General features: G+C 38.6%; 5 protein-coding genes and 1 non-coding gene across 15 annotated transcripts in view; 3 read left to right on the top strand and 3 right to left on the bottom strand.

The window, feature by feature from the left end:
* The window catches only part of LOC116205220, an 8026-nt gene extending 827 nt beyond the window's left edge, over positions 1 to 7199 (top strand). For 3 of the 8 annotated variants that reach the window (XM_031537739.1, XM_031537738.1, XM_031537737.1), the window contains exons 2-8: positions 1 to 190; positions 3473 to 3522; positions 3601 to 3717; positions 4501 to 5081; positions 5172 to 5256; positions 6030 to 6246; positions 6384 to 7199. The exon at positions 1 to 190 is cut by the window's left edge. In XM_031537739.1, coding sequence (XP_031393599.1) covers positions 1 to 190; positions 3473 to 3522; positions 3601 to 3717; positions 4501 to 5081; positions 5172 to 5256; positions 6030 to 6246; positions 6384 to 6754 — 1611 coding nt within the window. In that variant the 3' untranslated portion in view covers positions 6755 to 7199. The other 5 variants (XM_031537743.1, XM_031537740.1, XM_031537742.1 and 2 more) reach the window with 5 other exon arrangements.
* Positions 7200 to 7797: 598 nt separating this feature from the next.
* On the bottom strand, positions 7798 to 15217 carry LOC116205143 (transcriptional adapter ADA2b). Its single transcript, XM_031537640.1, has 13 exons — positions 14752 to 15217; positions 14019 to 14074; positions 13363 to 13541; positions 12838 to 12903; positions 12562 to 12687; positions 12381 to 12456; positions 12184 to 12247; positions 11739 to 11797; positions 11540 to 11641; positions 10664 to 10886; positions 10002 to 10212; positions 8665 to 8901; positions 7798 to 8331 (listed from the first exon to the last, which is right to left on the bottom strand). Exons 1-13 carry the CDS (start codon positions 14802 to 14804, stop codon positions 8140 to 8142), a joined length of 1644 nt encoding a protein of 547 aa, XP_031393500.1. The 5' UTR covers positions 14805 to 15217; the 3' UTR covers positions 7798 to 8139.
* A 27725-nt stretch (positions 15218 to 42942) lies between these two features.
* On the bottom strand, positions 42943 to 45358 carry LOC116205051 (scarecrow-like protein 13). Its single transcript, XM_031537492.1, has 2 exons — positions 45202 to 45358; positions 42943 to 44694 (listed from the first exon to the last, which is right to left on the bottom strand). Exon 2 carries the CDS (start codon positions 44597 to 44599, stop codon positions 43121 to 43123), a length of 1479 nt encoding a protein of 492 aa, XP_031393352.1. The 5' UTR covers positions 44600 to 44694; positions 45202 to 45358; the 3' UTR covers positions 42943 to 43120.
* Positions 45359 to 53199: 7841 nt separating this feature from the next.
* Positions 53200 to 56691, top strand: LOC116206032. Of its 3 annotated transcripts, XR_004156623.1 has the most exons (8): positions 53200 to 53608; positions 53727 to 53877; positions 54351 to 54827; positions 54945 to 55109; positions 55233 to 55340; positions 55452 to 55582; positions 55681 to 55743; positions 56349 to 56691. XR_004156623.1 is itself a non-coding variant. In XM_031538761.1 (7 exons), the coding sequence occupies exons 2-5, from the start codon at positions 54473 to 54475 to the stop codon at positions 55568 to 55570; spliced, it is 747 nt and encodes a 248-aa protein (XP_031394621.1). In that variant the 5' UTR covers positions 53205 to 53608; positions 54351 to 54472; the 3' UTR covers positions 55571 to 55582; positions 55681 to 55743; positions 56349 to 56691. The 3 variants fall into 3 exon arrangements, 2 of the variants coding, with proteins under 2 accessions (XP_031394621.1, XP_031394620.1); XM_031538761.1 differs by lacking the exon at positions 53727 to 53877 and having other exon boundaries at positions 53205 to 53608; XM_031538760.1 differs by having other exon boundaries at positions 53206 to 53877.
* A 7081-nt stretch (positions 56692 to 63772) lies between these two features.
* LOC116204250 (homeobox-leucine zipper protein HAT22-like) lies at positions 63773 to 65604 on the bottom strand. Its single transcript, XM_031536330.1, has 3 exons — positions 65203 to 65604; positions 64142 to 64221; positions 63773 to 63983 (listed from the first exon to the last, which is right to left on the bottom strand). Exons 1-3 carry the CDS (start codon positions 65602 to 65604, stop codon positions 63773 to 63775), a joined length of 693 nt encoding a protein of 230 aa, XP_031392190.1.
* A 4413-nt stretch (positions 65605 to 70017) lies between these two features.
* On the top strand, positions 70018 to 70124 carry LOC116206478. The gene has a single exon (XR_004156708.1). It is a non-coding gene; the product is annotated as a small nucleolar RNA R71 (small nucleolar RNA).
* The last annotated feature ends 1163 nt before the right edge of the window (positions 70125 to 71287 follow it).

The following is a 71287-nucleotide window of genomic DNA, read 5'->3' as shown; positions in this document are numbered from 1 at the left end:
TATTATATGAGGAAAGCAAGTGGGGATTCAGTGCTCAGTGTTGTCGGGACAGAGAGGAGTATTAGGCACATGGTATACGTGGGCACGGATGAGCTTCTGCGAATGTTTGGGACCCACAGGTTGATCAAGGCCTCAAGGAAGTGGCGAGCTAGATGGGAAGTCGTGGACCTGCTCAATTCCTTGGTTTCAGGTATGCATAAGCTAATCACTCGTGAAACGCTCGAATTCTTTGCCGGGATTTTTTTCTTAAGTGGAGATTTCCCTCTTAAAACGCCCAAATTTAAATGAGTAGTAAAAGCTGTATTCAGAAGTTATAGAAATAATTTCATACGAAGGAGATGGGCTAAGAAGCAAAAGGGCTCTGTCTCTGTCCATCAGCGTAGAATCTGTACGAATTATCAACTGTACTATATATGGTCATCCACATTCTCAGCTCAACCTTTGAACAACCTTTTACATTCCAGAAGAAAACAAATGAAGTTGTTCCTAACCGAACAAAGTTCCACAAAAGTATTGTGATTCTTGCTCTTCTTCCACAATAATTACTCGACATCTTTAAGTTTTTGTTGTAGGATTCATAGTTAACTTATGAGAAGGCAATCTTTCAAATGTTCCATTGGTTTGTCTCCTTTAAGTGGAAAATAACTATGACCATGTTCTTACATGATATTACAGAAAAAAGAACTCAATTTAGAGATGCAGATACCACTTTTTATTTGCAAATGAGACTATTAGATTTGAGTCTTCCATCCTTTCTCTCTTTTCCTTTTCCACACTTTTGTTCAGTCCTTGAGGCATAATGTGCAAACATGAATTTATGTTAATTAATTGGCTTCTTAGTAGTGACAATGCAGTATGTCGCAGCCAATCTAATGGATTTCCTGGATGTCCAAATTGATTAGGAACCTCTTCAATATTGCTCACTCATTATGCCAGGGAATTATGTATTCGTTGATGAAAACAATCTCCTCACTTGACTGAATAGACAAGAAAAATATTGTAGATAAATGAAATGCTAAAAACTGAATGATTTGCCCCATTGACCTTACTCATACTCTGGAATTTGACTAGTAATTCATTTTAATGTATGGTACTTTGTACTGATTACACGTTTGTGTAATCAATCTAATGGATTTCCTGGGTGGCGAAGTGATTAGGAACCTTTTCAATATTGCTCACTCAGTATACGATGGAGTTGTGTGTCTGTTGATGAAAAGAATCTCCTCACTTGACTGACTAGATTAGAAAAATATTGTAGATAAATGAAAAATCTGTGCTAAGAACTGAATGATTTGCCTAATTGACCTGCTCCTGCTCTGGAATTTGATAAATAATTCATTATAATGTTATGTTCTTTGTACTAGTTACACACATTTGTATCCTTGCATATTTTGGTATCCCTTTTTTTTCCCCCAATTCCTTTTCTATCCTGGCAAAATTTTTCTTTCTTTCTGCCTTATTTTCAGTACCACTTAGGTGGCAATTCTTTTAGTTTTCTTTCTCTTGTAGCAGGTATCATCAGATTTTCAGTTCAACTTTGTGAATTCATTGAAAGTATGGCACTTGAAATCCGGCAGTCATGTTGTGTTAGATCCTCCCACCAACGGACCTTTTTAATAAAATAAAACTCTGGCTGTATGAAATACAACTGAAAAACTTGGCAAGAATTTATTTGTCAAGCTGGCGAATGACGTGTTTTCTCAGCGTAGCTACCTTTACATGGGGTACACGCGTTACATTACATTTATTTACGTGTTACCATATCTTGAGGTTAACTTCTCTGAAGAGAACGTTTTGGTTTAATTAAATTTTGAAACCAATTTTCTAAAACCGAGGGCATCTTTGGAATACTGACGCATGGTTGTGCTTAATAAGCTTTTCCACACTATCTGTCCACTATCTATACTCTGATCTGTCTTCTATTGCTTCTTCAGACCTGCTGTACCTTCTTCAGTAATCTCTCGAGAGAGAAAACCTTCTTCAGCAGAGTATGTATATTTCTTGTATGGATTTGCTCCAATCGCTCTTTGGAATCTTCATTTTAACGATGCCATATCTTTATTTTCTGATTGAGTAGTTTCTTTCGCGATTCCTCATATTTATTGCAAGTTGAATTTCTCTGAATTCCGATGATGATTTCATCACATTCTTTGGTTTTCCTTTCATGACTATACTTTTATGGTTTCTATGAGCTGGGTGGTTTGTACTCTTCGATCGAAGATAAAGAAGAATATGTCTTCAATGGAGCATAGACGGTACCTGTCCGTACGTATGCTGAGTCATTTGATGTGTAAAGAAGCTGATCCTTTTGTTACTCTTCGCCCGATAACTTTAAAAGGAATGTGTGAATTTTGGTGCATGTGCCTGATCCTTAGCAGGGAGAAAGGCTCTGATTTATTATTATGTTCTTCCAATCAGTGATGTGATACATTATTTATCGGAGACACTAACTTTTGAGCTGAGCGTACAATTTTAGCCTTCTTTAGTTGCATTTCCTGTGATTGATATGGTATTGCATTCATTGAACGATTTAGCTAATTTATGAGTAGGATTGTAATGGTGATTGAATGAATCATCCAACAAATCACCCAAGTATTGGTTTATATCTCTACCAAATGTAAATTGCTTGACATGCTTCGAATGAGTGTTACTGATATAAAGATGCGACTGCCTTGATTGTCTTGCTTCTCTCTCTCCAAATATATAGGCCATTGCCTCAATTTCTAGCATTATAACTTAGATCAATGGTACCAAATCCACTGATGAAGCCTTTCTTGCTGAGATTTAGGGTGCAGATGGCTAAAACCTGCAGACTGGCTCTTACATTTGATTCCTTAGTCACTTTTGTTTATGTCATCATCACGCAGTTTGAGAACTTGCATATTTCACTACAGTTCTTTCCATAATGTATGGCTTTACACCATATTGGTGTCTCGTTGCGCTTCAAGTTGATATTTCTTATTAACCTTGTCAATGACTATGCTGTGAAATCTAATGTTGCAAACTATTGATAATCATATCGTTCTTTTGTTATATGCTCGCTTTTAGTAGTATTGTATAGGACAGGAGATATTGTATGCCTTCTTACTGCTTTCTGCCTATGTGAAGAATTACTTGCTTCTCAAGTCCTCCAATGTCTTTTGAATATTGATTGTTGATTGTAGAATGTTGCTAACATATTCACATACAGTGTATATATGCAATACAGTACTTCCTCTCTTGTGTGTATATGTCTTTCCATTCTTAGAGCAATTATTGGAGAATAAACACTCAAGCATATTAGAAATCCCCATTACTTCAGTATCAATATGCTCCATTTTGAATTTTTGGCTTCATGGTGGTTTCTGAACAATGTGAGATATATAACCGCTTTGGTAATGGGCTAAATCAATGTCCTTGAATTTATCTTATGCTGCTGATTGAATTTGGGATATGTGTCCTCACTAAGGAAGCCTAGGATTTTGTTTTACAGATTCTAGGATGGAAGACTTAGCAGATCGTCTCCCATCAAGTGAACAATTGGTGAGTCCATAGATCAATGTTCAATCACCAACATTCATTCTTCTAATTCCTCAGCATTTTACGGATCTACCGTTTTAGGCTTCACGAAAGCTGAGAGCTGGGACCGAGGAGACTAAGTGGTCAGGTGATAATTGGTTCTGTGCTAACCAGCTCAAGCACTATACAGCCTTTTGCAGGAGTAATGTGACAATAACTGTGAGTAAAACGTGTTCTTTTTTGGCTTTTGCTCATGTAGATATGTTGACCCACATGGGCTAGCTCAGGGTCCATACTTATATGGATACCAGGGTTTGTGGGGGTATTCATAGGCCCGAGGCTGTCCATTTCGATCACAAAAAGTTACACAAAATGAAAAGGAGTCTCTTTTTCATGGAAATGTCTTATTCATCTCTGTGTTAATTGTCAATAGATCTTTCCGGTATTAATATCTTACAACCCTCAACTATGGGGTTGGTTGCACATCACGCTACAATCTTCATCTTTTAACAAGTGGACTAATATATGAAGCCTGAGATCACATCACCTTGTTATATGATATGTGATAAGTAGCAAGATACTCCTATCCAACTCTTATTTTCCACTGCCACGGGATAAAAGAGCAGACCCTTATGAAATGTTCCGTCAGAAAGTAAGGAAAGGTGGACTATAAGGTGTCTTTTGACGATAATATCTTCTCCACCAATCAAATAGTGTTTTATATGATATGATTTGCAACCAACTCTATAAAAGAAGTATCTATCTTTTCAGAAATTGAAGATTATGGTTGGTTGAATTGGATAGAATGTGGTCTTAAAGAATCTTTGCTACTGCATTTCGTTACTGTCTCAATCACAAATGTTGGTAACACGTCCTACAATGATTGCACTTGGGACTTGTACCAATCAAGGCTTGTGACTTTCACTGTTGAATGTGGTAAACCAATTTCTTCTTTTTTCTTGTTCTTTTCTCCTTTTGTCACCACTACTTCCAAATTTTCAGGTCCATTCTTTTGTATATATTATGGCTGAAGTAGATGAAGAAAAGGGGCATTATCTTGGTTATCTCGAAGACATGTATGAGGACAAGAAGGGACTGAAAAAGGTCAGAGTGAGATGGTTCCACCTCACTCAGGAAATAGTACATATGTTCCCGCAGTTTCACCCGTGTCCTCGAGAAGTTTTCATTACGCCTCATGTTCAGGTGATAAGTGCAGAATATGTGGAGGGCCCTGCAACTGTCCTAACACCAGCGCACTATAAAAATTTCTTAGCTACTCCCTTGCAGAGGGCTCCTCCAGAAATCCTCACATGTTGTCGGCGGTTAGAGAACAATAAAATCAGACCTTTCTCTCTCTCCTGGTTGCATGGCTACTGCGACCAAGAAGTTGTCTCTCTTCTTGATCCAACTTTGGGCTCAAGGTCCAAATTCAGGGGAGGTAATGGGAACAGTGATGATGGCGATGAGCTCTCTCACATCGACGGCGTTCTATCAAATGGGCCAAGGGTCCAGGTATTGAGACCTGTCTGTTCAGAGTCGAGATTGAAAATACGAAAAGGAGTGGCAGGCATGAAAATTAGCAGGTCAGAGCCTAGAGATTCGTCCTTGCTTAAGATTAATGAGAGGATTGAGCTTCTCTGTCAAGACAGTGGGATTTGAGGGTGCTGGTTCAGGTGTCAGGTCTGGAAAAAGTCGCTGAATAAGATCAAAGTCAGATACGAGGATGTGATGGGAGTTGATGATTTTGTCGTGCTAGAGGTATGGAAGTTAGTGGCAACTTGGTCTCTGGTACTGTAAGTCTATCATTTTACATCTTCTTTTATTGTTTAACATGACGAGCAAGATGACGAGCATATGGTAAAACTGTATTAGAACATATCATACAAAGACAAGTTGGTAAAACTTGTGTCACCTGCAATGCATTTCTCTTTCTAGACAGGGTCTTTACATTTCCGTAAAAGCAAGTGCTTTTTCAGGCTTGGCATGAAGTTTCTGCCATAAAAGTTTTTTGTAATATCTTCATATCCATATGAGAAACATGAAAAACCAAAAGTTGTTTTGCGGTTAAAATTTGCTGCCATTTGTTTCAATTTGTTTCTCTCCATCAAAGGTAAGGAAATGAAAGAAAATTTATGATAGAGTAAAGCCGATGTGAGATTATATGATCCAAATCTTGTAAAGTGATAGATACTCTGTTTCCTTATTTTCATGGTTTATCAATGAAAGGAAAAACAGAAAACAATTCTGCTTCTAGGAACAAACTTTACTATCTTTTCTTTTCTTTTTTCTATTTTTTTTCCGCTTCTTTATCTCTTTTCACAGATAGAAAGTTCGAAGTGATGCACTGAATTCTGAGTATACTTAGTTCATAAATTTGTCTTGGATGGCAAATTTCGTTTGGTTAATGGATGCTTCATGCTCACGCCTGCCACAGATATTACCAAACTAGTTTTTTGGCTTGTAGTATGGGTTTAATTTCTTTTTTTGTTTTTGTTTTTGTTTTTTTTTTTATGGTTTCCGTTGACAAGCAGGAGTGGGTCCCTGCGTCGAGGGTAGCAAATCCTGATAAGCTGGGAATGAGGTGCTCTGGCCGCAAAACTATTAGGCCTTCTCCTCCCAAGGGAGTCACTGGCGACTGTACTTTTGAGATTGGATCGCCAGTGGATGCATGGTGGTGCAATGGGAGGTGGGAAGGTGTTGTGATTGGACGCATCTCTGTACCCGATAAAGTGCAGGTTTACCTTCCTGGTATGCTCCATTCACCATTCTGGAAAATGTGTCTATTTCATGTGGTGGCCATCTGGAATTATTTCCAAGAAAAATTCTTAAAACCTATGTTGAAAATCAATATCCTGATGCTGATTTCCACCCTTTACCTGTATCAGTTGGTTCTCGATATTGGTTTCTTTCCCTGCACGAGGTTTGTGAATTTTGTCTACTGATTCATCTTCTAGGGGAAGACAGGATCCTGAGTCTGGAGAAGAGATACTTTAGGAATTCCAGAAACTGGGTCGATAACAGATGGGTCGAGATTAAGCCGAAACTGGACATAGTCTCTTTCCTATATTCAAATGGATCTCACAGGCTTCCCCTGTGCTCTAATAGCATGGAAGAACGGGAAGAGCTGCCCCCATTGAAGGATGTCAGTGGTCCCTCAACTCCCAATGCCAGAGTCATCACAGAAGATAAACAAGAATCCCCAGGGGAAACTCACACCATTGCACAGATGAGCGAAGAAGCAGTTTTGTCTCAGTGATGGGGATGACACATAACAATAACATGATGTATAAAAAGAGAAGGAAGAAAACAGGAGGAGGTGATGGTAAAGTGTAATGATGATGTTGGTGGTCAGGGAAGATGCATTTGATCTTATGATAGAACGGTTAAATATAGTTAATGTGGTTCGAGTCTTTGGCTGGGAAAGTTGATTGTCAAAGATCGGGTTCGACAAGTACTTGTAGATAATAGATATGTCATAGGAGTGGGAGCAACCCCTTTCTTTCTTTTGTTAAGGGGAATTAGCTGCTAACCACAGCAGTAACAGAGCATATAGCTGAAGAGGCAGATAATAGATGAGCTGAGGGGCATTTTGACTTTTTGTTGGGTACTTTCGTCTCAGCCACTGGGCATTTACTCATATTAACAGAACCTGTAAATCTCAGTAGTATTAATCATGCAATGGAATTCACAGTTCCATGCTTCCCCCCCCCCCCCCCCCCCCCCCCCCCCCCCCCCCCCCCCCCTCTCCTCTTTTTGTTTCCATGATTGTGGGATGAAGCTCAATAAGTGGTCCTGTTCTTTTGGTTACCATGTCTGGACATGTCCTGTCATTGTCCCATTGTAGATTGATGTTGTGTTGTAAGTAACTAAGACTAGTCCAAAAGCCTCGAAGAATTGGACAGAGGGAGGCACAGCGGTGATGGAAACCCCATGGTGGTGGCTCAACTCAGGCCACTACCTACCCTGGCATTGTCACCAGCATCAGGAGTCTGCAGACCGCCTCTCTTTTTTTCTCTATTTGCTATGTGGAAACCTAAAAATGTTAGATTCTCTTTAATTTTTTTTAAAAATATATCTCATGATAGATATGGTAGTTTTGATCATCCTTTTTAAGTAAATTCCATGTGAAATCAAAGGTGTTGAATGACAAGCATCAAAATGATACTTTTAGACAATAAACAAAGTGATACAAATTAATGTTAGGGACATCAAAAATTAGCTATATTGATACAAACTCAAGTGTTAGCGCCCATTTTGCTAGAGGGCCACACGAATTTGGGGAAGCAGAAGAGCAGCACAGCACATGAATGCCATTCCATTTCATCTCATTTTTCTAAAATAAATTCCTTAACTGGATCCATGGGTTTGTGGGTGTTCATGGGTCCGAAAAAAATGAACTCCTCGTTATCAAAACCAAATATATATATATATATATATATATGAATAATTATCCTGTGGTGTCTCTAAATTTGTTAAAAAGAAAAAAGAAAAACTGTGGGGTCAAAGGACTTGACAAAATGCTACGATAGAATAGACGCTCGGAATCAATTATCACGGAGCAGTAATCCCCTTCCTCACGAGCATATCATACACCCGATCGATCTTGCTAGGAATAGAAAAACAGAAGCTCGGAATCAATTATCACGGCGCAGCGATCCCCTTCCTCACGAGCATATCATACACCCGATCGATCTTGCTAGGGTCCATCTGAAACAAGTGGTAGGCGTCCATCTTCTTGGTGACCTTACCTTTGAAGATCTCCACTGACATCACTTGCTGCATGCTGAGATAAACTTGTGGCGGTACCCTAATTTCTGTGCAAAGCCTCTTCTCCTGCTTATTCAGAAGAACGGATCAGAACCAACCAATCGATATGTACAGAACTCGACCCACAAGGGAAAAAGGAGATATCGAAACCAGGGAAAAGTAAGTTTGACAATTCTGAGAAGAAAAAGTACATAGGATAGGTTTCTTGGGTTTCAATCGGTCTGATTACTAAGAAAAACAACATGGTAATTAGTGTCGTGTATCTTTTGCAGTCGGACAGGTCAGTTCAACTCTTAGAATTTTTATTGGAACCATGGGTCCAACAGCAAAATTTGTTTGTGGAAATTTGTGTCAAAGTCAGAGCGGGAAAGAATATGCACAGGGGACTGCAGAACTTACATTTTCAGACAGCAAATCCGCGCCGCTATAGCCCATTGTTTCCACAATGTTAGCAGAGCTTGAGGAACCCTGTCCCGCAGCTCTTGGGTCCGAAGATCCCATGAAGGCTCCATGGCTGCTGGGGCCCAGTTGAGAGCCATCTTTGGCCCTATGAGCACTCTCTTCAGCCTCCCTTCTCCTGTGCTCAAAGTACGCATCTGCCTCTGCTGGTGTGCGGCAACCTGCTGTACGGGCATCCTGCACAATTATTTCAAAGAATTTCCTTACACTCTCAAAAGAGTTGGTAACCACAGTGCAAAAAAAATTACTATGCAATTTTCATTAAAGTTGTCTAGAATATCACACGTTTCATACCTTTGTCGTTCAAAAACTACCCATAATTTACAATGTCCTGCACACTCACTCATTTCCTAAGAATAGAACACTCAGCACGCAGTTTCTGAGCTGGAAACAGATTTTGCAAAGCAACTCTCTAAAAGTGCTTCCAGAATGTGGCCGAGTTTCTGTAAACACTTAAATGGTACAAGTGCAAACTTCACGGAATAGCAGTCAAGCATATATATTTTATAGTGCAAAGTACAGATGCTCGATACTAATAGTATCAGGCTGTAGTTGCATTGAAAAAAATTGAATCCAAAGTTATATTTTTCAATAAGTTTCAGAGAAAAATTCTTGATTTTCAAAATATTTCCACCATCTTACTTATGTTTTATAACCGCCATTCCAATTCATTGACTGGATGCAGGGACACCGGCATTGCTTCTCCAAAACTATGTAGATATAATATTCAAGCATGTTGAGCAGAATAATTCCAAAACTTACAATGTCCCCAACAATCACTCATTTCTTAAGAACTGAAATCTGAGTGATTGGTTTCTGAGCTGGAAAGAGGTTTGCCAAGCAATTCTCAAAAAGTTACTTCCAAAATTGCCAACTTTCTGTGAACACTTAACAGTACAAGTGCAAACATCACGGAGTAGCAGTTGAGCATATATATTTTAAAGTGCAAAGAGAAGATGATCGATCCTACTAGTATCAGGCTGTAGTTGCATTAGCCATTTGAAATAAATTGAGTCCGAAAATATATTTTTTCAAAGAGTTTCAGAGCAATGATTCTTGATATTCAAAATATTTCCATCAACCACCTTGTATATGTTGTATAACTTCCATTCCAATTCATTGACTGGATGCAGGGATACCAGCATTGATTTCCCAAAACTACCTAGATATAATATTCAAGCATGTTGAGGTGAAAGAATTTCAAAACTAATATTTAGCTGCAATCCCCTCTTTCCTTCTCAAGAAGAGAAATTGAACTAGTAGAGCACAGCACATACCTGGAGTAGTTGGATTCTCTTCAAAATTCGATGCTCAGAGATAACTGTCTCAAGTAGATCGTTGTGCTCTTCTTTGGTGTGAAATCGCATGAAGACATCGTAATGACGGCATATCGCTCTCTCCTCTGGCGTTAGGTCCTTCTCAAAGGGGTTGGGGTACAGCAGGTTCCTTTCCAAAATAAAATCCTTCCTCCGCTTTCTCTCATCAAGCCTGCAATTAATTTTGTACAAGCCATTAGCAGATATAGACCTTCATGTCCAAGGAGTGTTGATACCAAGAACCTAATCTCAAACTGTGAAATTAACTGGTCAAAGAGAGGCAACAATAATAATGAAATATGTCTTCAGCAATAATCTCAAAGGACCGGAATGAACTGCTAGTTCGATTCTCAGGATAATTTCGATCTGCAAATGAACCCAATGATCACTTAGCTTGACCAAGATACAGCCAAATAGGACACTTTAAGCCCAGCTCTTTTCTCCTTAAATTTGTTTAAACTATATCTTTAATTAATTGTGTTATCCGGTCAAATCCACCGAAACCCTCAGTAAACCTAATCTGTCCAGGATGACATCCAGCATAGTTCTACAACCTATGATTCTCCAACAGTAGCTACTAATTACCTTAGTGATTAAGCAAGAGATACTGTTGTCCACCATACCTCTTTGCATAGATACGAAGAATCCGCAACTTAAGCTCACGCTCGTCTTCAGTGTCGGTGTCCTTGAATTCCATCTCGGCCAGCAACTGCTCAGCGTCATTGTCGTACTCAATGTCAAATTCTTGCCTCTTTGGGTTGTAACTGCTCATCTCCAAGAGGGAAGGGCCATTGTTCCCTGCAGTGCTCGGGCTCTTCCCCTTGAAACTCCTCTCACCCTGAGCATCTGTCGGCACCATTGAAGAAGAAAACAAGCTATCAACATTATATGTTTTTCCCACTCAGAGCATGGGCTGAAAGGGGAAAGAACTATGCAGAAGACTGACTCCGTGATTTCTAGAAAGTGCATCATTTACTCTCCATTATTAACCGGCCTTTATTGCTTGGGATACAAGCAAGCAAATGCATGAAAATATTTCTTCATCAGCCCCAAACCCATCTCAGAATTATTTAAGGTAAAGAAGGAAAAAAAATCAGAGTATGTGGTATGAATTCATCACGTATTTGAGAGTTTCTTTCAAATTGAAAAGTTTTTAGTTGGAAAATAAATTATTTTGGTACAAGAAATTACACCACAGATTTTCAAGATCATGCAAAACTCGACTATTTCAGAATAGATATGCGATCCATCAACGAGGCTCAAAAGGCCACAAAAGAGTAATTGTAGCTAAACATCATGAATTAGCAGCAATGCCATTTACAAAATACCAGAACTTTTCTACAGGCAAATTGTTCACAAAGAATGCGTAACTCGCGAGAGAGAGGGCCAATCTAATCTAAACAGGAAAAAGGTGAAAGCAAATTAAAAAAAAAAACATAAATGGAAACGAGGCCCATGCATTCTGGCCATATACATATGAAAGAAGCAGAGCATCATACCTTCCATTTTCACCATACCATCTTTGACTTGACCCATGTTAGAGGCCTTCTTCATAGGAGCTGCTGAATTTGTGCTGCTGGAACAGGGCCTACTATCCATATCTAAAAAGGAATCAAATATCAATCCAAAAGTTGACAAGAGATGGTTAAAGGGAAATTAAATGCTAAAATTATACTTAAAAAATGTCAACCGTCTCACCTGCACCTATGCCAGATACAAAACGGCCAGAGGGACCACCTTTATGTGGATCTTCAACTCTGTTAGTAGAAATGGGAATAAGGATGAAGAGTCAATTGAGATAATGTCATAATATAACTGAATAAGCTAAGATCTCCATAGTACTGGACTGGACCCGACAAGCCAGTCACACTAGCCATAACACAAATTAGATCCCCACACAATGTAGTCCTTGCAAAAACTTAATCTGTAAAAGAAGTCACCCGAGGCCTCAAATCAGTTCCTGCCTTAAGTTTGTCAACTTCACCATCAAAATTATTCAATCTTATGCCACCAATCCAGTTGGACCCATCAAACATATGACTGAATCTATCAGCCTGTAACACAGCCAATTTGGCGTCCAGTCCAATTCCTTAAAAATGAACACAAGAAGGTGTGTAAGTGTATAAGAGATTGAGAGCCATACTTGACCCTTGAAGGTGAAAAAGGAGATTCTTCCTTCAAGGTGAGATCCCCGAGAGAGGAAACTCCTGTAACAGTTGCCATGAGAACATCTTAAGCATTTTCATATGATGCATATTATACTGCAAAATTCCAAAGCATGTTACGTCTATAACATGTTTAGGGGAAAAAAAAAAGCCTTAAAGTAACGTTATCTCTAACCTTTCTTGTCCTCTCCTTGACCTTTAGCCATGGCAAGAAGCTCTGATCGATTCTTCCCAACCACATGAGTCATATCCTTTGAACCAAAAAGAAAACTTATAGTTTTAAGTTTTTTTTTGGGTCCACTATGATAAATACTATAGAAGAAGTTAACTGGGTTAACTGACAGAGACGGTCATACCGGCAGAGGAAAGAATGGGGAGTTCATATACACTTCTGTGTAGTGATCAATACACTGTTCTTTGTTCTTTGTGCCAACATGCTCAGCTACTTCCATCCAATTCCCCAATCCATACATCTCGATTCCCTGAAATTAGAAAACTCAAGGAATTAGGTTATTACCTTGATCAAGGTCATAAGTCCCCAAATATCAAATTCCACCCTTGAAAAAGAAGCCAAAAAGAAGTAACGCTGAATGACTAATTTGATAAGCAAGTGAAAGTAGAGAAATGACTACCTCGAGAAGCAGTATTTCATCATCCGCATTCCAGTCAGGGCAAATAAGAGGAAATGACAAATTATCCTGAATAGACATCAACGTATCAGTGTGTGTGATAACCTATAATATTTAGGAGTAATCATTCATAAATGCAACAATGAAGGATAAAGAGAAAGTTGAAATTGTTGAACATAGTTCAGGCAACTGAAAGCATTGTAGAGTATTAAAAAAACAGTAATTTTCTTCAGGTTTAAAGGAAAACAAATATTTTGCATTACGACCGACCCTGCTCCTGCCACAACGTTTGCACATTTAAACACTAAGACCATACTATCAAGAGGATTGGCTGCAGAAGGGATCTATCGAGCATTCAACCAAACCTAGATGTAGAATATCTCAAATGTTATAGAATTGTATTATTTCAATAGAAAGAATTGATAAAAGACACGGAGATGTATTCATGTTCCAATATAATCTGAATTTCTATTACAAGATATTCACGTTGAGGGCAGATGAGTTCTCCAATCCAATAGCAATACTAACCATAACTCGGTATGCGTGGTTGCTCCTATGGGGTGTCACTTCCGCACCAACAGAAAAACATTCAACGCACAGGTCAAAATCGGGGCAAACAGCGCACTTAATACGGATTCTCCCAGTGATATCTTTGTTGCAGTAATTGCAGTGATATAAAGCCCTTTTCCCTTCACTGCTTCCTTGGCCTAACAAAATAAGGCAATAAAACGACAGTTGCAGATAATAAAAAAATTTAGGTAACTGAGATACTGAAGAACTAATGTCAGTAAATCATAAATCGATTATGATACTTTTAACCAGTTCAATAATTTCCCTGCCATCTTCAATTGAAATAAAAATCTTAAGAACCATTTATAGGGACAGGTTTGATCTTTTGTCTTCCTGACGTCAATTAAAGATGGCGAACAATGCAAAACAAGACAACAGACTGTGATACTCATTATTTATATTTGGTAGAAACTCTTGTTTGCTCTAAAAATTCTTGTGAACCAGTAAATAAATTAAGTATGCTGGAAACAGAACGTCAGGACTTTCTAGCAAGTGCATTTTCTAAATTGGTAAAGTTAACTGTGCCGCACAAACTATTTATCAAAATTAACAATCAAAGTGGTCTACACTCTACCAAACGCAAAGATCAGTTTCAGGTTCACATAAAAACATACCAATAGATGCAGATTCTGAATTTTCTCCACTGGAGGGATTTTTCTTTCTCCTTGATCTGTAAAGCCAAAATTGGGTATTCATCAGATACTATGAGCCATTGATTTCGTCACAGGTGAATTTACTAAAAAGGTGCCATTTATGACTCAATTCACCGATTTCATTTCTTCACGGAATTCATACAAGAGAACCAAGAAAGTGAGCTTTGTCTTGGATAAAGGATATGAGAACAAACTGGGAAATTGTATAAAAAATAAATAAATAATCTCAGCCTCCTCCACCACTGATCAACTGGGCAGTCGAGTACAGTATCAAATAAAACTGAGAAGCAGTCCCTAACTAGCAGAGGCAGGCAAATGCACATTCCATTCAAATCGACTTACTGCCAAGAGAACTCATGAACCTATTGAAACCGTGCTGCTGATTAAAATTAAAAATTAAATTGAAATAGATTAATTAGTCAAGACTATCTCTAAACCACAGGAAACATTCAGATTTTTCACAATCAAAACACAATTTTGAACTCCCCATTAAGATTATTCTTAAAAAACGGCAATCACTACGAACATGCTGCACCCAAGTTAAGATTTTTTTTTTCTATGTTTTCGGACGAAGACACCCAAGTTAAGATTACTAACACACTAATCTAATGCACGGGCACAATAACTGGACCAACAACAAGTAGTTTACAGAAAAAGAAGCTCGAAATTGCATAAAGGGTCGGCCCGAACAAACCTCTGGGTGGGATCCTCATCAGCAGAGTGGAAGTTCCCGCGGGAGCGACCCATGCCCTCGTGAAGCTGACCGAGCTCACAAGCACCTGTTTACGCGACAGCGATCAAACGGGTCGAGCACGAATTTCCGCAATGCCGAGGACACAGAGCAAGAACCGAGATTTATATAGAGGAAACACCGGAACCCTAGAAATGCAGGGCAGTGGGAAGAACTGGCAAGGGAAATTCAATCTCAAGAACAAGCTTCCAAATTGGGCATGGGGGTCAGTCGGAGAATTGGGGGACTGGTTATGCTCTTGAATTTTGAATCTGTCCCGGCAACGTGAGGAATTCTATTGGGATGCCATAGAGATAGAAGGCTATCCATGGGGTTTGAATTCTTGAGACAGAGCAGAGCTGAAGCTGAGTGTGTAAGACACTGAAACAAGGACATGGATTCAATCAGAGCACTGTTCATGTCTGTCTGACTGTGAGAGTCGTCATCTCATGACCGTTCCGTTCTGTTCCGTTCGCAGGACATCGAAATTTTCCCCTTTAATTTTCAATTTTTTTTTTCTTTTTCCCCAAATTGGGCATACTATTTTTTTAATTATTATTATTATTATTATTACCACTGGCACCATGAATTACATCCGGTGTAAATCACTTGGGTTGGGCTGTCTTATTAAAGTTGCAATTAGCTATTCTATCCTATTTATTTATTATTTTGGTTAGTTAATTTCAAAAAGAAAATGGATTTTTCTACTTTTTGTGTTTTGGATTGCTGCACATAATTGAAAATTATAATCTTCTATCTTGTATCTTTTATCTTCTATTTAGTTTAAGCTTAGCTAAAGTAGAGTTACAACAAACTCTATAAGGAGAATAGTAAAGAAAAGCCTACTCTCAAGAGAATGAGAGTTCCAACAAACTCTATAAAGGGGAATAGAAAAGCAAAGCCTACTATTAAGAGAATGAAGATCCAACATGTTGATCCAACCAATTTTTTATTATTATTTTTAAAAAAAATATAGGTGCTAATAGATATTATTTAGCTTTTTATTTATCTATTTATATTTGTATCTGTACTTATAAGTTAAAGGAGAGTTCTAAAAGTGAACTCCCCTTTGCTTCACATGTCCATCAATTATTGGTTTATTCACAATTTCCTTTTGTTTTTTTCTTCAAAAGCTTCCCCATTTTATTTTTCATCTTCATACGTACAAATTCTTCTAACTTCTCAAGAAATAATTTTCCTTTCAAAAGGCTCCACAAAAGTCTATTAATATGGAAAACGAACTTATTTATTATCTTACTTAATATGTTATTATAGTTTTAAGGGAAAAATATAAAAATCCCCTTATAATTTGAGTTTGAGACAAATTGAACCCTATAATTTTTCTATGGACAAATAACACCATGTAGTTCACTTCGTGAAATATAATGAACCTCGCCGTTAATTTTTTTCATCACTTTTGGTTCTCAAACTTTTCTTTTTGCCATTATTATCCTCAAACTTTTAATTTTTTTTCAATTGGGTCCTAAAATTTGAAAAAAAAAAAGGGGGGAAAAGGGCCATGGCCGTCGATCGGCGACCCCGATCCCACCATAGAGGATGTCGACGACCATGGAAGTGGGGTCGAGACCGCAGATTGGCTGCCCCCGAATCAATCGGGATCTCGAACTCGAGATTCCGGTCTATTCAGGGGCTAGAGCTTCCAATTAGCGACCCCGACCCCACCCTTGAGGTTTTCGGCATCCTTTGTGGGTGTTGACAACCTCGGTGATGGGGTCAGGGTCCCCGACCGGCGGCCAAAGCCCTTTCGCCCTTTTTTTCTTAATTTTAGGATCAAATTGTAAAAAAAGTTGAAAGTTTGAGGGTAATAATGAAAAACAAAAAGTTTCAGGACCAAAAGTGATGAAAAAATTAGCGGTGGGGTCTATTATGTCTCATGAAGTGAACCACATGTTGCAATTTGAATCAAACTCAAACCACAAAAGGGGCTGTTGTACTTTTTCCTAACTTTAAACAAGCATAATCTACATTAATTTGAAGATAAATTCTACCACCATGGTGGGACAAATACTTTTTACATTTTTTAAGTATTAAAACTTACATTTTGACCCGTAGCTTTTTTTAATCTCATTAAAATATTATCGGGTCACATTCCAAAACAATCAAATATTAGATTGATGATATGTCGCATTTAGATGTCGATACATGTCACAATTACTACTCGATCTTTTAACCACTCCTACTTCTACCACCAGAAACCCGACCCGATATTTTTGAACTAAACGGTTTTCATGATAATCGGTTTAATTGAAGGCGGTTCATAATTAAATCTACTCGAATTTATTGGTTTGATTCGTAGATTCGGTTTAAATATCTAGTTATTAATCTGAAACACCATCGTCGGCCATGGCTTCCATCATCACTGGAGAATAGAGAGATGAACTTAGGTTTTCATTGGAGAATTACAACCGAATGAAACAATACATGATCCAATGAATCAGATGAATGAATTTTGTCATCTTATGATTTAGCTTCATGAATGGTTTATGTCAGGCCATGCTCCTACATGCCAACGACAACCATTGGCGGTTGCCTTGTCATGCAATTGGACGAAGATCGGAATTCAATGAACACAACATGGCGGGATGCAAATCCATTAAACGGCAACAAGATTTTGGAAAGGAAAGAGATTTTGCAATAACTATCGACATCCTTTAAAGATGATGAATGTCGTCATTGATGGGGTCTCCGGTGAACGAACGGCTACCTTTTTTTCAATTATCCGCCAAAAAAAAAGAAAAAAATAACTTTCCTAATTTAACTTAAAATATGGAATGTTTAATTTTTATGGGATCAGTATTACTAAACTATGGAATCAAAAAAGTAAAATAAATTTAGGAAAAAGGGTAAAAAAATTTGAAAAACACGATTCCTGTAATATAGGGTCGCTTATTGAGTACTTATTGAGGAAACTTTCCTCGATAAAGCGGCTGATTATCGAGGAAAAAGTCCTCGATAAATTCGTCAATAGTACCCACGATTTTTTGAGGAAAAACTCCTCGATATTATGGAAGACCTTTCAAGGAAAGTTTCTTCGGTATTTTTACCGAGGAAAACTTCCTTGATAATGCATCGAAAAGAATTATTGAAGGCGGATTTACCAAGGGACAAATTTCCTCGATATTCCATCGAAATTTCGTCGGTAAGCATACGGAGGATTTCCGGCGACTTGGTAAGGGCTGTGTTTTTAGTAGTGAAAGACGGAAGACCAGACCAGAGTGAAAAAGTTCACGGCTAAAACAGACACAGGTTTTTGAAATCTTAATTTTCTTTTTTGATAAGTAAATCTTAAAATTTTAATATAGATGAAATGTTGTTAATAAGAAAACTTTATGGTTGATCTTATTTCCTGCTGTTTCTCTCCTCTGCTTGCAGCCTTTCTTTCTGCCAGTTTCCTTTCACGTCATCCTGGCGGCGTTAAGAGAATGGAAAAGATATAAACAAGAAAAGGCCGAGTATCTAACGTGGACGGCCAAATTATTAGATGCAGCGGCATCTTAAATCGGTTTTCTCATGCTGACCGAGAGAGAGGTTTCTATGCGTCATCATTAGACGGGGACTGTTTTATCATTACACGGGAATTGAACCATGACAAGAGAAAATCTAAAGCTTCACTATCCAGATTTTGTCATCTCTCAGCAGCCATCGGCCCTAGCAGTGCAAGTTCTATGAATTTATGGGTTGAGGAAGAAGATTCTGCGGAGGAACCTCAGTGGTACTTCCCGTTAGTTTATCTATCACATGTGGATCACAGACAAATCAGAAATTTGAGACAGTTGATCATCAGCAAGCTGTTTTTGTTTTTTTTTTTTTAAGGCATGTCTGCAACTTAGCTGATTTGATTGTTAGGTTGTTGCTTCCTGTATATCTACACTTCTCGATCTATAAGGGAGAATGATGTAGCTTCTCTCTCTCTCTCTCTCTTCCTTCCCCAATGGTATAAGAACATAGTTGCTAGAAGAATGGACGGTTGATACCAGGCACTGTGTGATGCAAATCCGAGCTCCGGCTGCTCTTGCTGAAATCATTACTCTTCATTCTCCAACTATAGCAACCAAGACACGATCAGTCAATACCATTTTATAAATTTTACTATTATTATTATTTTTTTAATTTTGAGAGTTATGGATTTTTAATTAAAATTTTCAGGAATTTAGTTTATGATTTGGTACTCAATTTACCGTATATTTAGATTTAGTTTCTTGATTTTTCGTTTTGTCATTTGGCCTATAATATAGGCAGCTAGTTTATGTAATTTTTGAACCAGTCGTAGTAATAAAATCGCTCCCCGGTTTCAACCCCTTGTCCACCTCATTTTTTTTTCTCTATTCTTTTCCTGTTCTAGTATTTTAAAATTTCTTGACGAATATAACGATAATAATCCACGAAGTTTTTAAATATACACCAATCTGTGAATACATGACTGAAATAGGACTCACCGTAATATTTTGCTTTAGTATGATATACCCCTTTTTCCGTTTTGTTTTTGTTCCTTTTTCCTACTTTCACTTCCTACATAGAATTCCTTGTTACGACCCAACTTGTAACTATACAAATCCCAGATATCACTAGCAAATACCGGTACCTCTTCTCCCTCTTACTATATTTCTCGAGTTGTTGGGTGTGCATTTCCTTCATCTTCTTCTTCACTGCCCACAATCCACGCTCGCACATCACCCCATCAGGCCAATCAGAAGATCCACAATGCTTTTTTATCTGCGTCAATGAAGATATATTGTTTAGTTACATGAAATCTGTAACTCAAAAAATGGTAAAACAGAATCCTGCCTGGAATACTGGAATAAATGGAGTACTCATCCATTGACTCAGTCCAGTTCATTCAAAAAGCATAGCACTAAAGCCGATGTTGAACTAAGAAGCATATTGTCTTTGTTTCATTGAATATACGGGCAAGAGGCCAAAGAGAAATCTCTCTCTGATACAGAGATGACTTACATCAACTGGTGAGACAACATGCTCTTGGATTTCCTCAAGAATGATCCGGTGAGCCTTCCACAAACTCTCCTAGATGACATTACCATGATCTACAACTACTTCTACGAGAAGCTTCCCACATGCAAATGTCAACTTTTGTGTAAGAAATTTAGGTTGTGTTTGGCAACAAAGTTTTGAAAACTCAACTCAACTCATTTACACTAGAAGACAAAATTTTGAGTTTTATGCAACTCATGGTGGGCCCCATGTTGGGTTTTCCTTCGATATCAATTTACCTTGAAGAAACCATTTAATACAAATTTGACCGCATTCAATGTCAAAACATTACAATAATTATCACTAAATTCAAATACAAATTAAACAGTGTCTATCATCGCCCTCTTCTTTCTGCGCGCCATAAGCGATTAGCGATACGGTCGCGCACAACATTCATTTTCTCACTACTCATATCCACTTGAGTCCTAATTCCTTGTTCTGGCGGTGGACTTCGAAATTCATCATATTCCGCCCACGCATCGCCGTACTCCGCAAATAATTTGTCGTGATAATTATTGTGTCGTATAAAATTATGCAAAACAAAACACGCAAGGGCAAGTTGCCCTTGTCTTAATGGTATGAAGTTTGGCATTAATCTTAGTATGGCAAATCTCCTCTTCAAAATACCAAAGCAACATTCGATGATGTTACGCACTGATGCGTGACGCTGATTAAAAAGCTCCTTCTCTGTTGTCGATGGATTGCGCCAACCGAAATCACTTCGGTGATATCGTTCCGCCTTGTATGGAGCCAAATATCCAGGAATGTTTGAAAACCCTGCATCGACAACATAATATTGGTCTGGAAAGAAGAAAAGGACAATTTTTCAGTTAAATATGTTAGGGTTAAAATTTTATCGAAAAGAGAAAAGTAATCAGCAAACACTAACCACCACGTGGCGCTGGAAATTGCTCCAATGTTGCAGCTTCGGAAAATATTCTTGAATCATGTGCCGAACCTTCCCAACCGTCGTTCCTCAGATGAAGTTGTCGGTGGATTGGTCGAGGAGATGTGAAGAACACTGGTAGCACACGAAGAACTGAAAAGCTCATTTAGTAGTGTGCGCACCCGAATTTCGTCTCGTCGGGGCACGCATGCGCGCGCCTAAATGCAACGCGGCTTGGGAGTGTCCACCTTCCCGGGGACGCGCGACGGAGGCACGTGAGAAGGAGTCGCCACTTGCCATTTTACGACCCGAAGGTCGAGGGCCGGCAAGTTACCCGGGTCTAGGGGTATGGGATACACCTAGTACGTTAAGGCAATGGTCTGTACCCGAGGTTCCGAATTCGGGGGTTCTGTTACATGCGAGCCTATATCTCGCATGCCCTATCGGTACTCTAGCTTGTCTAGGCTTGCCATTTTTATTTAATTACCGCTTAATTAAGTTTCGCTCATCTCGCGCGTTTTGACACCGTAAATTCGAAAGAACACTCCGACCGTCCACTCTCCGACCGGGATTCTTACATAAATAAATGTACAACATAAACCCTTACATTGTTCTCTCAAATAAATAAAAATATAAAATACCACAATTGAATCCCGGTCGGTTCGCATTCGGCCATGATTTCACTCATGCTCACCGTATAGTTTTGGAAAAGACCAAAATTAAATTAAATGCGCACTCGGTGTATGGGGGCATTGGACCCCGTAATCGACGGTTATGGGCTTTGGACCCAGTGTGAATCGAGTCCTAAAGGATCGGGTTCGATCCGCATAACAATCAAGTGCAAAAGATGTAACAAAGTAAGCTCAAATAAACAATCAATGGGGTTTTGTTATCACCGAATTTACGTGGATTAATTGATTATTAACCGAAGTATCTTGGCATACAAATCCTACCCTAAAACAAGCAAAAGGCAAGAGGGGAATGGCATGTAGCATTCAGCATCATACCTGACAGACTGTGTGTGTCCGTGATCAAGTCTCGAATGTGTGGGTTGATTTTAAATTGTTGTGTATCGTGGCACTTCGATTATGATAGGTTATTATAGAATGTGGATTTTGACACGAGAATCCTATAACCTAGTGCCTAACCCGCTATCCCCATTCTGTTTTCTATTAGGCCGAGTATGCGATTAAGTCGAATGTTGGTATCTTAAACCGTTATTCCCGATCTAACTACCCAAGATCATGCAGAGATAACAATAAATTGTAAATACGCCTTTTTGCCTTTGTATTGAAAATTTATTTTTGAAAAGAGAGAGACTACGCAATGCGGGCCACCTCGGCCTGTGACCGGCGCTGACTGATTCCCTGATTCTTCTAGGGTTATGCGAGAACCCCAAAAAAGTCAGAGAAACGGTCAATCTATCCGGAAGTGATCTAAAAAAGAACTTCCACACCCCGACTTGAGTTTCCTAAAATTAGGAGGCCTCGAGTCAAAACATGCAAGTTCTTCCCAGACGTCCATGCCACATCGGATCACGAGCCTCAGATTTTAGTATGAAATTTGCGAATTTTGAAAAGAAGGCGTCAACACATATTTACAATTTATCGACGTGTATTTCCGATTAATTACCAATTCGTGCAAAATTATTAAAGTCGAATGAATTAATTAGTCAAATGAACGTCTCGTTTACTCGATTGGTGAAATCATTAAGTTTAATGAAAATCTGCTGAATGCTTTATTTTATTTTTTGGGTTTCGAGCCGTCGAAACGATCAATAATAGATCGCCCGATAAACTCTAATTTCCAACATGATCACATAATACATATAATTACAAAAATAAAATATTTAAAGGCGGCACATACATTGTTGGTGGGTGATCCAAGTAGAAAAGGGTAAGATATTTTTAGAAAATGTCCAGGGGGCTAAATTGAACGATGTTAAAAGATCAAGGACTGATTTGAAAATTCTAAAAAATTGGGGACTGATTTGAAACTTCTAAAAATAGGGACTGTGTAAAAATTACTGAAAATGTCATAGGACTCATTTGAAATGAATTTGAAAATCGAGACTAATCTATAAAAAAAAAAAAAGGAATGGCCCCAGAACTAAACTGAAACAACTCGAAAAGTTCTTAGGGATGCTTGAAAAATTCTGGGAATTCCAAGGCTGATTGGAAAATAGTAAAATGACTGGGACTTTATTGAAAATAATTTTTGAAATTCGGGGCAGATCTAAAAGGGCGAAAAATGACCCCGGGACTAAACTGAAACAACTTGAAAAGTTCTTTGGGATGCTTAGAAAATTCTGAAAAAATCCAAGGACTGATTGAAAAATAATAAAATGACCGAGACTTGATTGAAAATAATTTTTAGATTCGGGGCAGATCTTAAAAAAATAAAATACATCCCCTGGGCTGAAATGTAACAAAATAGAAAGTTCGAAAAATCGAGTTCAGGACAAATCCGATCACCCACGCGACCCAAGAACGCTCATTTCACATTAATTTCATCCAAGCAAACATAAATATTCAGAAATGGAGCCCTAAACATGCCACTAAGTAGAGGATTTACCTTGTTTGAGAAGATTAGGGGCAGATCTGTAAATAAAAAAAAAATAATTCGCCGGATCTAATGGGTTGTTGGGAGAATGGGCCGAACTGGGCCGAAGGGCTGGACTGGGCCGACAGGGGCGACATTGGCGGGCTGCCGCTGGAATTCGGGCTGGGCCGAATCAGGCCATTGCTGGGCCGGGCTGACTGCTGGACTGGGTTTGCTACAACTGGGCCGTGCTGGGCTGGTGAGCCGCTGGGCTGGACCGCCGAGGGCAACGATTTGCGGGGTGGTCCGAGCTCGGGCCTGCAAGGAAAATTAGGAGAGGGTAGGAGGTCAGTGGCGTGACTTGGCGAACGGAGGAAACCCGGGAGTTCGAGGGAAGTGTGTGCGAGAGGGAGTTGAGGAGGAGATGGCCGGGATTTCGTAGTTCCGAGTTATGGGAGCTGAGGGCGAATGAGAGTCGAAGCTGAGGAGCGTCCGAACGAGCTGAGGGAGTCTGCCGAAATCGAGCTGTGGGTTTTTCTTCCGTGTGTGTTCCAGTCTTTTTTTGGTGAACCCCTGCCTGAGCCAAAGATCCTCAGCTGCGGGATTTTTTTTGGTTTCGAAAAAAAGTCGAGAGAACCCCCCCCCCGACAGAGAGAGAGCCCCGGTTTTTTTCGGATGGATCCAAGAATCTTGCGGCTAGGGTTTCCGTGATTTTTGGTTTCCGTTTTTCTTCGATTCCTTTCCGTTTTTGATTCCCCTGGTTCCCCCGCTCCTTGCTGCCCTGGAAGAAGAAGAACAGTGGCGCCGGGCAGCAATTCGGGCAGCGGTCAGCAGCCCTGACCGGATTTTTTTTTTTCCGAATTCGACGCGCGTACAAATTAAAAATTTCGTCTTCTTGATTGGACGTTGGAAAAATAATTCGAGACCGTCATCGTGGTTAGAAAAATTTTTCGATCGATATTACGTGATAAAATTATTTTCAATCTCGAATTTTGTCCCGAATTTTGAAAAATGACGTCGATGTACACGAAATTCAAAAACGTCCCAAACGGCATTATTTTTGAAAAAAAAATCATAAAATTGGTGTTAAATTAGGAAAATTTGCTATTTTCAAAAACTTCATGAATGCTCAAGTAATCAATCAGAAATACTTCCCTCACGGGTGGCAAAATGACGATTTTGCCTCTCTGGAGCCGGTGGACCAAAATTAGGTGCTGACAAGTAGGATGTAGTGCTTGCAGCCTTTGGTCCGGAATGCCTTGAATGCCATGTTCTTCTGCATGTTAAGATAAGGAAAATGTTACGAGAACAATTCAATAGATAGGAAGGAACTATAGAAAGCGAACGTATGAACAAAGGACAAGCAAATATCTAGTAAATTGAAGTTATAGTCGGCATTTTACATAGAAGTAATTGTTAGCAATTCATAACTCATATTATTAGGAAATCAGCTTCACGCGCAGAAGACAATAACATATATAAAGCGTGTATCTTGATGAACATATCCCAGACATCGGGGCTGGCCTTGATGGTGTTCGTGTCTGCATCCCATCCCACTTCAGTGTGGTTCCTTAGCTCAGTGAACTGCCTGTACGTCCCTTTCAACCTAGCACACTTGCCCCTTAGCTTAGTCCAGCAAAGTTGCGCTTCAGGAAATTGCTTTTCTATTTCCTTCATCATCTCTTCCCAATGAGGTCTCTTCCAGGAAGTCGTCTGGGTCACTTTGAACTTCTCAACCATTATATTAATGAAGGCTAGTTCCATCTCATCACTCCATTCCAGTACATGCTCGCCCTTTCGAGCCATGGTCTGTGCACTTTTTTGGACCACAACTTCCACACATAATAGTCAGACAATAAGATTACCTCAGCAGAAACAACTTGCAGTACATCTTAATTCAATTACTCATAAAACAGGGTAATTCGTACTTAGGTTCCCCCTTGGCTGCTTAGATTAACCCAGACAATGCAACAGAACGCAGATTGAGAGAATGACAGCATGGGAAAAGATACCGAACTAGAGCAGCAAAATACTCTAACATGTGCGAAATATCAGGGAAAGCTCATTCATCGACCACACAGTGGCACACTAGCAGTAACCAACACCAGGAGAGAAGCATATTACTCAACAAAATTGAAAGCAGAACAACAGCTTACACCGTAGAAATAGCACAATCCCTTTCAAATTCGCATTTCACGGAACAACCAAACCAGCATCACACTGACATTCACCGAAACAAGAACAGAACATATACTCTCAGTGACCAACCAGTGAAAGACAATTCGGAAAATTATGCAACAGACATAAAATTGTTGTCAAGAGGAAAGAAGAAATTACCTGAAATGCAGATGGCGTTCCCGAGCTGTGCCGATGGGGTTCTTAAAGCCTCCCGTGCAGGTGAACAGGGTAGGGGAAGGACCCGCGAAATATTCCAAAGGAGGGAATCTCTGAAGGGCAAGTTGCGAAAGTCGCAATTTCGGGGAATCTCTACTAACAAAAGGGGGGCCTTTGCCCTATTATTGCAGGTCCTATCTCTCGGTTCTTCTGCCCTAATCATGCAAGGTGAAATTGCAAGCAAATAAGGACTACATATCCGTGAAATTGCAAGCAAAATTGCGCCATTCCGACAATGATTTCCTTCAACATGCGTTCGCTATCATTCCAGGTGGGCCGATTACATGGAATTTCAAACCAATTTCGGCAGCTTCAGCGAACCCAATAGTTGCAGCTTCAGCGAACAGAGAGTTTACCTAATTGCAAATTGCAGACGTTGAAGGACTGTTGAAGTTGCCGATGTCGCTGTCTTCTAGCCCTCGCACAAAGGACAATGGGGTCGCAATTGCGCAGTAGCAAAGGAGCTTCATCGTCGTCTGCCGCTACTCTTCTCTTCGACACGCATGGATGAGGACCCCTACCATTGTTCTTGCCGACAGTTTTCCCTTTGCAGAAATTAGAGCAAGACAAGTCAAGTTCTTTGCTTTCCCGTTGGTGGGTCCCAGGATTTTACCGTTCAACCTCATATTTTGTCGTTTTGGGAGTTAAGTTGAAAATTTCTCTGTTGCCAAACAGAGCCTATAAATAATTTCTATGACGTCAATGCGGAGTATCGCTACTGCTTAGATGAAGTTATTTGTTCTGTCCAGACATATTTGCAGCTTATTTCACATTTGTTTTTCACCCCTTTTTGAAGGAACTGCGACCCCCAACTCCAAAATCTCATTCAATTGATCTCCTGCATCGCTCTCTTTTTATAGTTGGATTCTCAAGACTGACTATAAGCAAAGTCCCCTTAACTATCAGATTCAAGCCATTCAACATGAACAATGATCCCATAATTGTAAACCTAAGACTACAGGAAACAATTTGGACATCAAACAACTAGTCAAAGTAAAAGCATTGGAATTAGTGGAAGAGCTAAGTAAGCTGTTACCTGTGGGAATGGCAACCATCAATTCTGATCCCGACAAAATTCATTGGCGGGAGCTCAATTTCAAATAAAAAGGAGCTGATGTGCTCTTGATCTATTTCGTCAATATCTACTTTAGAGCTACCTATGTGTTTAACAAGCACTGACTGCTCATTCCAAAACTTTCTAGCCGCAATGTTTTTCCGTATGAACTATGTTTGGCTTTCTCCGGAACCTTTTGATGGGAGTTCCATTCTCATCATACTTGACAAGAACTTCAACCTGCATAAGTATAAATAATTATATTAAGTCCTTGTAATCCATGTCATTCTGCTAGCAAGAGTGGTATCCAGGAAAAAAGCCATCCCTAGAAATTTAAACCTGAAACATGCTACAGATGAGGACTACCTCGGTCTTGAAAATACAGGAACCTTGGCGGAACATTTCTGGAAGCTTTTTGTAATTGATGCCAAACTTTTGAAACAGAAGCTCATGTCCTTCATGCTTCAGATCATCCTACACATTGCATAGATTCAAAGTTTCCAACACGAGTAAGAAGCAATAAGTTGGGAAGCAAAAGGCCTAACTAGAGAATCAAACCATTTTTAAAGAAGTGAATATTAATATATTTCAATGAAAGCCATGAGACACATTGATTGGCCCGTGATGGTCAATGCAATTTTTCCTTCTTTTTTTTTTAAATATCCTTTTCTACGAAGAGTCTGAGACTTTTCAAAAAAGAAATTAGATCAAACACATATAGCACAATGGACAATCCAGCATGAATAGGAACCTTTTCTTTGCTTCCTCAATCGTCTTTCCACTTTTTATGAGCATCCAGAAACAGGTTCGGTAGAGATTGTCCACATGACCTTCAATAGAAAATCACAAAATAATCGAGACTTGCTGGGCACTTTAACTGGAAAGGAAGCTCTGCTGCCCAAGAAGAGAATCCTACTTGGTACTTACGAGCATGCTGTCTATATGCAAGATATTTTTGAGGAACCTTCAACCTTGGACAGGTAATCATTCTTGCATGGAATGAAGGAGGACATTTCCAGCTCTTTTTGAGGGAAGAATTCTTTCCGTTTTGTGGCATAAACAGAAGTCTGAAAAGCTTTAGAAAATGCTGTAGGGGCAGAGGACGAGGCTCCTGGAGGCTGTGGTCCTGAAGGGAGGCCGAGTGAGCTCGTGGTGGCTGCGAGGTCATACTCGGGGGGTTCCGGCTGCGGCAGAGCTCTCGGAGTTCGTCGCGATGCGAAGGCTTGATGCCGGAGGAGCCAGGTGGAGACGATCGTCTTGAGTGTCGCAGAGGACTCCTGGACGGAGCAGAGGACCAGCCGTCGCCTGCGGGGTCAGGGACGGCGAAGGGGTGTGGCGGCAAAGTGCGGGAGGTAGAAGAAACAAGGGAAAAATAACCTTAAGGCCCCCGTACTAATTTGTTTTAACATCTGCCCCCTTAACTGTGAGGTAAGGAAAGGGAAAATCTTTTTCTGCCGAAAAAAGAATTCTCCTCCGATCTGCCGAAATATGAGGAGAAATATAATTGCCCCTGCTTCTTCTAATTTTTTACAAATCCTGCCATCCCCTCTATTCGGCAGTGCCAATTTCGGCAGAAATGGCTCACCTCGGTAAGGAAAAATCTACCCCTCCCGTTAATATTGCAGTTAAAATTGACGGAAATGGGACGTGCCATGCATGTGACTGTGAGCATGCAACGTCAGGGAAAAAAATGAGAAAGGGAAACTGAATAATAAATTGAATTAAGAACCAAGGATTTAGGAGAAAAAGAAACTAGGTGCAAAGGAATTAGGGAAAGCAAAGGAAGAACAAAAGGAAACTTAACTTGAAATTTGCTAATTCTCCAAAATTAAAATTATACTACTTACAGGCTCACATACTGCAGGGTGTATAGAGATTAATTACATAATAAAATTTTACATTTTTCGAGAAATTACCCAAATTGAAAAACTTTAAATATTTATTCACAAATCGATAAGATTTTTATTTTTTGAAAACTCACTTTATTTGCAATTTTTAGAATACTAATTAATTATCTTAATTTCATTAAGATTAAATTATTAAAAAAAGAGAGAACTCAGGGAGTTCGAGATTATCAATATGGAATCCAGCATTTCGCACTTTTTATTTATTAAAATTATAATTGATTAATTGATTAATTATTTCTTGAGAATATTTTGTATTTTTTAGATAAAAACACTTCGAATGCATATTCTAGAATTGAGAAAACTTTCTATTTTTATGAAAAAATTCTAAAGTTCATTCGGGATAAATTGTACCGTATTAATGTTGTTATATAAAGAAACAGACGACTTTTAGATTGTCTTTGTAATATGTTCTTAAAATCAAATTATTATTTTTTGGTGCACGCTGGTATCCAGAAATTCAGCGAGTTTCAATCAATCCAGTTTAGCTTAGTTAGTCTACTAAGGGGTAAAACTCTTTCAGCATAAATTTTCTACATTTACAATACTCGAACCCCAGACCTTGCTTAAGGGGAATAGACGTCGAATCGCTTAAACCAATCCACGTTGGTAAGAAAAAACAAACAAATTACTTGATTTATGGGTTATTTCTCTAGAATATTTTGTGTTTTCAAGAAAATCTTTAAATGTATATTCCCAAATAGAGAAAGATTTTTTGTTTCTTTAGAAATTTTTTAAAGTTTATTCGAATAAAATATATCTAATATAAAAAAAATGATGACTTTTGAATTGTCTTTATAATATGCGTTTGAAATTAAATGACACAAATAAATTGCATTGAGTAATAGGCTATGTGAAATGTCTTTCAAGAAGAGGCTTAGGGGTTTGCTTAAAAAGCTATTGTGGTGCTTTCTGATTGCGCTGCTCGCCTTTTATATATTTATATTGTGAAGAAATCGGTATAAAACCGATGAAGAAGTCAAAAGAAAACGGAATTGCAGAGAATCTGCAATATATTGCCGTACCTTATTCTACTGTAGAACAAGGATTATATAGACATATACATCAAAGTAAATTCCTAGTAATATGAAGCCTAAACGGGAAACAAATAATACCTAGTCTAAAACAAAAGCTACTTTACAAAGTTACACGATATAGGAGATACTCGAGATATTGTAATACTCCCCCCTCAAGTTGGAGCGTGAGGATTCCGAACACCCAACTTGCTAAGGAGAGATTGAAATCGATCTCGGCCCAATGCCTTAGTAAAAAGATCCGCCAATTGATGTTTCGTGGATACATGTGCGGTAGCCACAACATTATTCTTAATGTGGTCTCGAATAAAATGGCAGTCAATCTCAATGTGTTTTGTGCGCTCGTGGAAAACTGGATTAGCAGTAATATGAAGTGCTGCCTGATTATCACAAAATAATTGAGTAGGCCGAGACAAGGAGACGCCAAGAGAGGATAACAAGTTGCGCAACCAAATGATCTCACTGACTGTAGCAGCCATGGCCCTGTATTCGGCTTCAGCTGAAGAACGTGAAACTGTAGTTTGTTTCTTTGTCTTCCAGGAAATAGGACTGCCTCCAATGGTAATGAAATAACCGGTGATAGAGCGCCTCGTCATCGGACAGCTAGCCCAATCAGAGTCACAGAATGCAGTGAGTTCCAATGATTGCGGATGAATAAAAATTCCTTGTCCCGGCGACTTCTTGATATAACGAAGCACACGAATAGCTGCATCCCAATGATCTTGACGGGGTGCTTGCATGAACTGTGACAAAATCTGGACAGAGTAAGTGAGTTCCGGTCTTGTAATGGTGAGATAAAGGAGACGCCCAACGAGTCGACGATATTGTCCTGGGTCAGCAAGCAGAGTACCGGAGTCTGAAGAAAGGCGATGATTCTGTTCCATGGGAAACTCCGCAGGACGAGAGTCCAACATCCCATATTCAGATAAAATATCAATAGTATATTTCCGCTGGCAGAGAAATAATCCCGAATTCATGCGAGATACTTCTATACCAAGAAAATATCGCAAGGCACCCAAGTCTTTAATACGAAAACATGAACTGAGATACCTTTTGAATGAAGCACAATGACTGGATGAATTGCCGGCGACCAACAAGTCATCCACATAGACAAGCACAGCAATGAAGATGGTGCGTCTGGAGTAAGTGAAAAGGGAGTGATCCGCTCCACATTGCTTGAAGCCATACGCATATAATGCATCGGCTAGTTTGGAGAACCAATTCCTGGAAGCCTGTCGTAATCCATAAATGGATTTGTGCAGGCGACAGACTTGTTCTGGATGAGTGGCAGAAAGACCGGGCGGAAGCGACATATAAACCTCCTCGTGCAAATCACCATGTAGGAAAGCGTTATGCACATCCATCTGATGAATCTCCCATTTCTTAACAATGGCAACAGCAAGAAAACATCTGACAGTTACAAGTTTGGCGACAGGAGCAAAGGTCTCAGTAAAGTCGACCCCTTCTACTTGCGTGAAGCCTTTGGCCACAAGACGGGTTTTATATCTCTCAACAGACCCATCAGCATGTCGCTTAATCTTGTAAACCCATTTACAATCAACAGGTTTCTTTCCCGGCGGTAAGGTACCAAGAGTCCACGTTCCATTCAGTTCTAGTGCTCGAAGCTCCTCAGCCATAGCCTTTTGCCAACGATGATCACGAGTGGCCTCTTTGTATGATCGAGGCTCTTCATCAAAATCCAAAGCAGCAAGGAACGAAATATATTTATCGGTGGCTCCTGTATAAGATAAATAATTTTGTAGAGGATATGGGGTACCTGAGGAGATTGAAGAATCAGATGAGCGAAGAAGGGGTGACTCAACCATTGCTGTGTGACATACAAAGTCCTTTAAAAATATACGGGGTACCTGAGGAGATTGAAGAATCAGATGAGCGAAGAAGGGGTGACTCAACCATTGCTGTGTGACATACAAAGTCCTTTAAAAATATAGGTGGCCCACGTATTCGTTCTGATCTGCGTAAGTTCGGAGAATCCGGTGAAGTAGAATTTGTTGGGTTGTTCTCAATTGGACTGGGGTGGTTCACAGGACCCAGCGAAGGGGAAGTGTGGGCCGGATCACCAAGTAATTCTGAAGAGAAACGGACTGGACTTCCAGGTGGATTTGGGCCAAACTCACCCGTTCCACAATCCGTATTAACCACATCGGTCGAGTCTAGAGAACGCAAGCGACCAGAGCCGCTTCGGGTCAAATTTGCCGGGCTGCGTGATACGTCTGGGCCGCAACTTGGACCACCCACACACAGATTTGACCCTTGTTCCATTCCAAAAGAGCTGGGTTGTTCTTCAAGCTGGGAATGGTCCTTTTTCCTTTCATACAGAACCGCCCGATCTTCTGATTGCAACATACTCAAAGACAGAGGTGATCCATCATCCTTCTCGCTTAATTCCGAGACTCGGAATGGAAACGAATTTTCATAAAAAATAACATCCCGCGAGATAAAAAATTCCCGAGTCTTTAAATCATACACGCGCCACCCTTTTTTACCATAGGGATAGCCTACGAAAATGCATCTCCGAGCTCGCTCTTTAAACTTGTCCTTTGGTGGGGGTCTTATTTGTGCATAGCAAAGGGAACCAAACACCCTTAAGTTGTGAATAGGTATGAGACTTGCCAAACAGAACTTCGTAAGGACTTTTTCCGGATAATATTGAGGTAGGTGTAATGTTGATTAGATAAGCCGCCGTTAAAATACACTCACCCCAAAATTTAGCTGGAAGAGATGCTTGTATGAGCAAGGCTCGTGCGACATCTAAAAGATGTCGATGTTTGCGCTCAACACGCCCATTCTGTTGAGGGGCGTCGACACACGAAGTCTGGTGAATAATTCCCTTCTGCAAGTAGAATTCCTGCATATCTCGAGATAAGAATTCCGATCCATTGTCACTATGGATTATTTTCACGGTTGTATCAAATTGATTGTGAATGAGATTGCAGAAACTCATTAAGTGTTGTTTTGCCTCCGACTTTTCTCGCAGTAAGTAAACCCACAAGCCTCTACTATAATCATTGACTATCGTCAAAAAATAATATGCACCCGAATGAGACCGAACTTTGTAGGCACCCCATATATCAACATGTATCAATTGAAACTTAAAACTTGCTTTATTCAAACTCTTCGGAAAGATAGATCGAGTTTGCTTGGCTTTATGGCAAACCTCACAATCTTTGTTCATGCCATTCTCTAACAATAGCCCGGGAATAGAAATACGTGGAGATGGATGTCCAAGTCTTCTATGCCACATATTATTCTCCTTAACTGCAGCCACTTTATTAATCTCGCGAGCTTGAACCATATAACGAAGGTGATACACCCCCCCATGGAGCTCACCGACTCCAATCATCCTCTTCGACACGCGGTCCTGAATAAGACAAAATTCAGAAGAAAAAATTATCTGACAATTCATTTCTTCTGATAGCCGAGCGACCGATATCAAATTGCAATCAAAAACCGGAACTAGTAAAACTCCAGATAATACGAAATTGCCGCCAAGTCGCGTACTTCCAATATGTGTAGCTTGCACAGATTTTCCATTAGGAATGAAAACTGGTGAGTCGCCTTGCAAAGTGGATGAATCAAATAACAAATGAGAACAACCAGTCATGTGCCTTGAAGCCCCTGTGTCTATAATCCAAGTTTCATTGCAGCGAATAAAAACGAAATGATTACCGATCTGGGTTTCTCCCTCTTCGTCAGGTCCAGCCAATGAAAGAAGTCGCTGAAGCTGTGCCTCAGAGAACGGTAATGTCGTGGAGGGCTGAGTTGAATTTTGTGACATCTGTACTGCGTTGGCCTGGTTAAATCCACCTGTAAATCGCCTCCCATAAGCATTGGATTGCTTCTTCCCAGTTGTTCCCTTCCATCCCTTCGAACTTCCCGGTTTGAGTTGATTATCCCAGCCGCTAAAACCCCGCTGCCCATCTATATTTGTTGGACGTCCATGGAGCTTGTAGCAAGTACTCCTTGTGTGTCCAATGCGGTTGCAAAAATCACACTGAGGTCGGTTGCCCCCTTGCTGAACTGCGGGCTTACTTTCAACTGGCGCTTTTGCTGCAAAGGCAGCTGCTTCCATTCCCTGTGACTCGTGAGATCGTGCCACGGCTCTTTGTCTCTCATCCTGACAAATCATCTGGTAAACACGGTTAAGACTAGGGAAGGGATCCATACTGAGTATATTCGAACGAACCGTTGCAAATTCGGAATTCAATCCCATGAGGAACTGATGAGCTTTCTCTCGTTCTCTCTGTCCCTGTCTACTTGCAGTAGCCCCACAGTTACATACACAGGAACAGACTACAGACTCCAGGAGGTTGTCTAACTCATCCCAAAGTCCTTTGAGTAACCCGTAATAATCTGCAGCGAGCCTTCCTTCTTGCCGAGCAGTGTATATATCGCTCTTGAGCTGATATATCCGTGTCTCATTACCTTGAGCAAATCGTTGTCTCAAGTCTTCCCATAAAACCCGTGCATTCTCAATACAGGCTATGCTGGGCTGTAAGTCCTTCTCCAATGAGTTCACTATCCATGTGACCACCAGAGAGTTTGCCATAATCCACAACGGCTTGTTGGGGTCACCTTCTGCAGGTTCGGTTAGAGTCCCATCGATGAAGCCAACCTTATTCTTGGCACGAAGAGCCATCCTCATTAAGCGAGACCAAGTGAGATAATTTTCTCCATTCAGCTTGCATTCAATAAGTCGCAAGACTGATCCATCAGAAGGATTAACTGTTAGCGGAGAAACAAATGCTGTTGTGTTGGCCGCTGGAAGCATGACAGAATTTCCCTGCACACCTCCTCCAGCGGGAAGAACAACTTGAGCTGCGTCATCTCCTGACATGGTTAGGAAGAAATCCGGCCGATTAATCTGCCGAGAAAACGATACGGTTGAGACTCGGCACGGCCCCTAGACCGCTTTCTCTGATACCATGAAGAAATCGGTATAAAACCGATGAAGAAGTCAAAAGAAGACGGAATTGCAGAGAATCTGCAATATATTGCCGTACCTTATTCTACTGTAGAACAAGGATTATATAGACATATACATCAAAGTAAATTCCTAGTAATATGAAGCCTAAACGGGAAACAAATAATACCTAGTCTAAAACAAAAGCTACTTTACAAAGTTACACGATATAGGAGATACTCGAGATATTGTAATATATTGCTGGGAGAAGAAAAAAAGAAATCACATGACATGCGATCAACCATAATTAAGCAATAGAAGCACCGAGTTTATATATAGTGAAATAATGGCACGAAATACTACTAATAATTAACAAACTCATCAAATTAATAATGGTGTACTAACTAGTTCCAAAGCAATTTAAAGAGAACAAGGTATTGATCAAGAATCTTTCTTAATTAACTATAAATGAAGAGATGTGTCCACGTCCTCAGGATCATCAGGGTTCCCACATAATCCTCGGTGACAAGGTGAATCAGCATCGTAGTTATCTTTTGCACTGGCTCCGGGTTCCGCCGGCCATGAACTCCTCAAGACTGGAGTCTCCATCAGCTGGTTAAAATTAGACTGGAGCTTATCATCACGGTTGCTTCGGAAATGTGGCCACAGTGAGAGAGGAACGGTCGAGGGCGAACAAGAAGAAGAGAAAGAGACGACGTGACGATGATTTGCTGGGATTGACGATTCCCGGTGGAAGTATGATGACCAGCTCGGAAAATGTTCATCATAGGTGGTTGGCCTTCTAGGCTTAAACATGACGACCTTCGGCTGTACAGGGAACGTCCTTGTGAGCTCCCTTTTCTCTCGCATCTTCTTCACCTTGTGCAGGCGCCTGAATCTCTCTTGGAGTAACGCAATGGCGGAGTGAATGGCGATAGGGTCGTTATTGCTCTCTCCTCTCATCTTTTTTGTCTCCCAAACTCTCAGGGCTGCATGAACTTCAAGACGAGGATAGGATGCAATATATGTTAGTAGGGTGTATATATATGTGTGTGTATATATAAGACGATAGGGCCTGGCTCCTCTATATAGGATGATAGGGCCTGGCTCCTCTATATATACATATATATTATAAAATTATTTATAAACGTAAATAATTTAATGCACTACGCCTAAAACATTGTACAGCCCTTGTCCTGTTACTGAAACAAGTTTACTAAGAACCCCGACCATTGAATCGGTCTAGGGAATAAGTGCCAAGTACGAAGGAAGACCCATCCGAACCCTCAATCAAAACAAGCTAGCTCTTAGAAAGCTAAGATGGGTGTATACATGGTATACGAACTTTCAGTTGCAACGGCCCTATTTTAATTTTGATCATTTTGATGCGCACATATGTTGCTGGTTCACCCTCTATGATTGTCAAATAATTTTACAGTCTTTTGTGGGAGAAATTTTGTTGTTTTTCTCGATTGAGCATATTGAGCTCTAAATATGGTTTCGATATAAGAAGGAATGAGAATCGACTGCAAAAGCTATAACTTGCAAGAAGAAAAGGTTGAGGGATCAATCTAAGAAAGAAGTGATAGGGATGGCTAAAGAGGAAAAGTCTACACGGAAATGTCCAAAAAGGAGCCGAAGAATTAGCATATGGAAGATTGTGTTGGTGGGAATAAAAGGTTGGGCCGGTGTCCTGTCAGCTTGTCTTTCGAAGAAATCCAAGCTTTGGAGATAATATGGCGTTTGGTAAGATTTCACTTTAACTCAACAGGATGAAAACAAAAGTAATTGAACAAATTTATTATTAAAAAATTAGTTCAAATAATAGTTAAAAAAACATGTGAGAAAATTTATTATTAAATTGAAGAATAAGATAAAAAAATAATAATTATGTTGTTGAATTGCAAAATAAGTGATAAATAGTTGAAAAAATTTAATATTAAAAATTAATTATAATAATAGTTAAGAAAAATATGTAAGAGAATTTATTATTAAGTTAAAGAAAAAATATAAAAGTAATAATTGTGTTGTTGAATTGAAAGAAAAATTAATTCAACTCCTTAAACAAACAAAGCCATTTCTCGATTGAGCGAAGCTTTAATTTTAGATATATCAAAACTAATTATTCGCATTAATGTATAATTAGGCATTTTTAATTAATTTTATATAATCAAATAACAAAATACAATACGATTGTCAAATTATGCTGTCAGCGGATAGACATTATACAGGGCAGGATTACGAAACTCATTTGGAGCATTTTGGTGGCAAGAACTAAATTGACACCTGAACGGGAATGAATTACAACCGAAGGCTGAGATTAATTGTAAGCGTGGTGGGGTGGGGGCGGTCGCAGAAGCAAAACGACGGGAAAAAGAAGAGAAGAAATATAATTATGGTGTGATTGAAACGACTAACAATGCTAGTAGGACAAAAGAGAAAGTCCGTACCAACATTCTCTCCCTCCCGCGATGTCTGTTTTTGTCTCCAAGCTCCTGGAAGGGGATGGCATGCACCAATCGAGAAGCTGCAATTCTACTGGCCGTTTTGGAGCTGATGCTGATCCTTTTGCAACATCGATCATTACTCAATAAGAAAAAAGACAGAAAATATGTTCACCCGAAACAAGAGAGAAAATATGATGCAGAAGCAAGCAAGCATACATACATATATATTATATCGAGAGGGGTCTGAACAATGCCTCAATAATTTCTATACAATCAGTCCAAGACACGGAGGCTGTGCAGGTTTGTAGGATTGGAAGATTGGTCATAAACTTTAGATTTTTCATTTGATGAAGGATTTAATAAGATCTGATAATATCGTTTCATTTTTTAGTAAACTAGCAGTTAGGTTCTTGAAAGATCAATTTTACATCACTTGGGTCCCTGATTTTTTTCTTTTTTTATCACTTGGATGCCTGAGGGATTAAATTTGCATCAATTAGATCCTTTCTTATATCAATTAGATCCTTTTGCAATATCAAATTGATCATTTGCAACATCACTTAGGTCCTTTGCTGTTGCTACATTGGTGAGGTCCTTAGCACTTCAATTAGGTCCTTGACACATCAATTTAGTCATTTTTTTAGTAAATAGATAATTTCGTCCCTGACTTTCGCAAGTTGCATCAATTTCGTCCATGACTTTTTGGTTACATCAATTTGGTCACCGACTTTTGCACTGTTATATCAATTTAGTCCATCGTTACATCAATTTCATTCCTGACTTTTCGGTTACATCAATTTGGTCCTCGACTTTTGCGCTATTACATCAATTTAATCCCTCGTTACATCAATGTAGTCCCTCGTTACATCAATTTAGTCTCCGTCACATCAATTTGGTTATGCCGTTAAGTATGAATGCCGACGGTGTTAAATAGTGAAAATTGTTACATCAATTTGGTCATCGTGCTACATCACTCCACCGACTCTTTCCTCTGCAAATCCTTTTCCAAGAAGAGGGAAAAGCTCGTGGGCACCTGCAGCCATGCGGTACCACGACTGTTATCCCTAGCCTCGACGCTGCTCTTCTTTTCTTCCTAGAGGTCCACAGCTTGTCGAAGGTGTGCGCACCCGAATTTCATCTCGTCGGGGCACGCGTACGTGCGCTATCGCACGGCTTGGGAGTGTCCACCTTCCCGGGGACGCGCGACAAACGCACGTGAGAAGGAGTCACCACTTGCCATTTTACGATCCGAAGGTCGAGGGCCGGTAAGTTACCCGGGTCTAGGGGTACGGGGTACACCTAATTACTAAGGCATATGGTCTGCGAAACCCGAGGATCCAAATTCAGGGGTTCTGTTACATGCGAGCCTATATCTCGCATGCCTTATTGGTACTCTAACTTGTCTAGGCTTGCCATTTTAATTTAATTTAATTACCGCTTAATTAAGTTCCGCTTAATTAAGTTCCGCTCATCTTACGCGTTTTGACATCATAAATTCGAAGAAACACTCCAACCGTTCACTCTCCGACTGAGATTCTTACATGAATAAATGTACAACATAAATCCTTACATTGTCCTCTCGAATAAAAATGCAAATTACAACAACTGAATCTCGGTTGGTTCGCGTTCGGTTATTATTCCACTCATGCTCACCATGTGGTTTGAAAATACTAGAATTGAAATTAAGACGCGTGCTCAGTGTTAGGGTGTTTGAACCTCATGATCTACGATTGGGCGTTGGACCCCCTATGAATCGTGTCCTAAAGGATCGGGCTTGATTCGCATAACAAACAAGTGCAAGAATGTAACAAGCGGACACAAATAAACAAGCAATGGGGTTTTGTTATTGCCGAATTTACGTGAATTAACCGATTATTAACCGGGGTATCTTGGCATGCAAATCCTACCCTAAAGCAGACAAAGTGGGAGCAAGATTTGAATTGATCAAGGATCATATCGGAAAGGTATTTCGCATTTGGCATTATTTTCCGAGGACCTGACGTACGTGACGTCTGTTGTCAACTCTCTTGAGTCCATGACCTGACTCCGACGCCATTACTCGACAACAAAAGTCCACACGAGGTACTTTTTGACAAACCACCTAATTACTCGAATTTACGAGTTTTTTGGTCACTGTGTTATGCACATATGCAAACCAAGGATAAGTTTGGGCCTAGGTCTCGCAAATGTGTCTTTATCGGATATCCTCACAGGAAGAAGGGATGAAGACTTTACAATCTGAAAAATAGGGAAATATTGGTATCTAGGGATGTTCAATTTTCCGAGACAACTTTTCCTTTTGCCACGGAAAATGAGGAATCGAGGCAACAAGGAAAAGGGAGCCCGTTATTTCTGGGCGGAGCTGAGCACAGAAATGGAGATGAGCTCAATCTAGCCCAGCAGGCTTTGGAAATATCCCAGGCAATGTGCCGAGGCCGAGGAGAAGAAGAAAATAGAGGACCCATGGAATTTTCTGAACTAGACCGAACAAGTACAGATAGGGGCAGAGATTTGGAAGTAAGGGGGAGTGATTCTGGACTGGCCCAAATTGCAGAGGGCTGCATTTTTGAAGAAAAAGGGGGTGATAATTTGGAGACAAATGAAGACCATAAAAGTGGTGAGATGATTTTACGGTGATCTGAACAGATTTCTAGTCGTCCAAAACACTTCAAGGACTACATTGTTCACACTGCTCGCCATAAGACCCTCTCCCCGACTCACCTACTTCCTCGTACTCCTCAGGTATGTCTTAACCCATTGAGATCTTTATTGATTATTCCGGTATTTCTAATCATCACAAGGCATATCTAGCTGCAATTAACTCAGATGCAGAGCCTACATCTTATCGGGAAGCCATTCGAGATCACAGATGGAAGAAGACAATGGCAGAAGAAATTCATGCCCTCGAATTAAATAAGACCTGGACGGTTGAACAACTTCCCACTAGTAAACGACCTATTGGTTGCAAATGGGCGTTTAAAGTAAAGCATCAAGCAGACGGAAGTGTAGAGCGCTATAAGGCACGGTTGGTTGCAAAGGGCTTCACCCAGGTTGAGGGCATTGATTTCCATGAGACGTTTGCACCAGTGGCCAAGTTGGTAACTGTGCGATGTCTATTGACAGTTGCAGTAGCAAGAGGATGGATCATTCATCAGATGGACGTAAACAATGCCTTCTTACATGGAGACTTAGAAGAGGAAGTATACATTGAATTACCACCGGGTTTCTCCGCTTCGAAGAAAGGCGATCTATGCAGACTTCGCAAATCTCTATATGGACTTTGTCAGGCATCGAGGAATTGATTCTCGAAATTCGCTAATGCCCTTCGAGAATATGGGTCCACTCAATCAGGTGCAGATCATTCCCTCTTCACTCTCCATCAAGGTAACAATTTTCTTGGAGTGCTTGCTTATGTCGATGATCTTATCATAGTAGGGAACAATTCTAGCCACTGTGATTCTTTTAAGAAATATCTTGATAAATGCTTCCATATTAAGGACTTGGGGCCTCTGAAGTATTTTCTTGGTATTGAAGTCACTAGAATGAATTCTGGAATTTTCCTCAATCAACGGAAATATGTACTGGATATCTTGACCGAATGTGGGATGTTGGCATCGCAACCATCGCCTTTTCCTATGGAACAATGACATCGACTTTCCATGAGTTCTAGTGACTTGCTATCGGATCCTGGCAAATACAGACAGTTGATTGGGAGACTTATCTATCTGACCATTACAAGGCCATAAATCAGCTATTCCCTACACATCTTAGCTCAGTTTCTACAGGAGCCTCGTCAGGATCATTGGGATGCTATTGTGCGAGTTCTTCGCTTCTTGAAACAATCTCCTAGTCAAGGAATCATTCTTCAGCCTACATCTCTTGAGCTTGAAGCTTTTTGTGATTCTGACTGGCGGGTTGTCCCTTGACCCGTCGTTCTATAACGGGATATTTTATCACTCTAAGAGGATGCCCAGTTTCATGGAAGACAAAGAAACAGACTACGGTTTCTCGTTCGTCTGGTGAAGCAGAATATCGAGTAATGGCGGCAGCTGTTAGCGAGATTGTCTGGTTACGAAGTCTTATCTCTTCCATTGGGGTACAAATGACTACACCGACTAGATTATTTTGTGATAATCAAGCTGCACTCCATATCACAGCTAATCCTGTTTTTCATGAACAGACGAAGCACATTGAGATCGACTATCATTTTATTCGTGATCACATCAAAGCTGGACTCGTGACTACCGACCATCTGCCCACGCAACTCCAATTAGCAGATATCTTCACAAAGGCATTAGGTCGGGATCGCTTCTGTTTTATTCTTTCCAAGTTGGGCATTCGTAATCCACATGCTCAAACTTGAGGGGGAGTATTAAGGATAACTTCAATGTATAATAGGCATGTTGTAACATACATAGCAACCGTAGATACTTTTCTATTTCTCATTTTCGTTTTCCTTTCATGTAAAAGGCTTACAGCCTATTTTATAATTATGATTGACATGAATAAAAGTTAAGTTGGAATTGCTCCAAACTTCCCATTTATGTTCTGTTATTGCCTCCATGCTAATAAAAAAGGATTGCTTTTGTTAGGATTTCTTTGAAATATATTTCTCAAGGACTCCGTCTTCCAGAAAATTTTGATATTATTAGAATTTTATTTGAGCCAAATAAATCAGGAAATACACTTATGTAACTAATAAAGCCAAAAAATTTAGACAATGTTTAAATAATTTATCAAGTTATTAATTTGCATCAACCTGTTTAAGATGATCAGTCGAACTTGAATACAAATCGTATTACCACTATGGTTTTAATAATGAGTTAGTAAATTGGTTTTTCTTGTTAACTCAAGTTAGTTTGTCCAGATTGCGAATGGTATGTTGTTTTTGCTTTGTCTCCTAGGGTGGGTGTTCATTCATGCTTCTCTTAAGTAAGGTCTCGGATTCGAGTTTTGTGAATGAAGAACCCTCTCATAGTTAGCAAAATGATGACTATGCTTATTAGTTGCATCTGATGTCTTTTTGGATAAAAGATTATGCTATTAAGGATCCAAAGGTTGTCAAAATACACTTATTCAAGAAAAGCTAAACATAGTTAATAAACAACTAAAAAAAATGCAAAAGTGCATGTCAAAATTGCATCAGTGATTCGTAAGGGCAAGTAGGAAGTTTTAAGTGCAGGTTTGGAGTGGACAGAATCCTTCCATTCAAGTTGGCGAAACTTTATAACCGGAACTCTTCTCAACTCCTTATAAGATCCTTGAATTCCAGTCCCTCCACATCCTGTAAAGGTATCATGTCTATCAAAAGTTCGAGAATAGCCGTGCCCAGAGCTTTCCCAACTATGAAGAGGCGATGAGCTGATCTTGTTCCCAGCTACCAATAATATAGCAGCTTTTGCAAAATTGATGGCTAAACCTGTTCAGAGCACTCACATCCCATGTGAAGAAAGTATGGTCAGCTTCACTTTAGAGTACATGGGTCAGAATCAGCGAGGCATCTTCATTTATATACAGTTGCATCTGATGTTATTTGGTATTGTTTGCAACCTTTACGAGAATGACCTCATGAAGTCATTCTTGAATATGCCAACTTTAGAGAGTATAATGCATCTTCCCGCTTAATGAAAGTGCTGCCTGCACCATGATTGAATCGCTAAATGTCATCGGGAAGACAAATAGGAAATCAGAAAACAGGAAGAGCAAGTAAGCTGTAAGATATCCTAACAGCAGACAGCTGTGGATAATGCAGAACTCTTTGGGCACAATAACTGGTATACCACACCTACGTGCTTCGGTCCTTCGTACTTGGGGAAGGACAGGTCCTCTTGATGCTATGATGGGATATGGACCGAACTGTTTGACGAAGTTCCAATCCCAGCTCATGTGTGGTCATTCGTAATCGGAAACTGATATTATGATGGCTTCATTATAGTATTGATACTTGGGATCATTAAGAAAGCAGATTTAACAGGAGAACTTGATCAAAATTGATCTTCTTCATTGCAAGTAGGACATTCTATTTACAGTGATTTTTTTCTAGAGATTCAAGACCAAACCTTATGCCTAGTCTTGAAAGAATAAATAATCTTCCACCAATTAAACCCCACAATTTGGACATTATTTCCTTCTGAGAAATTCATCTCCAGGCGGAGCAAGTCACCATTGCTCTGTTCCTCCAGTTAAGATATAGGGCACCATTCCTCTCTTCGATTCGGTAATTCGGACTATACTCGCCTTCCAGCATATCCAAGACCGCCCCTGTGACTGAGCAACTTAAAGGGCGCTGCTGGAATCCGGCCATCGAGAATCTTGATCTCCACTTCCCAAGCAACTCATGTCTCTCCACCCTCTCGGGCCCCTCGCAGGCAACCATGTTCACTATGTCCCGAGCCACACAGTGCTGCTCTGCCCTGATCCTCTGTGGGTCATCCCTTGGCGCCGTTGGTGCCGCATCAATTGACTCGAACATGGCGCTGTAGTAGTCCAGTGTCTCCAGGAACCTTGTATAGAATGGGGATGTGTTTGTGTTTGATTCCTGCTCCAGGAGGGTCACGACCTTTGGGGACAAACCCCTCACTAACCTCAACAGCCGGTCACGGTGGTTCTCAATGCTCACGCTCTCGTCGGGAATGTGGTGCAAAACGTACGGGAAGTTCACTACCACAGCTTCGTCAGGCTGAATCATGAGATGCTCGGCCCGAACCTCATGGTCTAACATGGGGACACCTCGGAACTCAAATGGGACACCGCACGACTCTGCAACCATCGAGAGCCTCTGCTGGATGATCTCAAGTCCGCCACCACGAGCAAGGGCTGACTGTGAATCATCTACACCAGTGATCCGGATGCTTGGGGCCCCACCTGCCCGGTGCGAGAGCGACTCAACGAAGGGCACCCACTGGCTCCCCTGCGCAACCTGGAAATCAATTATGTGGATCTTTGCCTCGTTCTCTACGGCTTCCTGAATAACCGCATTTGCTGATACATACGCAAACTTCCAGTATGGGCAGATCTGATAAAGCATGTACATGGAAGTCATCAACTGCGGTCCTGTGGGCTCATCACACCGGAGCCTTTGGTAGATCATATTCCCTGAGGACTCTATCCTTGCCCTTAGCCCTTCCAGTAAGTAAGCTCCCAATCGTTGGATTGGTTCCCCAGAGATGGTCACCATTTTCTCTAAAACATCCATTAGACCAACTGCTGTTGAGATATCTGAATCGGAGATTGATTTGGCACAGGCAATAAGCCCTTGCTTAAGGTCCATTGCGGAGATCACCTGATTATCCCAATTCCTCCTTCCTTTATTGGAAATGTTTGAGCGGCCACCGTATGTTCCCAAATCCCAACTACTAGTGAAAGAGGAAGTGCTTACAGTAGGCTGGCAATCATGGACCGAATTACTAAAAGCGGGAGCAGACATCGAAGAATCGAGCGTGAAGAATTCCTCATTACACGTTTGGAAGGAGAGGGTGGTCCCATGGGAGCAAAAGTCTTGGGTGTTAAATTCTGTTAGGGGGGGACGAAATGAACAGCAATGTGCCGTCTTCAGCACGGACTCGTTGCATGAACCAAGGACAGTCCGGGGACTCTTGGACTCATGAAAAGCTTGCATCCTGATCTGCAGTACTGGGAGCACGTCGTAAGAGTCGTCCTTTGCTTGTTTCAGAAGTGCCTCAATTGCAGACCATTTTGGCTCAAATCACGCCTCTGCCCATATCCGAGAACAGAATTAAATGGTAAACGTCAGCAACCGCAGTCATAAATTTGAATACACATTAGACTAATAAAGCAAAATCAGAAGAGATCCACACATCCGATTAAGTCAAACACCAACAAACGTTTTTGTATATGAGGAGGCTGCATAATTGCAGGCTTCGGGATTCTTCTACATAACATATATTCGGCCTTCCCGGCTTTGGAGATGATCTATTTCAACGGTATCGATCAATAAACCCTCGTGAATTTATCTCAGTAATTCATGTATGGGAGGCAAGATTTTAATTCAACCAAATTTCTAAGCTCGCAGTGTATACCCATCTTCCAAAATCATCCAAAATCATGAACTTTTGCAAAAGGGAAGGGAATGAATCCACAGCAAACACAACTAAGAAAAGATTAATCCCGACACGAAACTGACAAACATAAAGCATCAGAAGACACACAAACATATGAAAAGCCGGGAAATTCAGCAAAAAGTTTCTGAATTTTGCATACCTTAGCGAAAGAGTTCTTCAGAAGTTGAGAGCAGAAGTATGGTCCGCGTTACAGACTCCCCCCTTAACACTGATGAAGGGACCGATTCTGAGGTTGCTTTTATAGGTTAGACAGAAGAACAAGTGCCCCTGAGTCATGCTTATATTACAAAATCATCCTTGTCAGAGAACTATCTGACCTTATCAATCAATTACTGTTTTCTACGGCTGGTGGTGTTGGTTGGTGCCGTTGATAATCAAATGATTATTATTACGACAAAAAGGGCAAAAAAAAATGGCTTCTCCCTTCTGTGGACCGCCGTCCAGTGAAGACTTCCAAAAAATAAATAAATAAATAAAATAACAATGCTTCTTCAATTACTCTCTATCTACTATATTTTAAGCTCATTCATTTATTTATTTATTTTGTTTTTCTTTCGCAAAAAATCGTGATAATAAGGGCTGCTAATTACAATATTTGCCTCCAGCATGCTACCTTGTCCATTAGTTTTTTAAATAGTACTTCATTAGGTATTGATTGCCGCTCATGGGTTGATTTATCAGACGCGTAAATTGGAGAATTCATGTGATGTCTGTTATGTTTGGTAGAACGTATGAACCATATTTTATTCAATTCAAGCTTACCAAATTATTTAAACTGCAAACTCAAGGTCTAATTTGAGAATGCGCTCATACTAAAGGGGAAAATTGAAATTAACCATAATTATGGGTGCAATCCACATATTAAACACCGACGGACCAACATGCTTAATGTATAATACATTCTCAAATTATTTATATTTTAATAATTTTTAAAACAATGAAGTGTCATAAGCTTGAATTAATTTAATTGTATATAGAATCAGAAATTAATAGAATACATATATATATATATATAGTGTAAATTAATAAGAGAAGTTTCATTTTGATGGATAATAAGAGAAGTTTCCAGCAACATAGCAAGTGGAAAAGAAAGCAGTCAGCAGTGTTAATTAATTGATGATTATTATATGTGCGGACAAGAAATTCTTGGTGGAGGGTTTTGGCTAATGGCTTCCACATAGGACAAAGACACGGACTGGTTGACAATTTGACCAGTCACGAATGTCCATTGTCAAATGGCACTTCTGTAATTCTAGATAGAGATCAAGGGTTTTTGTTTAGTACCGCGTCTAAGGTGGAACATCCTTGGAAGCATCTCTCTCCCTTCGAGGTGCTTACATTTCCTAAGTGAACCATCTTTTTAATAAATAAATAATAAAGTATAAAAAAAATGGTGCGGTGATGATTATGAAAGGAACTTTCCACAGCCCGTGGGTGACGTCTTCTACCGGAAGGCTAGAGAAATAGAGAGGAAGGAGATTCAATCGATTTTGATCGTGTCAGGGCTCTCTGATCCAAAATTCCTAATTTTCATAACTCCTCTGTGGATTTTCATTAGCAAATCAAGTTTTCTTTTCTTGTCCCCTATAGAAATCATTTTTGCGTAAAATACCAATGCAATTTCCTTGATTTAAAATTTCAAATGACAGATTTAAACCGGTGAAGGAATAGTTGATTCATTTACTTATTGTTTCTTAACTATTTATCTGTAAGTTTTCTAGAAAATATCAATATAATGCATACATATATGTGATTATATCTTTTCGATAAAAAGGAGTACGTATAGTTTTGATACTTTAAAGGAAAAAAAAAACTATGTAATTTAGGTTGTTATTTTTGCTATCATGTTGTGACTCATAAGGCATATCATTCATTACGGAAAAGAATATCATATCACATACCAGTGTTCAATCCGTGCATTACACAAGTTTGTGTTCATATATTTATATTTTGTACGAATAATTGTGTCGTACATTAATCTACATATTTATTACTATATTGACTAATTATAATGTTAAAACAAAATATTAGTATATATTTATTAAATCACTCGGTCTAACCTTATCATCAAGCATGTGTATAAACACAGAAATAACATTCTAATAAAATAAAAAGTGTCAGTTACATTTTTCCATCAATTTCATTTTCTAATATCATATCACATACCAGTGTTCAATCCGTGCATTACATGGGTTTGTGTTCATATATTTGTATTTTGTACGAATAATTGTGCTGTACATTTGCCGGGCTTGTTTAATCTACATATTTATTACTAGATTGACTAATTATAATGTTAAAAACAAAATATTAGTATATATTTATTAAATATCTCGATCTAACCTTATCATCAAGCATATGTATAATACAGAGATAACATTCTAATAAAATAAAAAGTGTCAGATGCATTTTTTTCATAGATTTCATTTTCCAATATTATATGCTTTTTTGGTATAATTTTAAAATTTCCATAATTCTAATTATTTATTATTGCTTACTTTTGATTAGAGAGATCGTATTCTCTTATTATTATTTCATTATTTTTCAAATTATATTAGGTTTACAATTTTGAAAATAGTATTTACATTTTTCAATTTTAACTTGCTTTAATCGCAGTGCATTTATTGCTACTATATGTATAGATAGATGATTCGTAATTCTTATTTTTAACACGTTAAATTTTGCTTTTCAATATGCATTTACATATGTATGTTTAGTTTTTATGATAAATTATATATGTTTCATTAATTTTCGTAAGAATATCAAAATCTATATATCAATTTCATTATATATGTTACATATGTATGTTTAGTTTTTATGATAAATTGTATATGTTTCATTAATTTTTTTAAGAATATCAAAATATGTATATCAATTTCTATAAGCTAGGCTCAATTTAATTAATGTCTTGTTAAGTTAATTGTTTATATATATTTATCACTTACATATAATTAAGAAATTACAAAATATATTTCTCTTAATTATATTTAGTAAGAGATTTAGGTACATTTAATTGTATTTATTAAATATTTTTAATTATTATTATTTGTTTTTAATTTTTTCCATATTCTTTTAATTATTATATAGTGAGTAGGAGATTTAGATACATTAATTGCATTTATTAAAATTTTTTAATTAAAATCTATGATTTCTATATTTTTAAAATTTTCTTTTAAGCATTTATTATGCCCCAAGTAAATTTTAGTTATATATAGATAGATTATTTGAATGAAACAACTCATGTTTTATGGAATATAATCTAAATCAATAAAAAAAAAACATTCGGTGTGCACCTCAGTATTCGGAAGCCCAACGGTCTCTGATTAATCTAGTGCGAGTGGAGTCGGTCCACTATGAAGTATAGCACTCTCAATTATATATGAATTTTCTCCATTTACAAGACTCGATCTCGATACCTTGTTAAAGGAAAATAAGCACCATACCGCAACCAATCCGTGTTGTTAAAGATTATTTTCTTTGGTTGCCTAACGAAAATGACGGATAACTATGAAACAATATTTTTCCAGTAAATTATCAAATAATATCTTTGGTATGGAAGAAAATCTTCAGAGAATTAGTCTAACATTCCTTTTAATAAATATATAAGATAGTGTTATTTTTTCTTTTTCACAATAAGGTCACGTTGGAAACAGAGGATAAGGGAAATTGAAATTTGGGAACAATAGGAAAGCTGGAAACAAGGGGAAAAACATGAAAATAAGAGAAGTCGCATCCGTGTTCCTCAAACAGACGCGAAGGACGTAGCAACATCAGGGAACGCCTTGACAGAGCCATCTCCAATTTAGACTGTCGCATTCTTTTCCCGGAAGCATCCGTCTTGCACCTGCCTGCAATTTCATCGGACCATACGCCAATTCTCCTCGACACTATGGGAGAAAACTATAGCAGGCCTAGGCGTTTCAAATTTGAAGAAATGTGGACCCGTCTTGCTTTTCAACAGTCAAGGAAGCATGGAGTGTCCCCCCGACCTGGCTCTCCTATGTTCAGTTTCAAGCTGAAGTCCAATGCCACCAGGATTGCTCTGCGGAAATGGAACAAGGATGTTTTTGGTCAAGTCCAAACCAGAACCTCTGAGCTCGCGCGCCGACTTGAACAAATCCAAGTTGCTCCTCCCTCTGCCATGAACCTAAAAATGGCAAATGAATTGGAGCAAAGCCTGCAAGAGCTCCTCAAAAGAGGAGAGTTGCTGTGGAGACAAAAATCAGGGCAAACTTGGCTCTCCTCCTCGGACCTCAACACAAAATTTTTCCATCTGTCCACCGTTATCCAAAGGAGACAATGCCATAGAATTCCTCAAAATCCCCGACAACCATTGGACTTCCGACATCCCGACCATAGCAGCCACCTTCATATCCCACTTCGCTGATCTCTAGACTTTCGTATCCCCCACCTTCAACTCTGACTTTCACAGCCTCTTCCCTCCCATTCTTACACAAACCGAATCCTCATCCCTCTCCACCATCCCTTCTGACCTTGAAATACAAAAGGCAGTCTTTGCTATTGGGGTGCCCAAAATCACCAGGGCCTGACGGATTTCTAGCAGTCTTCTATCACATATATTGGAGAATTTTTGGGGAGGATGCAACCACTGCGATAAGGAGCTTTTCTTACTAAAGCATTTCAATCGCACACACATCGCTCTTATTCCAAAAGGGGAGAATACAGCCACTGTTTATAACCATAGACCAACCAGCCTATGCAATGTTTTCCACAAGGCCATCTCCAATGTTCTTGCAAATAGGCTGAAACACTAGAATCATCTCCCCATTCCAAGCTGCCTTCGTGTCTGACAAACATTTCTGAAAATTCCATTATTGCTCATGAGATAATGCATTTTTTGAAAAACCAGGCCAAGAACAATTCGTTGCTATCAAGATTGATATGGAAAAAGCCTTTAATCGCCTCGAGTGGCCTATCCTCATTCACACTATGAGAAATCTTGGTTTTGATGAAACATGGCTCCAATGGATCACCCAATGCATTTCAACTGTTTCATATTCCGTCCTGATCAATGTAAACCTCATGGCCTCATCAAACCTTCCCGAGGCATTAGGCAGGGTGATCCTCTTCCCCCTTCCTCTATTTGATTGCCATTGAAGTTTGGTCTCGCTTACTCTCCCAAGAAGAAGCTTGTGCCTAAATTTCGCAACATGTTTTTTCGTTTGTCTTTTTTGTCTTTTTTTTTTCTAGATTAAACTGCATAAGTAGATAATTCAAAAGCGTCGGCCCAGGCCCTTTTATTTATAAAAGAAAAACCTAAAGCATTGGCATAGACTAAGTTCTGGTAGACACTTCTGAAGCGTGGTATATGGTGGTTTAATTAACGATTTTTTAGTGTCGGCCTAGAGTTTTTAGCCGAAACTCTCCCTTAGCCGACACAGACTTAAGCGTTGAGAAAGCGTGCTTATTACACAAAAAAAAAATGTCGCTGAAAGGTGTTTTTCTCGTAGTTTTGGAAAAATTGGATCTTCTCGTGTGTTGGGGTTGTTAATCTATCCGTATATCTATGTCTTCCATATATTCTATATAATAAAGAAAGAGCATACCGACCGGGGGAAAAAAAAGAAGAGCATGCTTTAAGAGTAACTCTCTGAGATTTCAAGAAGTCAAATATGTGGAGGAGCTAACAGTGGTGTCCTTGAACCTGTAACGAGCCACGTTGAAGCCTCATAAATTTCGCCACCACTTAGGTCCAAGTTACCCATTCCGTCTAACTTGTAACGAGCCAACACTTGAGGACTTGAATTTTTCTTTATTTTTTTTAAATTTTATTTTTTTCTTATTTTTTCTACTTTTTTAAAATTTTTATTTTTTCTGCATTATAATTTATTTTTGAATATTTCTTTGAGTTTGTTTTTTTTCAAACTTTGCTGACGTGGTAGTGTCATATCTACAAAAATTGACGTCGCTGGCTCCATGTCAGCTTTCTGTTAAGTGGGGTTAGCAGTCGGACCAAAGTGTTAGATGAAACTGTTAACTTGGACTTAAGTGATGGCAAAATTCATTCGAGTTCAAGTGGTACTATAAGTTGGAGGAACAAACTATTAGTTTACTCAAAATGTTTGAAAAACATGGCACCTTATCATTTATAGGGGTGAAAATGGGTGGGTGGGTTGGTTTTTTGGTTGATATTTTTGGGCCTCGGCTTTTTTTCGGGTGGTTTTTTTCTAGCGTAAAAGACCACCCGAAAATCATATGGAAAAAGGAAAAATCGATCACTAGCAGTCTCGGTTTTTATGAGTGGTTTTTTTAGCCCCAAATTCACAAAGAGACATTATGAATTCAAAATAAAAAAAATGAAATACTTCACATTTAGTATATCCCAATTATAATATACATGAAATATAAACAAATATGAAGTCATAAAATCAAATGAAATTGAAGTCCAAAAATATAAAAGAAAACAATGCTCAAGGAGTTTCGATTTGGTGACAAACACCGACGAGATGGAGGCATATATCATCCATTAATGATAGATAAAAATATAAAAATTATTAATTTGGGTTGGGTTGGACCCACATCGGACTTTTTCCAGTCGGGGACCCGAGTTTTGCAGTTTTTTTTTTTGAGATAAAAGAAACACCCAAAATTCAAGTAGAGGCCCGAAATTGCAGTTTTATGGGGTCGGTAGAGTCGATTTTTTGGATTTTAGGTTCTTTACTTACACCCCTAATCACTGACGAGAAATTATCCATATTGTTTTATTTGACAGATTAATATGTCAATAAAAAAAACAAGAATTTTTTTTTGTAGTGGTTTTAGGAAAGTGTACCCAATAGTTAGTCCCGCGCCCTAAGTAAACTTTCGGGAAAAATAATATAGTAGAAGTAAAATTTTTTGAAATAATACAACAATTTCATATCATTACTAGATTTTTAGGCCTGTGAGATACACGGATTTTTAATTAGTGCATTTTATTTAGTTTTTTTAATTATAAATTTTACCGTAAACTTTATTTTATAAAAATATTAAATTTTCTATTATTTGTAACATTTTAATAAAAATTAACCTAAACTTTATTTAATATATACTAGTTGACCCTATTTAACGGGTGTGAGATAAATATAAATTTTATCTTTTCTTTTTAACTTTTTTACAAGATTTAACTTAAACTTTTTTTTCATATTTACTATTCTAACCTTATTTAATATCGTGGAATACAACTATATATATATTTATATAGATAGATGGTTTCATAATATAATAACATTTAATATACTTTTAAGATATATATATATATATATGTATATTTTCATTTAGTCTTTTCTATGGTTAGTTTCCGCTCGTTGTCCCATATGTGCGGTCTCTAATGTGAAGTAACTAATTGCACCATTATATGAATCCAAATTATGAAAACAAAAGGGAAATATTCTCTAAATAAAATATATTCAAAGAAAAATGTAAAATGAAAGAAAGATTTCCGAAAATTAAATAGAAAATAAGATGGCTATAAATGATAAATAGCAGAAAATGTATCAAAAGAGCAGTGCAAATTACCGATCGATAAGAAAGAGAGGAAAAAATGAAGTTTGAGGATGTAGACAAATAAATAAAAAGTTAATGACCAAATGAAAGGAAATAGAAGATTAAAAACGAATCAAACTAAAGAGAACGAGGGAAAAATTACATAAATAAAGAAGATCTGGGACTAGCTATAGTAATTCCAAGAAAAACTACACATTCTTCAATTTGTTTTTGATAAAAATTACTGATGCGGAGCCACTAACTTAAAAAATTTGCCCTCCTATTTTTTTGATAAAAATATTCACCTACGAGGCAGTTTGCCTTCTCTCTCGATCCATATCCTGACTCTATCCATGGCATGAACAGAGCACAATAATAAGAAATTATTTCGGATTAACAAAATATGAATGCATCATTAACCACTTAGGGTGCGACAAGAAGGTCAAGTTTTCTCAGTTTAAATACGACCTAAACGAACTGAATGAATTTAGAAGTTATCATACTGGTTCATATATTATATGATCGGGTCACCAAAAAAGAAATTACAATTACTATTATTAGTATCCGAATGGTGGTAACGGATAAGAACACAAAAAATTCCAACTTATCAGAAAAGAAAAAATAAAATTTACAATTTTCACGAGGGTACAAGCCTCCCTTCTAATATTTCGGATCAAAGACCCAACCCCAGACTTAAATGTGAGCAGAAACCATGAGGCCGGAGAGACCGGAAAAGGCGACACTCCGCGGATTACGTGTCCCCTCCTCATTGGCCGCTTTCTCATGTTCCCCGTAACGGTCCCGTGAGCAGCTCCCCAATCCGGCAATCTATGGACACCCTACTCCCGGTGCGCCATACGCCCAAGGGGATAGACCCCACCATAGTCATAGAACTCGAGATGCAGCGGGAGCATGGGACTTGAGCGAGCCTCCCCCAACCATGATGTGATACCTTGCCACAGTTCAAAAAATTGCATTTTGCCTCCGCCTTCCTGTTCGTCTCCGCCCACAAATCCGTCAATTTGCTGCTCCCTGTCTTCGCCGTAATCAAAGCAGCTGTCGGGGTAATGCTAGCTCTACTCTTCTACTGCTGATTAAACAACCTGAGACCTCTGCTGCCTTTTGTCGGGTCGATGAAGGTCACGCTTGTTTCTGTTGAGATGGGTGTCTGTCTTTCTTCAGTTTCAGGACTTTGGGTCTGTCGCCTTCTGGGTATCGGCGATTTTGGTCGCAGGCGGGCGGATCAATGGGGATGGTTGATCTCTGCTGGTATTTGTAGCATTTGTAGATGCAGGACTGCTGAATCATGATATTGTTCTCTTTGGCTATTTGGGTAATCATAATGCTGACCAAGCGATATTTGAGTGTGTTTTCAATTTAGAACAAGTTTCCTATTACCTATCGATTTGATGCCAGCAGCTGAAGGGAGTCGGTTGCGTGGTTGAGATGTGTTCCGGGCTAATAGAAAAAGGGTCAGGGGATATGGAGAAAGTGAAAGCTTTTATGGGGTCAGGAAATGAGTCATAGGACATGAGTTTTTAGGCTGATCAACCAAAACGTGGTGTCGGGTTTGCCACGTTGATTTTGTTTTCCTATTAGCAAATGAATAAGAGAATCTTGTGTTTTCTCATGTGCAAGTTGTTGCTGTTTTCGTATGTTTGTGTGTATTTGCATATTTTTTCGGGTTAGAATTATAATTTTGCTTGCTTGCTTTCTTCTATACATGTGATATTCTCCTTTCCTTTATCGCAGTGTAAATGCATCAAAGATGATTGATGATTCTGCCTTTCTCTGTCTTACTTTTAGGTTTGAGCTGATTCTCTATCAGTAATGCATGAATAGCTGAATCTGACTTATAATATGGGCGGATCAGAGGCTGAAGATTTGCACATGTTCATGGGTTTCTGAATGTTAAGAGACAAAGGAACATGGGAGATTTAGCAGAAAGACCCGACTTGCACAGCATGCGGAGGGAGCAGGAAAGAGAAAGACGCCGTATGCGGGATAGGGAGAGAAGACAATCTATGACTCAACAAGAAAGAGAAAAGCATCTCGCTAGGCGCCGTAAGAATTATCAGCTTCGTAGGCAGAAAATTAAACACTTCGAAATAGGGTATCAATCAGGACCCACAGGTACAGCCTCAAGCGGAGAGATTGGTGAAAGATTTAAACAACAAGCAACACCTGCTGCCTCAGAGCTCAGGCCGCAATGCAAGGATATTATTCCCATTGGGCTAGATCAGGTCCTACAAAAGATCAACATAGAACAGTCGAAGTCAGGGGGTGTGTACTCTAGTAACATTACCAATTAGACAGTGGAAATGTGCATTTTTATTTTTCCAGGAAACTTTCTGGCAATTAATATTTATTTTATCCCTTACCTGCAACTTTGTTTAACAGGAACAGAATCTCTGGCGTATGATTTGGCTAAGCTCCACAGAAGGTTAAGGCTGAGTCACGTGAAACATTTTGCACGATCATTGAAGCGTCCCGTGTGTGAGTTTACTGGAAGTAGTCTGCAAATTGTAGCGGATCTGATTGCGAAGGGGAACCCAGCAGCAAACTGTAGGTTTAGTCTTGTTAACTCATGTTATATTGGGTTTCTTAATTTAATTGATACGCATACAAAATAGTTTTTTATAAAGCGTCGTGTAGGAAACATGATGAAAAAGGTTAATTCTGCTTCAGGTAAATCTATGCAAGGAGTACGTCTGAACAGCATCAAACGGCTTGCACGGGCAGTGAAAAACGGTTCGAAAGAGACAGCCCATAAGCAGCAGCAAAGTGAAACAGATGGTAATAGATTGCACTAAATTTTACGTTCCTTTCATGATCCTTCTGCTTTCATTATTTCTTTATTGGTTTTATAAACTAGACTCGAGTTCTGAAACCTAAAATTAAATGCAGTGCAACAGAACCTGCTGAGGGGGGGAGCCCAGTTAGGTATTGATATGTCGAACTCAGAAAAACCTACTGAGAGACTTACAGATGAAGAAAAAAGTTGCTCGGATGGTAGTCATCAATGAGAAGTTTTCATGGTGATTGTGTTCGCAGTCTCAACTTTATTCTAATTAGTGTTTCAAGGTATAACTTGGACAAATTAATAAATTCTGCTCCATCCCTTTCTTCATTTCAGGATCACGCTTTTCTCGGATTACAGATAAAAATTCTGTCTAGGTTCGAGATGCAGAAGGCATAGGTAATTTATCTCCTGAAAAAGGGCTCACTACTAAGATGTTGTAAGTTATAGGGGCTATTCCATAACCATTGTGCACAATGCCCTGAGATTTCTTTTGGTTTTCATTTTGGACTTGGAGTGAATCAGATGCATGAGTCGGCAACCGATGGCTGCCCTAATTTGCAAGGGCAGAGCTACTTTATATAGCATATTTCTATTAGCATGGATAAGTAAAAGCATCCATCAGAAGCTTTAGTTGAAGGAAGTCGCAGCCAAATTAATCAAAAGATTGGCCAAAAGAAGATAAAACATCGAAGAATTGGACAAGCGATACGATTAATCTAGACCTTTCTGGTTCTAGCTTCAGATCTTGCATAATGATGGCGTTATTCATCCCTTGCCTTCAAACTTTAAATGGAAACATTACATGTCAGACCTGTAAATTCAATGAAACTGCAGTTTCTCCGACATTTTTCTTTGTCCTTGTTTGCGCATAAAGGTTTCCCTTGTATGGGACAGCTTATTATGTTCTGGTTGTGCTCAATAAATGGTAAAAAAGTTGGAGCTTGTGGCTGAATCTGATATCTGCTTCTGCTTTTCTTCCCCCCTTTTTTAATCAATTACAGGATGGAGATGCTTGAAAATCAGGTGGTAGATATGCTGGGTAGATGCAGATCATTCATGTGCAGTTGTGCTGTGGACAGGAACAGAGATAGTAGTGAGAGAAGTAGGACTTTAAACATTATATGACCCATTAAAGGTTCAAGTTCTTCCCTTAATAACCCTTTCGAAGAATGCCTTCAGATCCCGATCCACTGATTATGTTTCTGCTTCAGAACATTCGATCAGTTTCTTGCTGGAAGAGAAAACTCAATTTAGTAAATAGGTTTGGCTGACCTAATGATTTGAGGTTGAACTCATTTGCTACTTAGTTTGGTCAGTGGACTATGATACAGCAAGATCCCTTCATCTTCATGATTGTTTAGATTTAGGGATCATAACCTTTTTATTCTGGAAAATGGAACTAAAACTAAATTTAGAGGTATAACAATATTCGATATCAAAAATTCGAAGAATATTCCATCGGAGCATCATTTTAGATTATTTATTCAACTGTCGTGTTGATTGTGCACCAAACTGCACACCCTTGTATACGTTTATTCTTACCCCGATTGATTTTCTCGTAGCTCCTCATGGTGGTCTCAAGAGTTCCACGAGCCTGTTATTTTCCTTGCAGATGAACTTTTTTTTCTTATGTCCGAAATATATTATAGATAGCCACAAGATCATAGAATTCCCAGACCGGCCAATTACGAGGAAATCATGGGTACATATAGGACTCGGGTTCCACCGTTTGCCAATTCGAACTTTTGAATTGGAGATTAATCAACCACGTGTATACCCAGTAGAAATTTAGTAGTGTTCTCGGTGGGATTTGACTACCATAGAGATGCTATTAAAGACACTGGGGCTCTTTCTTTCTTTTTTTTTTTGGGGGTTGTTACCACCGAGCTATCTTAAAGAGCAAATACTGGATGAATTATATGGATTGCTCTCCTACAATTGACGGCTCAGGACATAAAAGGAGGCAAAAATCTGATTAAGAATTTGAAAAGAATCACTCTCCAGGGCGTCAGTGGAAGTATATGTCCAATCACAACGTGGCTAGAGACAATGTGCTCGCGAATTGAATGATAATAAAATATATGCTTCATACGTTCATGAAAAATGGGATTCGTGACAAGTATGAAGTGTTTCTTAACCACAAAGAAAACAACCACATCAGTTGCAGAGGTCTAACCCCAAGAAGAAGGAGATCTTGTTCACATAAAAGTTCGGATCGGTACAAGCCGATGGACTTGTATTTGGCTAAAGCGGAAGGCCGACTAACATTTAGTTTGTTTCTTCATCCTCCAACAAATAGGACTAACCTTCAAAAAGTAATAAAATTGCCTGAGATCGATCCTCTCGTCGATTAGCAGTTGAGTCCAATCAGCAAAGTACCACAACAGGCAGGTAATGCATAGTGGGAGGTCGATGCAAAAGAATCCCCTGACCATTACTCTCTTTTCAAAATCTAATAGCTATATGGTTGTGTTTTGATAGAAAGGAATGGAATGGAATGAACTCCATCCTTTCACTTCATTGTTTTAACTTTATTACGCATTTGAGAGCTTTGAATCACCATTCTTTGAGGTGATTCTTTTCTTTCTTTTTTTTTTTGAAAAGTACAAAAATCCATTTATGGTTAATTGGGATAAATTGGACTGTGTGTCTTTTTAAGGGACAATTAATACCATGCGGTTTACTCTAATGGATATAAAAAACCTCACAGCTACTTTTTTTAAGGCACCCACAGAGGTCGCCGGCGACCACGGAGGTGGGGTCGGGATTGCCGATTTGTGGCTCCAGCCCCTCCCTAGACTAAAGTGAAAAATTCTTGAAAGTTGAGGATAAAAATGTCAAAGAAAAAAAGTTTAGGATCATAAAGTAAAAAATATGTTAAATGTTGAGGACTAAAAGTGAAGAAAAAAGTAGTTGTGAGGTTGTTTATGTCTCACGGTGTGACTGATGAGGTGCTAATTGTCCCTTGATAAAGCAAAAAATCCAATTTGTCTCAATCCCTAATCATAAGAAGGTTTTTAGACTTTTTTTTTTCCCTCTTTGGAAGTATGAACATCTCACAAAGAACTTGACAAATGCTTATGCTATCATTTGAAGCAAAAAAATCAAGTAGATAAGCGTGCATTTTTTAGTATTTAGAATAACATATTTGTAAGTATATATATAAATTAGGTTAGTGGTATAATATTTTAACTATATTCTATCAACCAAAATCACATTTTGTCTTTTAATACATTACATTTCTTTCGATTATATACCTATTTCATTGCAAATCATTCCATCCTTTGTACCAGATGTAAAAGAATAATTGAATAATAAATGTTTTTACACTTGGAGACATTTACCTTTTCAATTACTCTAAACAGTACTATATATTAAAGAATGGTAAATTACACTGGTGGTTCAAAGAGTTTTACAAATATTATAATATGATACAAAATTTTTTTTTGCTACTTAATCGTACACAATCTTTCAAAATTATTTCAGTGTAATACATACAGTCATCTTACGATTAACGCCGTCAAACCAATGCTTACGTGACTCACTACGTGTCAGCACTTTTCTGACGTGACCGAAACAGTAAACTAATGCGGCTGGGGCGGGAAAACGTGGGTGGCAACAACAAGGAGACTAGTTTTCGGCACTTCTTCAATTCCAGGATCTCACCGGAGAGTGCATTGTGCGATAGATTGAGGATCCTCATGACAAGGGAATCGCAGAAGTTGGAGGGGATTTCGTCAAGAAGATGGTTCATGGAGGTGGAGAATTAGTAAAGGCTCTTGACTAGGCCGAGACCCTGAGGGATCTTGCCGATGAAGCTGTTGTTATCAATCTGAACCTGCTCCAACTGAGAAGCCATGGATACCAAGTCGGGTATCTCCCCCGAGAACTGGTTGCTTTCGGCTCGAATGATTTTGATCTTGGGCAAGGACTAGAGCCCACTGGGAAAGTCGCCACGGAACTCATTGTTTTGAACTTGGAACCTCTCGAGGCTCCAGCACTGTCCGATAGCGTCGGGCAGTGAACCATTGAAGAGGTTGGTGTGGAGACTGAGGTTTATGAGACTATTTCTAGTACAAACCCCATCCAGGAAAGCCCCACAGAGCCTGTTTTGTGAAACATCGAAGGAGGCCAAGTTCTAATTTGATCTCACTGTGAATCCTTAAGTTACTTAAAAAAATATTTTGCACCATTATGTAACTTTTATAAAACATTTTATACTATTAAGTTACAACTTCAAAAGAGTTTGCACCGTTATGTAACGTTCCACTAAAAATAGATAACAATCATCTTCTTCCCATGTCTCTGTGTATAGAGTTGTTCCTAAACATATCAGTTTTCAAAAAGGAAACGGATGAACTCGGAGCCAGGCTTTCACAAAAAAAAAAACGACATTGCCATTTCCTTTACAACATCTGATTAGTTTGAGGGTTTCTCCCAACCATTATGATGCGATGGTTGTAATGGTTGGCAGAAACCCTCAAACTAATCAGATCTTGTAAAGAAAATGGCAATGCCGTTTTTTCGTGAAAGATTAGTTCCAAGTTCATCCGTTTCCTTTTCTAAAAATTGATATATTTATGAACAACTCTATACACAAAGACAGGAGAAGAATATGATTGTTATCTATTTTTAGTGGAATGTTATATGATGGTTCAAATTCCTTTGAAGTTGTAACTTAATAATATAAAATGTTTTATAGAAGTTACATAATGGTGCAAAATATTTTTTTAAGTAACTTAAGCGTTCACAATGAGATCAAATTAGAACTTGGGCTCCTTCGATGTTTCACAGAATAGGCTCGTTGTGGCTTTCTCGGATGGGGTTTGTACTGGAAATGGTCTCATAAGCCTCAGCCTCCACACCAACCTCTTCAATGGTTCGCTGCCCGACGCCATCGGACGATGCTGGAGCCTCGAGAGGTTCCAAGTTCAAAACAATGAGTTCCGTGGCAACTTCCTCCCGTGGGCTCTGGTCCTTGCCCAAGATCAAAATCATCTGAACCGAAAGCAACCAGTTCTCCGGGAAGATACTTGACTTGGTATCTATGGCTTCTCAGTTGGAGCATGTTCAAATTGATAACAATAGCCTCACCGACAAGATCTCTCGGGGGTCTCGGCCTGGTCAAGAGCCTTTACTGATTCTCTGCCTCCATGAACCGTCTTCTTGGCGAAATCCCCCTCAACTTCTGCGATTCCCCTCTCATGAGGATCCTTAATCTATCGCACAATGCATTCTTCGGTGAGATCCCGGAATTGAAGAAGTGCCGGAAACTAGTCTCCTTGTCGTTTCACCTATGTTTTCCTGCCCCGACCACATTAGTTTACTGTTTCGGTCATGTCAGAAAGGTGCTGACACGTAGTGAGCCACGTAAGCGTTGGCTTGATGACGTCAATCGCTAGATGACGGTATGTACTATACTGAAACAACTTTGAAAGATTGTGTACGATTAAGTAGCAAAAAAACTGTTTGTACCATATTGTAGTATTTGTAAAATTTTTTGGACCACCAGTGCAATTTACCCAATAAAGAATGATAAGAGTATATGATTTTACATATAGAGACATGTACATTTGATTTAGGGGATGTGTTTTTTTTTATACATAAAAAATGTTCTATTATTTTAGAAGAAAAGTACAGTTTTAGCCTAATACTTTTGAATATTTTCTTGTTTTAGTCCACTTTCTATTTTTTTTATTCATTTTCATCCATTAGCTTTGCTTAATTTTTTGTTTCACCCCTTTTCCATTTTATTTGTCTGCTATCATCCTATACCTTTAGTTGCTTTTCTATTTTTGTCCTTTAATCAAATTTAAAATTGAAAAGATGCTAAATTTTGGTCCACAACTTTTATAACATTTTAATTAAATCCTATTTCTCCTTTTCTTTTTTCTTTTTTGCTTTGCAATCCCTTCTTTGGAGTTAAACATTTTCTTTAGTATCATTTCTCCCGTAAAAAATATAATATGATTTTTTGCAATAAAAAATATTAAAAAATTAAACTACTAAAAAAAATAAGATAGAGATTGCGGGGGAAGGAAGTGGACGGTGCAGGGCAGATGTCTGACCCCAGCGTGCAAGTGAGGTGGTCCATGGCCTTCTGTTATGTCACCCTTCTCTCTTCGCAAAGAGAGAGTGAATAGAGATCAAAGCATAGGCTAAAACCAACCAACATCAATCGAGTGATGTCGTTTGGAGACCTCATTTGGTGCAGTAATGGCCGCCACACGCCCCACCATCACGATTGTTCGTTATATTTATGACTTTCTTTCTTTGGGTTGGGCAAGTGACAAGCATTGCCAGAGGTGTGCTCCCGACAACCCCGCATTGCATGGTGGGTTTTGAGCGCCACTGCCCATTCTCACTAGCGCTAGTATAATTGGTTTAAAATTTTCAATTTTCAATCTTAATTTTTTTATCTTCGCAGGAAGAGGAGGATATAATGGAAAGTTGCTAACTTGCTAGTGACCTCGTCTATTCGATGCTATCCGGGATTGGAGCGTACCTATCTCTTCCTCTCCACTTATTCTTAATGCTAGTTCGATTTTTAATAATTTTTTATTTAATAAAATATTATTTAATCATATATGATAGCCAAATTAAAGAAGAAGACTAAGACAAATATAACATGTAACGTGAAGAACAAGTTGAAAGAAAAAGAGAACTAAAATGAAATCGAAAAAGTAATTAAAGTTGAGGGACAAAACCTTATTTTTCTGTGATAGAAAATTTAATAAAAGGACGAAAATGAAAAAACAATCAAAGTTACAAGATGAAAACAAACAAGGAAAAAGGAGATTGGCTAAAACAAAAAAATAAGATTTAATAAAATAGAAAAGCGTCCAAAAATGGTGGGTTAAAAATAACGTTTTCTCTTTATTTTGTTATATATAAAAAAAGTGATCAAAGGATGTGCATTTTTCAAACGTATAAACATGTCCCTTTATTATATACTAAACCTCGCGTACATGCATGCGTTATGGCATTCGTCTTAGAACAAAGTCGATTGTTAATTTTACAGTTTAATTATTATACGGTTGCCTGTCATTTTTTAAAGGAAAAAGAAAATCCATTTTTGGCTATCAACCTTTCATAAACTTTTCCATTTTCCTCCTAAAGGTTTTTTTTTACGATTATTTTCACAATCTGTTTAGTTCACTCCTGCCATCTAATTTTCCATCCAAAATATTTTTAGAAATAGTAAAAAAATTCAGAAAATTGAAAAAAGAAAAAGAAAAAAAAGGAATGAACAGATTGAAAGAGACAGGGAGAAGGGGAAGACGGGGTCCCGATTCCGAAGGAAGCGTAAAACTCTCCCCATCATGAAATTTCTCCATTCATAGAACTCAATTAATGCAATATATAAATCTTTAATGCAAATTTCAATTATTCTTTTCAGAATTTCGATTATTTGCAATAAATTTTTTGAATAAGTATAATTTGCAATATTTAACTCTTAAATGTGTCTAATATTAAATTTATATCCTAAAGCAAGGCCACGTGTAACGCCCTTACCACTCCACTAGTTATTATAAAATTAGATCACTTTTTGAATTTTAAATAATTTTCTCCAAACTTTTATAATCACAATTTATGTATTTGGCGACTTTACCAATGATCATCAATCGGGGAATGTCACTATTTGCCATTGAAAGAATAAAACCTTTTTCACCGAAGAAAAAACATTTTTCTTTTGAGAATTAGTTATTCTTTCTCGTACTAAGTTCATATGTCTCATTTTTAACTAAAAACAACAACAAAACACATTTACTTAAAAATTAAACAAAAGCTATTGTTAAAATATATTGAAAAATGAAAATCTCATGATTTCAATTAGATTAAATGGGCAGTATTTGATTGTACAAACAAAAATATAGCTCTATCAAGATATGTCACACACTGAGCACCAGAAAGCTAGATTATTTATATCAAAGGACTGAATTGAGCCAGAGGCCGTTTGATTTGCTCGAATGCATCGTAAATGCTAGAGATTAAGAATAGTAGAATAATTTGGTCAAAATAATGCATCAATTGGGCCTTTGAAGCGAAAGAATAGTATTTTGCTTAGTACTTTTGAAAATTCACAGTGAATCGAAGTACCTCTGTTTCAATAGAAAGTACCACGTTATCAGAGGGACAATTCCACCCAACAAATAGAAGAGCTAGCATCATGTCATTTATCAATCCCTACAGTCCTATTTCAGTCAGTAGACTTTGGGCGACATCCAAAACTTCAAACCCTTATTTTTCACTGCCTAGCCAGTAAGCCATATCTATCTAATAGTAAAGATTTATAAATAAAAGGCCGAGTTAGATAATTAAACTCTTTTTGATTCGCTCCTATGAACCTAATATAACCATTAGTAGCTAGATCTCAGTCTGTATTTATCTTCTCCGGCTGTAGCAATAAAAACTGCTGCGATCTTCAATTTCTTTCGCTAGCACCAATGATTTTCTGGCAGGACGAACATAGCAGGGACGTGCTAGGAAGCTGAACAGTGCATGGTGATGACTGCTCGTCTTTCGTTGATTTTAAGTCGTGCAGCTCCTTCTCGAGTCTTCGGTTTCTATGGCTCAGGCTGTCGCACTTCTTCTTAAGTTTCTCGAAATCTAGCTCGGTCTGCTTCAGCTTGCTCCTGAAAATAAATACTCATTCTGGTAACTACATCACCAGAAAAAATGACCGAAATAATAATAATAATTAAAGATGATAATTAATTAACGAAAAAGGACTAAAAAGGTGCAAACATTTTAAATAAAAAATTAAACAACAAATTTAATGCCATCCATTTACCTTGCTCTTCTGTTCTGAAACCAAACTTCCACTTGCCGTGTCTTCAGGTTCAGTTGGTCAGCCAGTGCTTGCTTTTGAGCCTTCATTTATCCAATAGTAATCAATTAAAAACACTTATTCTTATCACAGAAATAAATGTTCCCAATAAATTTGAAGAAATATTCACGTGGATTCAATAAAACTTAAACAACAAATTTAATGTCCTCCATTTACTTTGCTCTTATGTTCTGGAACCAAACTTTCCACTTGCTAGGTTCAGTTGGTTAGCGAGTGCTTACTTTTGAGCCTTCATTTATCCAATAGTAATCGATTAAAAACAATTATTCTAATCACAAAAATGAATGATCCCAATAAATTTGAAGAAATATTCACGTGAATTCAATAATAGATTCAAAAAAGAAACAGAATAACGGCTAGTGCATATAATTAGATACGATTTTCTCAGAACTGCTGATAGAGTTGTTTGACTTCCATACAATCTTCTTCCTCCTTGACCTATCAATCTAGAAAGTAGAATCTCTAGATAGTAAAAAAGACTAATGCCCTCCGAAAAAAAAATTATTATCATTGCTTATGATATATATATTTATATGCAACTCGGTATCTTAAAGCCGTTCCCAACTAATCAGTTCTAGCGCGTTGGACAATTAAGAGATAAAAATCTCCCAGCGTCGATTCACTCCATTCACAAGACTCGCATCCGAGACCTTGTATAAGGAGAATAAGTGCCGAACCACTTGAATCAACCCACATTAGAATTATTGTTTATTATTACTTTTGAATCGAAAACTATATGAAATTTTAGAATACTTGAGGATGAGAAAATATCATGTGAGATTAACACATATATTGTTCTAAGCTGTCGACCATGTATCTCACCTGTATTGATACATTCAAAATCAAAGAAGCAGAAGGTTTTCTATCGAAATAGTAACAGAGCGCTGAAAGGAAAGCTTCCCTAACTACTAACTGTTCTCTCGGATCATTATTTTAAACGCCCAAAGATGATTAAACGTGTGAAAATTACAAAATTTAAAAAGGAATGTTGAGGATTGTAGTACCGGAGCAAGAGTTTGATGAAGCTTGAAGTTCTCTTCTAGCAAATCCGACTGCTCCTTCGTCAACCTCAGCTTCTTCCTACACCCATCGATATCGTTCCCGTCATGATCATTACCGATACTGTCACGGCTACAGACTTTAGAGGTCCCGACTGCGATGGCTTTGACCTGGTCCACAGCCATGCGGTCTTCCTCCTCCTCCTGGTGCTCCTCATCCCCCTCTGAGCACACCGAGAGGGAGAGCTCCAGGCTCACCATATACGGCTTGTCCCTACGCTTGCTATTGATGTTTAGCGTACCATCCATCTTCGGCTCCCCTTTTTTGCTGTTATGGTAATTGTTATACGCATCCACCCCGAGCCCTAGACCTAGCCCCGTGTAGCATGCTTCCTCTGCATCCGCCATGCCCACAAATGCTCATAGAAACCTCCCGAGAGACAGGGATGAGCAATAATTGATAAGTAGACGAACTTAGGGTTGAGAAAGGAGAGGATTTTATTGGGGTATTTTGGGGAGTCATATAATATATACGGCGTTTTTCTTTTCTCGATAATTTATATACGGTGTTTTTCTGATTGGGTGTATTTATGGTAGAAAATAATACTGATGCCTATATTGTATAGGGAGGAATAATAATAACAAAGGTAAAATATATATTTATTTACGTGTGAAGCGTTATGGGTGGAATTTTGGTGGCTTGACTCCCTTTGAGGAAACCATAAACTTCCTTTGATTGAATTCAATGCTTCTGTACTTAAAAAAAAAAAAAGAATCAACGAATTTCCTTCTTTTAATTAATTTCTTTGTTTTGACTCCACTAATTCCATGCATGAGTGTGAGACCCTAATATATACTCTTTTCTATACACAATTCCAGATTTCCAAATTATATTTCTTCTTTTGTCAAAGTTGGCTATTACTCCCCACTAACTTTTCCCCCCTCAAATTAGTGTGGCCGCCAAGAAAGTGGACATTGAGGCCATTTGCCGAAAACTTCTGGCGCGCTCTTTTTTTTTAAAAAAAAATTCTATTAGGGAAATATTTTCCAGAACTTGGAAAATATAAAAAAGAAATTAAGAAAGAGATCTTTAAAATCTTTTTCCCCTTCTTTTCCCGACATAAAAATGAGGTTTCATAGAAAAGGTATTTGCATTTTCATGGTTCCTTGCTAGTAATATATGGGGATAAAAAAAAAAGTGGAACCGTGCAAAATTAATTGCCCAAAGAAGAATTATATAGATCTTTTGACAATAAAAAATAGAAAATTTAAAAAGAGAGTACAGTACAATGACACACGTTATTGCCTATCAACCTAGATGTTGTAGATTCGATTCTCATTATGAGATTATCCATACCCTTTTATTAGCTGTTAAGATTTTTATTTCATCGTATTAAATCAATGAGCCTCTCTTGTAATTGAAAAAGAAATTACGAAATTATTATTATTTTTGTTGTTAGTAAATCTACAAAACCCTGCTCCATATTATATTCACAATTTAATCCAATGATCCACGAGGTATGGTAAAACTCCGAATGAGTTTTACTGCAATAGAACTATGCTGGGGTGCACCTGCGCAATGAAGCGGGTGGGAATATTTTCGTCAATGTTTTGATTTATCATATTAGTTTATGTGATAAAACTACTTACATGCCTAAATTATGAACTCTTAATTCTTAATTACTAGTAAATAATTCAAATCTTGTAAAATATTATACTAATTAACATGCTATGCTATTAACTAACATTGTTATCCGCTAATTCGTATATGATTTTTCAATATTTCTAATAGAAAAGCATGATCACAATATAATAGGTTTTAAGTGGCCTCGCTAATTTGAAGTGACAAACTTTACTCGCAGTGTAGGTTTCGGAATTAATTAAAAGCATCTCATAGTCATGCTGAATCACTACCAAACGAGAATTAGTCTCAACTTTGCCTGCGCATTGATCGGGACTTTTATATTTATAAATTTTGATTAATATTTAATGTAATATAAATTAGAAATACAATAAATTGATAGTTTGTAGCAAATTTATTTCATTATTCGATGAGACTATTTGTAACAATTGGAGTATCATCTCCATCGTTTGTCGAGCTCTCTCTGCTCTCACACCCGCCCATCGTTTCCTACTTGGACTAATTCCTAAGCTAGTCTTGCGCGTGTTTATTTATGAAAGAAAAAAGAGTCCATCCCTATCTATATAAGGAGCATTAGGGAGGTTAAGGGTAAAAAATTTACTGAATGCAGGAGTGCTCAGTCTTCTTTTTGCTGATTCCCTAGTCCTTAATCCAGTTGGAAGTTGGGAAGTGTAAAAGTTGCTTCTTCTGCAGAGAAAATGATAGTCAATGGGATAATTCAACTGTTCCATATACTTCTTCGCGTCCCGGGTGTTTGGGTAACTCTCGTTGTGATCCGCTTATAGGGATTAATTCTGACCCCTCAATTCCTTCATTATCTGACTATGAGCAAAAGAATGGCCTTATCCAGCTTACATTCGACAAATTATTGAAATCATTCAGACATTAGCTACAGTTCTCCTCTTATTGCCCTTCAGTATATGCCATTGTTTAGACTAAAGGCTCCAATTGTGGGTATATTGTAATTTTCAATTTAAACAATCAATAGGAGTGTCAACTTAGCAGAGCGCTCTTTACCCCAGACCAAATGGAAAACGGTCCAAATCCATCTCCCGCAATCAAGATCTGTCCAGAATACTAATTTGAAATCCAATACATCAGACATTGTTTAGAATGTTTGGTAGGAAGGATGGACACTGTACAAACCAAATGAAATTGTTGCAATTTACAAAATAGTCAAAAGCATACAATTATCCATGTAGTCATGCACGCAGAATCAGGTATGTTCGCATCGCAGTGAGAATATTGTACAAGTGGAATTAGGATACACATGTTGATTACACTCCTATCATTTACCACCAAAAAGAAAATTATAGTAAGCAATTATAACTGAATTCGGAATCTATTAGGATTTACGATAGTCCATACAGTGTCTACATTACTGCAAGAGCATTTTTTCAATTCTATACATGTACTTCACCATTGTCGTCAACCACAAAAAAAAAAAAAAGATACTTTTGAACAGCTGCACCTCTTAGGTCGATCCGCGTACAGCTTTTTAACTACGGGTCGTCGTCATCTTCTCGCCAGATCTTGTTTAAGATGAACTCTGTAAGAGAATGTCAACTTCTTACGGAGATCAAGGAAGTAACCTTCTGGATCGCCTTCGAAGTCGTCCCTGAAGGTTAACTCCTCCCTGGAGCTTTCATGGTCTTCCGATCCCCATAACTCCTGTCCTGAAAGCAACAGCTATCCCCCTATAATGGCTAAGCCCACGATAGCTAATCACACGAGCGTGACATCCTGATAGTTATGATGCTCTCCTCATTACTATCAGAGGCATCATCTCCATTCTTTCAGGAGCTCTCTCTGCTCTGACACCCGCTCATCGTCTTTTCCTTCCAGTAATTCCTATGCTGCTTCTGCTTGTGGAAAGAATTAATAGGTCACCCCCATTTATATTGGGAGAGTGGGGGAGGTCAAAGGTAAAATTTTTTTACTGTTTTGCTGGTTCCCCAGATCTTGAGTCCTTGTTGCTACTTTTCTAGCACAAAACCGATATACGAGGAAAGCGGTGCGCAGCTGTCATTTGCTCCTTAGTGCTTCTCATTTAATTCTTCGTGTCCCAATGCTCCTCCTGTAATCATCTTATAGCGATCGACTCGCATAATCCATCAAATACCTAAAGAGACGCATTACCAAGAGCCAAGGGTTTTCAAATAGATTACATAAGCAACTAGAAGTTGAGGGTTCTCAAATAGAGTTCCGACGACTATGCGCTTCAACTTTTATATATGGGAAAAATACAAAAACCCCAATTGTGGTTTGAAGTCGGGACAAATTACACCGTATTATTTTATTTGGGACAATTAGCCCCCCGTGGTTTGCTCCGTTAGATATAGGGGATTATGGCGTTAATTTCTTTTCCATTTTCAGTCCTCAATCTTTAGCTTTTTAATTATTTTGATTCTAAATCTTTTTCTTTTATCATTCCTATTCTCAACTTTCAATTTTATTTTATTTTAGTCCTATTATGAAAAATCGAAAGGGGAGGGGGTCGGGGCCACCAATCGGCGACCCCGAACCCTCCACCAAGGGCGCCGACACCCATAGAGGTCGCCGGCGACCTCGGTAGAGGGATTGGGGTCGCTGATTGGTAGCCCTAATCCCGAATCGACCAGGGACCCCGAGTCGAAGTCCCCGGTTGATTCAGGGTCGGTGTCGCCGATTGGCAATCCTGATCCACTGCGAATATATATAAAAATAAGTGCGAATTCTACCAGCAAGTGTACTGGGTCAGATCAAGTAATATAATGATGAATAGAGTGTCAATCCCACGAGGATTAATTAAGTACTAAACCTATATTGGATTCTATTATTATCTAGGCAATCAAATTGAGAGAATTAACTAATTAACTACTAACCAACCTAAATCGTCACAAAGAGCAGAAAGAGAATTGTATAAAAATATATCAATTGGAAGTGGGAAAAATAGAATCCACCCTAGTTTCACTAATCAGATTGCCATCATGTTATATAGATTAATAGCTATGTGGTCATTTAAGTGAGTTTATCAAGCCTTTAAAATTAAAGTCTTAAACCCCTAATTAATTAATCAGCTCACGCATCTCTAATTAATAATGGACTCTAAATTACAATCATATACCTTCCAGTGTTACAATTGCCTAATGCCCTAAATTAATTATCCCTAATGTCTGGCAATTAGGAGATTATCTGGCAATTCATGATGTGGGCACTTTCTGATTGCCTCCTTGAATCTCTCCCACGCCTCATAAAGTGATTCACCACTGAACTTGGTGAAGTTAGTGATTTCGTTCCTCAATCTTGCAGTCCTAGCTGGTGGGAAAAATCTCCTAAGAAACTTAGATGAGAGGTCGGCCCAGGTGGTGATGGACTCTTATGGCAGTGAATTGAGCTAGGCTCTCGCTTTATCCCTAAGTGAGAAAGGAAAAAACCGTAATCTAATAACATCATCACTGACATTATTCATCTTTACCGTGTTCCAGTATTGGAAGAATCCTGCAATATGCTCATCAGGACTCACGTTGGGATATCCTCCAAACTGATTTGATTGAACCATCTGGATGAGTGCCGGCTTCAGTTCAAAGTTATTAGCTGGAATAGTGGACCTTTTGATCGCAGAACTCATAATAGTAGGTACTGCATAGTCTCGAAGTGCTCTGGTAGCACCCTGTATCTAGCGTTTGATGTCATCATCTGCCATCTCAACTGCCTGCAATTATTCCTTTTTATGTTCTCTCTTCTCAACCGATGCAAGGTGCGCTCTATCTCAGGATCTAATGGTAGAAGTTTAACACTTCTACTCCTGCGCATAGAATACCTACAAAGAGAACAAGAAATAAACACACAGTAAAGTACGCCTAAATTAACAATAGAACTAAAAGTGGTCTAATATTAAGTTAATCCCCGGCAACGGCGAATATATATAAAAATAAGCGCGAATTCTACCAGCAAATGTACTGGGTCATATCAAGTAATATAGTGATAGAGTGTCGATCCCACGAGGATTAATTAAGTAATAAACCTATATTAGATTATATTATTATCTAGGCAATCAAATTGAGAGAATTAACTAATTAACTACTAACTAACCTAAATCGTCACAAAGAGCAAAAAGAAAATTGTATGAAAATATATCAATTGGAAGTGGGAAAAATAGAATCCACCCTAGTTTCACTAATCAGATTGCCATCATGTTATATAGATTAATAGCCATGTGGTCATTCAAGTGAGTTTATCAAGCCTTTAAAATTAAAGTCTTAAACAAATAATTAAATAATCAGCTCCCGCATCTCTAATTAATAGTGGACTCTAAATTACAATCATACGCCTTCCAATGCTACAATTGCCTAATGCCCTAAATTAATTATCCCTAATGTCTTAGCGAATAACTAACTAGAAACATTGCATTAATCCATGGATAATCTCTAATTAAACTAATTAACGCAGCTTCCAAATTTAACTAAT

Source organism: Punica granatum, chromosome 4 (genome assembly GCF_007655135.1).
Source record: "Punica granatum isolate Tunisia-2019 chromosome 4, ASM765513v2, whole genome shotgun sequence".
NCBI lineage: Eukaryota > Viridiplantae > Streptophyta > Magnoliopsida > Myrtales > Lythraceae > Punica > Punica granatum.
The sequence above is the reverse complement of the archived record's forward strand: the minus strand, read 5'-3'. Positions and strand labels throughout refer to the sequence as shown.

What these genes read in the sequence shown, in the direction of transcription:
- LOC116206032 (XM_031538761.1), top strand. Translation starts at nt 54,473, where the DNA reads ATGGGAGATTTAGCAGAAAGACCCGACTTGCACAGCATGCGGAGGGAG. An exon ending in AGAACAGTCGAAGTCAGGGG is followed by an intron (nt 54,828 to 54,944) that starts GTGTGTACTCTA and finishes TTTGTTTAACAG; the next exon opens with GAACAGAATCTCTGGCGTAT. An exon ending in GCAGCAAAGTGAAACAGATG is followed by an intron (nt 55,341 to 55,451) that starts GTAATAGATTGC and finishes AATTAAATGCAG; the next exon opens with TGCAACAGAACCTGCTGAGG.
- LOC116205143 (XM_031537640.1), bottom strand. Translation starts at nt 14,804, where the DNA reads ATGGGTCGCTCCCGCGGGAACTTCCACTCTGCTGATGAGGATCCCACC. An exon ending in TTCAGAATCTGCATCTATTG is followed by an intron (nt 13,542 to 14,018) that starts GTATGTTTTTAT and finishes TTATTTTGTTAG; the next exon opens with GCCAAGGAAGCAGTGAAGGG. An exon ending in TTTTCACCTTCAAGGGTCAA is followed by an intron (nt 11,798 to 12,183) that starts GTATGGCTCTCA and finishes TTCTACTAACAG; the next exon opens with AGTTGAAGATCCACATAAAG.
- LOC116204250 (XM_031536330.1), bottom strand. Translation starts at nt 65,604, where the DNA reads ATGGCGGATGCAGAGGAAGCATGCTACACGGGGCTAGGTCTAGGGCTC. An exon ending in TTCATCAAACTCTTGCTCCG is followed by an intron (nt 64,222 to 65,202) that starts GTACTACAATCC and finishes GGATAAATGAAG; the next exon opens with GCTCAAAAGCAAGCACTGGC. An exon ending in TTTCAGAACAGAAGAGCAAG is followed by an intron (nt 63,984 to 64,141) that starts GTAAATGGATGG and finishes ATTTATTTTCAG; the next exon opens with GAGCAAGCTGAAGCAGACCG.
- LOC116205051 (XM_031537492.1), bottom strand. Translation starts at nt 44,599, where the DNA reads ATGCAAGCTTTTCATGAGTCCAAGAGTCCCCGGACTGTCCTTGGTTCA.